Here is a 72,089-nt window from a genome sequence, read left to right on the forward strand (position 1 = left end):
AGCAACGTCTGCCTGTCCCATGAGCACATGCGGAGGAAAAATGGAATGTTTGCATCACGTCCACGAAACCCTTTAAAAATCTTCAAAGGTCAGTGCTATTTAAACAGATACAAAAGGTAAAAGGTTATTATAGTTTCTCTTCTTATCTAAATCTATTGACAAAACCAAAAATTCCATCTTTACTATCTCTTGATTGGCTTTGCTTGTTGACAAGTAAAATTGGGGTGGTGAAATGCGACTTGCATTTTTATTGTGCATATTTCCATAAAATGTAATATCTTTTTTTTACAATGAACATGTGTAACTTTTGTGCCAAAAGAAATAAAAATAGAAAATGAACATTGGAAGGAGAGTATAGAAACTTGGGCCAAATTAAGAGAAAATTAAAAGAACATGAGGTAGCTATGATAGGGCAAGATCTTTTTTTTCTTCCAGTTTTATTGAGATGTAATTGACATACAGCACTGTGTGAGTTTAAGGTGTACAGCATAATGATGTGACTTACGTACATCATGAAATGATGACCACAGTAAGTTTAGTGAACCTTCATCATCTCGTGTAGATACAACATGAAAGAAATAGAAAAAAATTTTTTTCCTCGTGATGAGAACTGTTATGATTTACTCTCTAAAAAACTTTCGTATATAATGGACAGAAGTGTTAATTATATTTATCGTGTCATACATTATGAAAGTTTTTCATACAAATTAAAGTTTGTACCTTTTAAACGCTTTCATCCAATTCACTCTCCTCCCACTCCCACCTCTGGTAATCACAAATCTGACCTCTTTTCCTATGAGTTTGCTTGTTTGTTTTTGAAGCATAATTGACCTACAACACTATGTTAGTTTCTGGTATATAATATAGTAATTTGATATTTATGTACATTTCAAAATGATCACCATGATAAGTCTAGTTGTCATCTGTCACCATACAAAAATATTACATAATTATTGACTAAATTCCCCACATTTCAAACCTGTGATTCATTTATTGTGTAACTGAAAATTTGTACCTCTTAATCTCCCTCACCTGTTTCTCTCCCCACCAATTCTCTCCCTTCCAGCAAACACCTGTTTTTTCTCTGTATCTATGACTGTTTCTGTTTAGCTGTGTTTATTCATTTGTTTTGTTTTTTTAGATTCCACATATAAGTCAAATCATACAGTATTTGTCTTTCTCTGTCTGACATTTCATGTTGTTACAATGTCAAGATTTCATTTCTTTAATGGCTGAAGAATATTCCATTGTATATATGTACCACATCTTCTTTATCCATTCATCTACTGATGGCCACTTAGGTTGCTTCCACATCTTGGCTATTGTAAATAATGCTGCAATGAACATAGCGGTGCATATATCTTTTCAAATTAGTGTTTTCATTTTGTTCAGATAAATACCCAGGAATGGAATGCTGGATCGTGTTGTAGTTCTATTTTTAGTTTTTTGAGCAATCTCCATAATGCTTTCCCATAGTGGCTGTACCAATTTACATTCTCAGGAAGAGGGCATGAGGGTTCCCTTTTCTCCGTATCCTTGCCAACACTTTTTATTTGTTGTCATTTTGATGATAGCCATTCTGACAGGTGTAAGGTGATATCTCTTTGTGGTTTTGATTTGCATTTCCCTGGTGATCAGTGATGTTGAGCATCACTAATGGTGATGGGAGAGGCTGGGTCAGATTGCTGGCTATGGGGAGCCCAGGGGTCCCAGGGCTAGTGCTGGCCTACTAGTGGGTGGGGCTGGGTCCTGGGCCCTCAGGTGGGCAAAGTCAGGTTCCCGTGTGGCCAGGGAGGCTCGGGGAATCCAAGGTGGCTGGCCTGCTGGTGGGTGGGGCTGTGTCCTCATCCAGCTAGATGCTTGGCCTGGGACTAAAATATTCCCTCCCCTCCAGTATAGGGGTTATTATTCCCATTTTACATATGAGGAAATTAAAGAGTGATTACGTGGCTTGCCAAGGTCCTCATGGGAAATAAGTGGCGAAGAACCAGGACCAGGGCAGAGGTTGCCTTACGGAGGGGAAAAGATGAAGTTGAGACACTGAAGAGAAAGAAGGGGATTTGGAGACGCTACAACACAGTTAAAAATGAAAGAGAAATCGAGGCTGATTCCAAACCCTCAAGCTAGGTTGATAAGGAGAGTGATGTGGACAAAGTTGGGGAAACCAGGAGATGAATTTGTAAGAGAGAATGAAGTCATTTTATTTTTTGTTATCAATAAAACTGTAAGTATTTTCAAAAAACTGGCAAAACAATATGGTGTATATTGAAAAGTACAATCCTCAGGACTTCCCTGGTGGTGCAGTGGTTAAGAATCCGCCTTCCAATGCAGGGGACACTCGTTCGAGCCCTGGTCTGGGAAGATCCCACATGCTGCGGAGCAACTAAGCCCGTGCGCCACAACTACTGAGCCTGCATGCCACAACTACTGAAGCCTCCGCACCTAGAGCCTGTGCTCTGCAAGAAGAGAAGCCACCACAATGAGAAGCCCGCGCACCACAACGAAGAGTAAGCCCGCACCCAGCAACAAAAACCCAACGCTACCAAAAAATAAAGAAATTTATAAAAAAGAGAAAAAAAAGTACAATCCTCTTCCTCCTCTTCCCCATCTCATAGCCTCAGAACATAGTGACTATTAGCTGCTTCTTGTGTGTTCTTTCTTGAAAGTTTTTTTTTTCCCACAAATATGACCATACTCTACAAATTCTTATTTACATTGTGTTGAATAGTATATTTTTAAGACAGAGCTTTCCAGAGCTGCCTTATCCTTTGTAAAAGCTACATAGTATTATATAGTATTTCACTGTATGGACATACTATGTTTAACAAGTCTTTCCTGATAAGTATTTTGGCTGTATTTATTGGGATTGTTTTGGTAGGGTGTTGTTGCTCCTATTTTTTAAAAATTTATTTTATTGAAGTATAGTTGATTTACAATGTGTTAATTTCTGCTGTACAGCAAAGTAATTCAGTTATACATATATATATATTCTTTTTCATATTCCTTTCCACTGTGGTTTATCACAGGATATTGAATATAGTTCCCTGTGTTATGCAGCAGGACCTTGTTGTTTATCCATTCTCTATATGACGGTTTGCATCTGCTAATCCCAAACCCCCAATCCATCCCTCCCCCACCCTCCCCATTGCTGCTATTATTGTTTACAACTACAAAACATTCCTGCAATGCAAATTCTTGTATGCAATTATTTTTACATATTTATGGACACGTATCTCTAAGCTAAATTCTTAGACTAGAAAAGTTAGGTCCAATAATATGTTTTTAAAATTTTAATAAATATCTTTTAAATGTTGATAAATATTGCCAAATAAATCACATGCACTAATAAACATCTTGTACTCACGGAGCACAGACGGCCCTGATTCTCCACACTCTGATTAGAATGAATATTTTCAAACTTTTTGTCTTGGCAGACTGACACATGAATAATGTGACTGTATTATAGTTTTAAGTTGCTGCATGAAATTTTAGACATTCTGAGTTTGGGGAGCTGCAGGGTCGCTTAAAGGGAGCATTCATGTAGGCAGCTACAAGTATAGGATCTGCATTTGAATGAGTGGGGAGCATAAATGCTGATTTTGGAATCACAAGCATGGAAAGAATAAAGTTCTCTCCAGACTTGTGGTTGCCAAGGGGGAGAGGGAGTGGGGGAGAGATGGATTGGGATTTTGGGATTAACAGATGCAAACTGTCATATAGAGAATGGATAAACAACAAGGTCCTGCTGTATAGCACAGGGAATTATTTTCAATATTCTGTGATAAACCATAAAGGAAAAGAATATGAAAAAGAATGTATATATTTGTATAACTGAATGACTTTGCTGTACATCAGAAATTAGCACAACACTGTAAATCAACTATTCTTCAATTTTTAAAAACAGCAAACAACAACAAAACAAAAAAAGAATAAACGTCTCTCAAAGAGTGACTGTATTGAAGTATAGTTGATGTACAAGATTATATGTTTCAGATGTACAACATACTGATCCACAATTTTTAAAGTTATACTCTATTTATAGTTATTATAAAATATCAGCTATATTCCCTGTGCTGTACAATGTATCCTGGTAGCTTATTTATTTTATACATAGTACCTCTTAATACTCTACCCTTATCTTTTCCCTCCCCCTTCCCTCTTCCTCACTGGTAACCACTAGTTTTTTCTCTATGTCTGCGAGTCTGTTTCTTTATTATTATAACAAAATTAAATTTAAAAAATAATAAAGTATACAGGAAAATGTGCACAGGTTATATGCAAATTCTACACCATTTTATATAAGAGACTTGAGCATCCACAGATTTTAGTATCTGTGGGGGAGGTTGGGGTACTAATCCTCCGTGGATACTGAGGGACAACTGTATATGTGGTTTAACAAAATATAATGGATATTTAGGGTTTATTTAAATAAATAAACAAATAAATAAATGACTATTTGGAAGACCACACACACACACACACACACACACACACACACACAGAGTGAAGGCAGAGTTAGAAAAGAAGAAGAACAAAACTAAACCCCGGGGAACCAGAAAGAAGATGACAGAAAGAAGAATTGGCTATAAGGAGACTAATAAGAGACAAGAGAATCAAAAGAATTTAAGATGATAGACAGCAAAGGAGGAGAGTTCCAGGAAGGAAGTGAAAAGTATAACATGTTACATGAAGAACAAGGGAGATGACCAAGTAGGAGCCCTCTGATTTGGCAGAGAAATGAAAATGGATTAATTCAGTCTTATTATTATTCCGATGTTGGGACTCTTGTGGACAACATCCATGTTAGAAACATTGACTGTTTACTAGAAAACCATCACCATGATGAAGCTGGTACAAAACCCAGCCAGCTCTTTAAACTCCCCCAAAGATGAAGTTGGCTCACTTCCAGAATGTTATATAATCTGACAATAAAGTAGAATGTATGACCAGTATGGTCATCCCATCCCCGTATACTCTGCACACTCATTCTTTTCCTGGAGTCCCACCTCTGAAATGAAGACCAGCACTGGGAGGGAGGCAGAGAATGATGAGGACAGAAGGTTGTAATGTTATATTTAAACACATAAAATGCAATCCTCCATTCCAATATTGCTATAAGAAATCTTATACTACTATACATAATAAAACGAGTTGAAATAACAAACAATAAAGGAAATGCGACTTATGGTTGGAATGAGAGTCATGAACTCTAGGTGACTGTTTTCAAGTTTGTACAAAGTGTACTTCCTGCAAATGTCTCAGAATCACCTCCCACTCCCTTTCTCAACCACCCCCCACCCCCCATTTATATCTGAGGATGACTTTGCCTCCTCTAGGTCACTCTAATCCATACTCTTCCGAAGGAGTATATTCTACAGGATGGCTTCTTCTTTCCCTTTGTACTCTTTTCTAAATCTGATTAGTAATTACTAGTTTGTTTACTCTTTTCTCTCTGTTCTAAAATTTGAATTTCCCTCTGGGGTCTGGTCTCATCTTGACTCTAAGAGGGATTAATAGAGGGATTCATATTAAATTAGAAATTATTTTCTATGATGGATTGGAATCCTTTGGGGGTCAGTCTCTATGAAATACAAAAGAATAACTGTCTCATTTCTTAACTCCTCAAGGAAACAGAAAAAGATGATCTAGATGGGCCAATTGGACCTTTGGAAAGGCAGCCTGGGTTCTATTAGAAAAATCAGTATGATTTGACATCTAGACATAACGGTAAATCTCAGGGAGGTGAAATTTTGTTGTTCTCTCCATGACCAAGAGATTTGCCTCCTGGTATAATTTCTTCCCACTTTGTCAGTGATGACTGGGGATGCACCTGCATTATGCCAGGGAATTTGTTTTGATTTATTCACGCAAACACTTGATTGGTCAACTTAGAAGAAGAAAAATCAAGTTAATTATTTAATTTAATGAATCAACTTACTGTTATGCACAAATTGATATAACTGACAAATCAATGTAGCCACATTATTAAATCTGTGAACTCTGCTCTATAATTTTTCATATTTCTTGGCTTTTGAAAATCTGATGAAAACTGGACCATCTTCCCTGAAAAATTCACACTTGTACACTCACACACACATACACATTTTTGCAGAACTTTAACAGAGTCCCTGAATCCCAACCACAGATCTGGAGGTACCAGACAGGCACTGCTGGTTTCATTTAGCTTGAGTTTGACTCATGAAAATTTTATCCAGAGGCTTTTACCTCTAGTAGAGTTCAGTACAGCTGGAAGGCCATGCCTTCTGGTGTTGTAGAATAGGGTGATACGGGGCTACTAAATTTAAAAACAGCCATCTCCAAAGGGTTATAAGTCAGGAGGTATCACACCTGAAACAACCTTGTGCCTAGAAAATTGGTGGTTTCAGAGAACACAAACATCAAATCACTGATTTTTTTTTTTTTTTTTACAAATGCTTATTTTCTTCTTAAGCAAATTTCTTTCACTTTAAATTAGAACTAGAATAAAAAAAGATTTTATCTCAACCCAAATATGTAACTGAGGTCAAATTATGATTTAAGCACAAATCTGAAATTGGTTTTCTATTAAAAGAGAGATAAGTAATTCTAGTCTTTCATATTTATGCTTTATATCAGTATGCTTATTTGTTTAAGCACTCAGCAGCCTTAACTGAGCACTGGCTATGTTCCCAGCACTGTGCTAGGTACTAGGGATAGAAAGGCAAATAAATAAAAAACAGCCCATCTTCAGAAAGTGGGAGAATGTTGAAAAACCAAGAGAAGTATTTAATTCAAGGCATCAGGTCAGTTACGAGGATAAAACTTGATGGGAGGGAAAAAGATTGGTTTCCTAAGGTATATGTAAAAATCAATACATTTGTTATATTCAGGCTCAACTGTTACTAATTTTTTAAGAGTACCTCTAAGTTATAATCATATGATGGTCATAAAAATAATTTGCTAACATATACCACCAGAGCTTCACTCTGTAAACTTGGGCAAACCTTTTGAGGAATATTCCTTATTTTGTTGTTTGAGAGAAAAAAAAATTTGCTTCTTTTTTTTTTTTTTTAAGAAATAAAACAAATACCCACCTAAAACTGAAAAGATCAATAATACCAAATGTTGGCAAAGATGAGGAGTAACTGGAATTCTCATACATTTATGATGGGAATTTAAATTGGTCAAATCACTTTTGGAAAACAATTTGGCAGTTTCATATAAAGTTAAATATATTTCTATCCCCTGACTCGGCAATTCGCCTAGATTTTTACCTGATAGAAATTAAAAACATGGGGCTTCCCTGGTGGCGCAGTGGTTGAGAATCTGCCTGCCAATGCAGGGGACACGGGTTCGAGCCCTGGTCTGGGAAGATCCCACATGCCGCGGAGCAACTAGGCCCGTGAGCCACAACTACTGAGCCTGCGCGACTGGAGCCTGTGCTCCGCAACAAGAGAGTCCGCGATAGTGAGAGGCCCGTGCACCGTGATGAAGAGTGGCCCCCGCTTGCCACAACTAGAGAAAGCCCTCGCACAGAAACAAAGACCCAACACAGCCAAAAATAAATAAATAAATAAATAAATTTTTAAAAAAACAAAAAAAATACTGCTTGTTGGTTTAAAAAAAAAAAAAAAGAAAGAAATTAAAAACATGTGTCCAAAAAAGACTTGTATGAGAAAGTTTATAATTGTCCCAGACGGGAAAAACCTAAATGTTTATCAAAAAGAGAATGTACAAACAAATGCTGGTATATTCATACAATGGAATACTATTGAACAAGAAGAAAGAATGGGTGACCGATACATGTACAACATAGATGAACCTTAAAAATATTACACAATGAGACAGAAGCTACACACAAAAGAGAAGATACTGTATGTCCCACTTATATGAGGTTCTAGAACAGGCCAAACTAATTGAAGATGATAGAAATCAGAACAGAGGTTGCCTCTAGGTGTTGTCTGGGATTGACAACAGAAGAAAAGGCAGAGAGATGTAACATTGCTGGCTTTGAAGAAGAAGGAAAGAGTTATGAGCCAAGGAATGTGGGTGGTCTCTAGAAGCTAGAATAAGTAAGGAAATAGATTCTCCTCTAGAGCCCCAGAAAGGACCACAGACCAATCAACACCTTGATTTTAGTTCAGTGAGATCTATCTCACACTTCTGACCTATAGAAGTATAAGATAATAAGTTTGTGCTGTTTAAGCCACTAAGTTTGTGGTAACTTTTTACAGGATCAATCGAAAACTAATACTAATGGGTATATGCATTTGTCAAAACTCATCAAAATATACATTTTAGATCTGTATGTTTCACTGCATGGAAATGATGTCTTGTGATGGACTAAATCACGTCTCCTGAAAAGATATGTTCAAGTCCTAGCTCCCAGTACTTTAGAATGACCAGTATTTGAAAATAGGATTATTGCAGATGTAATTAGTTATGATGAGGTCATAGAAAATAGGATGAGCCCTTAATCCAAAATGACAAGCATCCTTAGAAAAAGAGGAGAAGACCGAGACACACAGTGAGAACACCATGTGATGACAGAGGCAGAGACTGGAGTGAAGCAGCTGCAAGACAAGGAATGCCAAGGATTGCCATCCACCAGAAGTTGGAAGAGGCAAGGGGGGATTCTACCAAGCGTTTCACACAGAACACAGCCCTGCAACACCTTAATTTTGGACTTTTGGCCTCCAAAACTGTGGGAGAATAAATTTCTGTTGTTTTAATTCACCTAGTTTGTGGTACTTTGTTAAGGTGGTGCTGGAAAACTAATACATATTTTAAAAGAAAAAAAGAAAGAAATCTGCAGTAAGAAAGAAAATATTACAGATACAGTTGAAGCCCTCTTCATAGTCCCCGCCCCCCCAGTTAATTTGCTCCCTCTCACCACAGAGGTAACCACTATCCTTAATTTCTTGTTTATCATTATATTGCTTGTTTTTATACATTTGCTGTGTATCTATGAATCATAAACATTTCACATGTTTTTAAACCTTATATAAACAGAATCATGTTGTAATTTTTCTTTCATAATTTTTTTCACTTGATTTGTGCTTGTCAGATGAGTTCGTGTTGTCACATGCAGCTCTGATACATTAATTTTCATCATTGTACGGAATTCCATTGTATGAACAAAGCATAATTTCTTTATTCACTGTTTTGTAAATGGGCTTTTAGGATATTCTCCCCCACCACCCTTCCCTTTTTTTTTATCACTATTACAAACATTGCTGCTATGAACATCTTGGAACACATGTCAACGTTTCTTAAGGATGTATACCTAAGAGTATTATTGCCAAGTCTTAGAAAACGTGTATCTCCAACTTGACAAGACAGTGCCAAGCATCTCTCTGAAGTGATGTCCCAATTTACACTCACACCAATAGTATGAGTTCCCATTGCTCCATATGCTCCTCTGTGACTTTTGGCATTTTCAGGCAAAAGAGATTTACCATGAAGCAAATGAAGCTTAAGGACATTTCATTAGCTTGGGCCCCTTCAAAAGGCCCATAGCTAACTTTGTAATTTTGTATTCTTTTTCTTAAAATGAGCCCCACAAATTGCATAAGCTTCAGGGTCCACCAAATCTAGTTATAGTTTCATACCTGCTGAGAGGTGTGAAATGCATCTCATTGTGGTTTTAATTTACTTTTCCCTGATTACTAGTGAAATTACTTGGGTAAAAGTGCAGACATGCTTACTTCTATAGAAAACAGTACATTCTATTGGACTCACATAAGTAAATGCTTTTTCTGTATTCAAAAGCAAAATTTTCCTAAAAGCCTGTGGTTTTTTTAAAGTAACTCTTTGTCTTGTTTCTCAGCAATTACTTTGTATTTTAGAATCTAGCCATATAGCCAAATTTGGCAAGATAAGCCCCGTATGAAGAGCATATACACCAGGTTAAACCCTGCTCTCACACCGATCTTTTGGGGAGCCCATGCTGTGGGTCACCTCAAGTAAAGCTCACATTATGAAGTCTTCCTGACAGGCCACCTGGTAAACCTCCTTGGATAGGATAAACATGGATGCACTCCATTACATACTCTGGTTTACCATAAGGAATTTTCCAGCAGGCTATGCTTTATACCAGTGAGATATAGATATTGGTTGTGGGAATTACAAAAATGAGTGAGTTTGCCATAACTTTAATTTTCTGGGTTAGAAACATAAAAACATGAAATGCTATTATTTTAAGAGATATACCTATCCCTACAATAAGGAATATAACATGTCTGCCAGATCCGGTTTATAAAAATTGAAAAATATTAAATATACTAGAAACTCAAACCCTTGGAAAGCACAAAATAACCAACTAATTCTGGATTTACTTGATATACCTAGTTCAGTAGTATTTTGTTGAAAAAAGTTAACATTGAATGTTCATTAAAATGTACTCAAATATACATTACAGGGTTTTCATAGTTTTTTCTTAAAGCAGTGGCATTTTCCCAAATAATTTAAAAGTGATCCTCTTCCTAATGTAATGTAGTTTTCACAAGTAGTGTGTTTATTTGCTATCCTTACTATATTTCCAAATAGAATTAAAATGTTTGAGCATGTCCTTTTCAGAAAGTTATGAAACTAAACAAAAATAATTTTAAATGCTCATTAGAATGTGTCTGAATACTTGTTATGCCTCTTTTTCTAGGATTCAAAACTTGAGTCATTATTCAGCAATGCTTTTTAATTTTAATTATCTTTAAATCTAGAATCAAGTGAAACATATTAAATACTGGGTCCAGTTTTCTTCCATCTTTCAGAGCTTCACGGAATAAGAAACTTACCTAGTGCAAACGGAAGATTAAATATTTCCGGGCAATGCAGAGATAGTGAATAGATTATGTATCCGTGGACTTCAGTCCAGCAGAGTCGGAGTTCTGCACATTAGAAATGGAATGGGATCAGCCTAACATTGTTTGGGGTCGGTTTTCTTTTGCTGTATTTTTTTGAATGGGGATGGTGGCCCAAGTGTCCTTATGAAGCTGTGGTCGACAAGAGCTTGTGGGAGAAGCTCCAGCGTTCTGCTGCATTCCTGCATCTGGCAACACAACAGCAAGCACCAGTTTTTAATAGAGTAGCTCTCACATTAAATAAAACCATCATAGACTATATTGTACAGTTATGTTGCTAATTTTCCTTTGATATATAAAATATTTTAAGCTTTTTTTTTCTTGGTCAAAAGTGGTAGCATCTTAATACAAATAAAAACCTTTTTGTGGTTGTAAGACTTAGCTTATAAATCATTCAGATTGAAGTGAAAGTTCACCAGGTCATTGTTAATGACTTAGTCTATTAAGAATATACGTATTTTTGTAAAGTAAAAGCACTTGTAGATATTTAATCAGTACTATATGTCGGTTTTGCAGAAGTAAAATGCTGCTTAGAGATTCTCTTTGAATATTTTTTTATTTTTGTGCTCAAATGTGTTTTCTGTTGATTTATGGAATGTTCTGTACAAAGCTGTATGGTTGTACTGTTGGGCTAGATACTTTTGTTTTTTAAGATCTGGACTTAGCCAAGTATATGTGACCATGTTAAAAACAGTATCTTTGTTATTAAAAATGTGATTGCATAAAAAAATAGTCTGATTACTAGTGAAATTACTAATGAAATTACTAGTGAACATCTTTTCAGATGTTAGTTGGCACTTCAAGTTTTCTGTAAGTTGACAGTTTGTATTGAGTTTTTGCCTTTTGTCTTATTGACTTGTAGGAGTTCTTTATATACTCTGGACATTAATCCTTTAAGACTTAATTGGGGCAAATATCTAGTTTGGAGCTTGTCTTCACTATTGTTATAAGTGTATTTCACGTTTTAATTTTAATGGAGTAGGATTTATCAATCTTTTTCTTTATGATGAGCACATTTTTTGTGACTTGTTTAAGAAATACTGTTAGCCTAAGGTTATAATGGTATTACTTTGTCTTCTAAAAGTTTAAAAATTTTGCTTTTTACATTGAGATCTTTAGTCAACTTGAAAATTTTTGTGTGTGTATGGTGTGAAATTGGATCTGTTTGATTTGTTCCGTGTGGATCACCAGTTCTCTCAGTACCAGTTATTGAATAGTCCATCCTTTCACAGCTGTAATGCAACATCAATCATATCTCAAATTTCAATATGTTTCTCGGCCTTCTGTTCTGTTCCATTGGTATATTTGTCTCCCATAGCACAAATAGAGCACTGTCATAAGTACTAAAATTTTGTAATAAGGCTTTACATCTGGCAGAGTATGTCTCCCGACTTTTCCTTCTTCCAAATTGTCTTGACTTTCTTGGTTCTTTGTGCTTCCACACAACTATTTCCATACATGTATTATTTATGACAAGTATTTCCAGTCCTATAAAAAACAAAACTTTAAGATTTTTGTTGCAGTAGCATTTAATGTAATACATTAATTTGGGGAAAACATCTGCATGACACTGAGTCCTCACATCCATGAAGATATATGGCTTCATATTTTTCTCAGGTTTCCTTTCCATCCCCTAATGATGTTTTGCCGTTTTCTCCATAAAGTTCTTATATGTCTTTAGATTAAAATTTATTCCTAGTGACCTTGTCCCCACGGTGAGCCACAGCCACCCCCTGCCTCTGCAGGACACCCTCCAACACTAGCAGAGGGCAGACAGCAGAAGCAAGAAGAACTACAATTTTGCAGCCTGTGGAAGCAAAAACCACATTCACAGAAAGACAGACAAAATGAAAAGGCAGAGGACTTTGTACCAGATGAATGAAAAAGATAAAACCCCAGAAAAACAACTAAATGAAGTGGAGATAGGCAACCTTCCAGAAAAAGAATTCAGAATAATCATGGTGAAGATGATCAGGGACCTCGGAAAAAGAATGGAGGCAAAGATCAAGAAGATGCAAGAAACGTTTAACAAAGACCTAGAAGAATTAAAGAACAAACAAACACAGATGAACAATACAATAACTGAAATGAAAACTACACTAGAAGGAATCAATAGCAGAATAACTGAGGCAGAAGAACGGATAAGTGACCTGGAAGACAGAATGGTGGAATTCACTGCCACAGAACAGAATAAAGAAAAAAGAATTAAAAGAAATGAAGACAGCCTAAGAGACCTCTGGGACAACATTAAACAAAACAACATTCACATTATATGGGTTCCAGAAGGAGAAGAGAGAGAGAAAGGACCCAAGAAAATATTTGAAGAGATTATAGTCGAAAACTTCTCTAACATGGGAAAGGAAATAGCCACCCAAGTGCAGGAAGCGCAGAGAGTACCAGCAGGATAAACCCAAGGAGAAACATGCCGAGACACATAGTAATCAAATTGACAAAAATTAAAGACAAAGAAAATTATTGAAAGCAACAAGGGGAAAACAACAAATAATATAAAAGGGAACTCCCATAAGGTTAACAGCTGATTTCTCAGCAGAAACTCTACAAGCCAGAAGGGAGTGGCACAATATATTTAAAGTGATGAAAGGGAAGAACCCATAGCCAAGATTACTCTACCCAGCAAGGATCTCATTCAGATTCGACAGAGAAATCAAGAGCTTTACAGACAAGCAAAAGCTAAGAGAATTCAGCATCACTAAACCAGCTCTACAACAAATGCTAAAGGAACTTCTCTAAGTGGGAAACACAAGACAAGAAAAGGACCTACAAAAACAAACCCAAAACAATTAAGAAAATGGTCATAGGAACATACATATCGATAATTACCTTAAATGTGAATGTATTAAATGCTCCAACCAAAAGACACAAGCTTGCTGAATGGATACAAAAACAAGACCCATCTATATGCTGTCTACAAGAGACCCACTTCAGACCTAGGGACACATACAGACTGAAAGTGAGGGGATGGAAATAGATATTCCATGCAAATGGAGACCAAAAGAAAGCTGGAGTAGCAATACTCATATCAGATAAAATAGACTTTAAAATAGAGAATGTTACAAGAGACAAGGAAGGACACTACATAATGATCAAGGGATCAATCCAAGAAGATATAACAATTATAAATATATATGCACCCAACATAGGAGCACCTCAATACATAAGGCAACTGCTAACACCTATAAAAGAGGAAATGGACAGTAACACAATAATAGTGGGGGACTTTAACACCTCACTTACACCAATGGACAGATCATCCAGAGAGAAAATTCACAAGGAAACGCAAGCTTTCAATGACCCAATAGACCAGATAAATTCAATTGATATTTATAGGACATTCCATCCAAAAACAGCAGATTACACTTTCTTCTCAAGTGCACATGGAACATTTTCCAGGATAGATCACATCTTGGGTCACAAATCAAGCCTCAGTAAATTTAAGAAAATTGAAATCATACAAGAATCTTTTCTGACCACAGCACTATGAGATTAGAAATCAATTACAGGGGGAAAAAACATAAAAAACACAAACATATGGAGGCTAAACAATATACTACTAAATAACCAAGAGATTACTGAAGAAATCAAAGAGGAAATCAAAAAATACCTAGAGACAAATTACAACGAAAACATGATGATCCAAACCTATGGGATGCAGCAAAAGCAGTTCTAAGAGGGAAGTTTATAACAATACAAGCCTACGTCAAGAAACAAGAAAAATCTCAAATAAACCATCTAACCTTACACTTAAAGGAACTAAAGCAAGAAGAACAAAGAAAACCCAAAGTTAGGAGAAGGAAAGAAATCATAAAGATCAGAGCAGAAATAAATGAAATACAAACAAAGAAAACAATAGCAAAGATCAATAAAAATAAAAGCTGGTTCTTTCAGAAGATAAACAAAAATGATAAACATTTAGCCAGACTCAAGAAAAAGAGGGAGAGGACTCAAATCAATAAAATTAGAAATGAAAAAGGAGAAGTTACAACAGACACCGCAGAAATACAAAGCATCATAAGAGACTACTACAAGCAACTCTATGCCAATAAAATGGACAACCTGGAAGAAATGGACAAATTCTTAGAAAGGTATAACCTTCCAAGACTGAACCAGGAAGAAATAGAAAATATGAACAGACCAATCACAAGTAATGAAATTGAAAATGTGATTTAAAATCTTCCAACAAACAAAAGTCCAGGACCAGATGGCTTCACAGGTGAATTCTGTCAAACATTTAGAGAAGAGCTAACACCCATCCTTCTCAAACTCTTCGAAAAAATTGCAGGGGAAGGAACACTCCCAAACTCATTCTATGAGGCCACCATCACCCTGATACCAAAACCAGACAAAGATACTACAAAAAAAGGAAATTACAGACCAATATCACTGATGAATATAGATGCAAAAATCCTCAACAAAATACTAGCAAACAAAATCCAACAACACATTAAAAGAATCATACACCATGATCAAGTGGGATTTATCCCAGGGATGCAAGGATTCTTCAATATATGCAAATCAATCAATGTGATACACCATATTAAGAAATTGAAGAATAAAAACCATATGATCATCTCAGTAGATGCAGAAAAAGCTTTTGACAAAATTCAACACCCATTTATTTATTTAATTAATTAATTTATTTTTTAACATCTTTATTGGAGTATAATTGCTTTACAATGGTGTGTTAGTTTCTGCTTTATAACAAAGTGAATCAGTTATACATATACATATGTTCCCATATCTCTTCCTTCTTGCATCTCCCTCCCTCCCACCCTCCCTATCCCACCCCTCTAGGTCAACACCCATTTATGATAAAAATTCTCCAGAAAGTGGGCATACAGGGAACCTACCTCAACATAATAAAGGCCATATAGGACAAACCCACAGCAAACATCATTCTCAATGGTGAAAAACTGAAAGCATTTCCTCTAAGATCAGGAACAAGACGAGGGTGCCCACCCTCACCACTATTAGTCAACATAGTTTTGGAAGTCCTATCCATGGCAATCAGATAAGAAAAAGAAATAAAAGGAATCCAAATCAGAAAAGAAGAAGTAAAACTGTCACTGTTTGCAGATGACATGATACTATACATAGAGAATCCTAAAGATGCCACCAGAAAACTACTAGAGCTAGTCAATGAATTTGGTAAAGTTGCAGGACACAAAATTAATGTACAGAAATCGCTTGCATTCCTATACACTAACAATGAAGGATCAGAAAGAAAAATTAAGGAAACAATCCCATTCACCATTGCAACAAACAGAATAAAATACCTAGGAATAAACCTACCTAAGGAGGTAAAAGACCTGTATGCAGAAAACTATAAGACACTGATGAAGAAATCAAAGATGACACAAGCAGATAGAGAGATATACCATGTTCTTGGATTGGAAGAATCAATATTGTGAAAATGACTATACCACCCAAAGCAATCTACAGATTCAATGTAATCCCTATCAAATTACCAATGGCATTTTTTTACAGAACGAGAACAAAATATTTTTTAATTTGTATGGAGACACAAAAGACCCCGAATAGCCAAAGCAGTCTTGAGGGTAAAAAATGGAGCTGGAGGAATCAGACACCCTGACTTCCGACTATACTACAAAGCTACAGTAATCAAGACAATATGATACTGGCACAAAAACAGAAACATAGATCAATGGAACAAGACAGAAAGCCCAGAGATAAACCCACGCACCTATGGTCAACTAATCTATGACAAAGGAGGCAAGGATATACAATGGGGAAAAGACAGTCTCTTCAATAAGTGGTGCTCGGAAAACTGGACAGCTACATGTGAAAGAATGAAATTAGAACACTTCCAAACACCATACACAAAAATAAACTCAAAATGGATTAAAGACCTAAATGTAAGACCAGACACTATAAAACTCTTAGAGGAAAACATAGGAAGAACATTCTTTGACATAAATCACAGCAAGATCTTTTTTGATCCACCTCCTAGAGTAATGGAAATAAAAACAAAAATAAACAATGGGACCCAATGAAACTTAAAAGCTTTTGCAAAGCAAAGGAAACTACAAAGAAGACAAAAAGACAACACTCAGAATGGGAGAAAATATTTGCAAACAAATCAACAGACAAAGGATTAATCTTCAAAATATACAAACAGCTCATGCAGCTCAATATTAAAAATACAAACAACCCTATCCAAAAATGGCCAGAAGACCTAAATAGACATTTCCCCAAAGAAGACATACAGATGGCCAAGAAGCACATGAAAAGCTGTTCAACATCACTAATTATTAGAGAAATGCAAATCAAAACTACAATGAGGTATCACCTCACACCAGTTAGAATGGGCATCATCAGAAAATCTACAAACAACAAATGCTGGAGAGGGTGTGGAGAAAAGGGAAGCCTCTTGCACTGTTGGTGGGAATGTAAATGGATACAGCCACTATGGAGAACAGTATGGAGGTTCCTTAAAAAACTAAAAATAGAATTACCATATGACCCAGCAATCCCACTACTGGACATATACCCAGAGAAAACCATAATTCAAAAAGATACATGCATCCCAATGTTCATTGCAGCACTATTTACAATAGCCAGGTCATAGAAGCAGCCTAAATGCCCATCGACAGACAAATGGATAAAGAAGATGTGGTACATATATACAATGGAATATTACTCAGCCATAAAAAGGAACGAAATTGGGTCATCTGTAGAGACGTGGATGGATCTAGAGACTGTCATACAGAGTGAAGTAAGTCAGAAAGAGAAAAACAAATATCGTACATTAACGCATGTATGTGGAACCTAGAAAAATGGTACAGATGAACTGGATTGCAGGGCAGAAATTGAGACACAGATGTAGAGAACAAATGTATGGACACCAAGGGGGGAAAGTGGCAGGGTGGTGGTGGTGGGATGAATTGGGAGATTGGGATTGACATATATACACTAATATGTATAAAACGGATAACTAATAAGAACCTGCTGTATAAAAAATAAATAAAATAAAATTCAAAAAAACGATTTATTCCTACTTATCTCTGTATCTTTTGTTGCTATTACCAATGGTATCTTTCTATTACATTTTTAAATTTGGTTATTGTTAGTATATAGGAATGCTTTTGATTTGTCTTTGTTAAGCTTGTATCCATAAACCTTTCAAAACTCTCTTATTTGTTCTAAAATAAATAATTTTTCATCTGATCAATGGTTCTGAAATTCTATCTTTATATGCAACGTTTTCCAGTTCTCTCAACAACAAACCTAAAAACACAATTTGATCAATGCACAGTAGGTCTGAATAAATGCTGTACTTTTCTTTATTGAGGTATAATTGATGTACAATATTATATGTTTCAGGTGTACAACTTAGTAATTCACAATTTTTAAAGGCTGTGTTCCACATATAGCTATAAAATATTGGCTATATTCCCTGTATTGAACAATATATGTATTGTACAATATATTGTAGCTTATTTATTTCATATATAGTAGTTTGTACACTGTACATTTTCCTTTAAAAAAGCAGTATTATGTACTTTAAATGATGACACAACTAATTCAGTTACACAGTTAGTACATGTTTGAGCCAAATTTAAAAATACAGGTTAGATTAATTTAGAATAAACTCTAGTGACTTGTCCTAATTCTTTTGGAATTTGTTGTACCAAATATAATTCACTCATTTAACCGTCATTCAACCAGTTCTGTGGTAGATTCATTCTAGGTACTGGGGACAGAGTAGTGAATAAGACAGTCAAGGTCACTGCCTGTATGGAGCTTTTATTCGAACGAGGGAGCCAAACATTAAACAAGTACTTGCAAAAATAACTGTTTATTTTTTAATTATGATGATACTTTAGGAAAGTACAGGAGGCTATGAGAGAAATACCACAAGAGGAATTCACTTACATTTGGGAGTCAAAGTGCTTCTCTCTGAGGAAGTGATATTGAACAGCCAGACAGAAAGGGAGGGAAGAGAGCATTAAAGCAGAGGAAACTAGGCCTGGAAGGGGCGGGCAAATTCAGGGCTCTAAAGACGCCACTATGGTTGGAAGGAAGAAAACAATAGGCAAAGCAGAGCCAGATGAGGTTGGAGAGTTGGGCAAGAGGTTATCGTGCAAGACTTTGGAGGTCTTTTATCCTAAGTACCATCATTAGTTCCCTGAAGAGTCCCAGCATGAAAAGATCATTCTAACTATTGGGTGGTAAAGAGACTGGGAGGGCTAAGAGAGGAAGCGAGAAGTGCAGCAAGAGGCTCTTGCGGGAGATGGTGGTGACTTAGGCTAGGGAGGCAAAAGTGCGATGAAAATTTGCGATATATTTTGGAGGTAGATTCAGCAGGACTTGGTGATGGCGCATTGGCTGGGGGTGGGGCAATTGTTTGTAAGAGACAGTGGCAAAATGACTCTCAGATTTCTGACATGACTTGGGTGGTGGGGTTCTTTACTAGAATGGGGAAAATTAGAGATGAAGCAGATTTGGGAGGAAAGATCAAGAGTTCAGATCCGGACGTGTCAAGTTTGAGAGGCCTGTGGGGCCTCTAAGCAGAGATATTGGGTACACAGTTAAATATGTGGATCTGGAGGGCTGGACTTAGAAATCTGAAAGTCCCTGGGAGCCACGGGACTCTTAGAGTAAGAAGATAAAGAGAGAGAATAAGATAGGCTGGGACCTGGGACCCGTATCTACCAGAGTGCTTGCATTTGCACCCAGACAAACGTCTCCTCCAGCAACAGAATACAAACTATAAGGGACTAAAAATAATTGCATGCACACGCAGATGGGGCAAATTATGAACAATAAGATACAAAAAGGCCACAAGCCAACTGCCACTTCTGAGGTGCCGGGAATAAAAGCAGGGTACTGTGCATGATCCCTGCACACAACACCCCCAAGGGGATGGGCAGACCACCCAAGCCACCCCTCCGGTCCGACCCAGACTCACCAACTCACCCCTATCCTCGTCCCATTTAAGGAGTCAGCCCGCCCTCCTCAGGGAGAGAGCAAAGGAACCTGTTACTTGTTTTTGGTCCCACATGCTGCTGCAGCAGGGGCCCCAGTAAAGCCTTGCCTGAATTTCTCCTCTGGCCTCATCAGTTTCTATTGAATAAAGAGTCCAAGGACTGAAGCTGGTAGCAAGAAGAGAAGGGAGTCCAGGACAGAGGGGAATGCCTAAAAAAAAGAAAGAGTTGGATAGAGGAGGAGTTGGCAAAGAAGCATGAGGTGAAAATGGGGAGAGGTGTGATTAAAAAAAATTAACATTTTAAAAAGAGAGGTTTTCCAGGACGAGTAGTCAGCACAGTCAAATGCTGAGAGGTTAAGTAAGATGAGGATTCAAAATACTCATTGGAGTTCGCAACGCAGGGTTTGCTGCCCTTAGCAGGAGCGGTGGTCAGGGCAGAAATTAGAGGGAAAACAGAGGCCTGTGGCCTGGAGTTAGGAGAGCTTCCTAAGAAGGGCCTTTATCACACCATGAGTTAGCCTGTGCACCGCTCTTTTGCATCTCATGAGCGTTCTTTGGAGTGATCCAGCCAAGAAGTAACACCTCTCAACTCCCATCTAAACTAGTAGGTAAAATGTCAGGAAGATAACCCTTGCTGAGATTTTTTTTTTTTTTTACTTCTATATACACATAGGCTGTGCAAATCTCTGCAGACCAATGAAATCCACACACACACATACAAGTGCAATGAGAGGTATAATCTCACAAGGAACTTGAGGAAGCTGTTGCCATCATCCCATCTGCTGATCAGAGTCTCAAAGGTCAAGACCACACTGGAGTCTTTCCATTGTTGTAAAAGTTAATGAAAGTTAATTATTAAAGCTGACAGAAAGGTGATTTCCCCACTACCTTACATAACCTATATATAGACATCTCTATACATATGGATGCCTGCAGACCTAAGTGGATGGACACTGCCTCTTAGAACTGGGCTATTTTCCACCATCGCTGAAGGACCTCAATGAGTGTGTATCAGGTAGGAAACAAATATATGATCGTTTTACTCAAACTGGTTTTCTCTTGCAAATGTTATGTTTTTTGATCAAAGCCTATTCAAAAGTTAGGGTTGCATTCTTGAGTTTATTCCATGAGCAGGAAATTTTGAATGATACCACTAACAGTAGGCTAAAAATGTTAGTCTGGAGCCCTAGCAATGTGATGTAAATACCTGAGTAGATTTTGACATGACCAAGTAAATGTTTGTATGTACTGTTAGGGCTTAAATAGCCTTTTCGTTGATAGCAGGGTTTTTTGCATTCATTATTCACATATTCCTTTAATTCTGCACTCAAACCTGACTTTATTAGTAGACCATCTGTTCTGAAGTTTGGCAAATAAAGCAAGATTTTAGGAAAGGTTTTTTTCCAGGAGATAGAATGATCCGTTAGAAGGTATTGAGAAAAGACTTTTGGTCCAAAAGTGAGGGATTTAACTGCCAGACACTCCAGAAAGTCCAAGAAGGGAAAGAGGGGCGGGGTGGCCGGGAGAGAAAAGGGAAGAGAAACAAGTAGGACAGACAGTAAAAAAGAAAGAGAAAAAAGTTGCCACTGGAAAGTAGCAGAATGTCACATGCCATGAGTAATATCATACCAGCAGGAGTACTTTTCCTATGGATTACCAGTCCTAACAGGAAAATTTATTTCATTCTTTAAAGTGTCAGAAGAAGATTACAGGGAATTCCCTGGCAGTCCAGTGGTTAGGACTCTGTTCTTCCACTGCAAGGGACACGGGTTTGATCCCTGGTAGGGGAACTAAGATCCCAGATGCCATGCAGTGCAGCCAAAAAAAAAAAAGATTACACAATATTCTTTAAACGTGAGTGTGAAAAACAACTTATTAAATCTTTGGATTAGATAGTTCTCTTTTCCAAAGAAAATGTGTCATTCAGAGAAACAGTGTAGTGAAAGTTGGCCACATAAAGATCATTCGTACTAAGAAATGAGGAAGCAACTATTTGATTTCAGACAAAAGTTATTAAATAGTTTACAGTGGGTTAACACACACCTTGCCTCCTCCACCTGGATAAATGAATGAGTAGGTATATAAATAAATGAACAAATGTCTCAATAGCTACTAAATAGCTTATACTTCACTAAGGAACAAAACAGTTCACAAAATGAGAATGGATGTTTTTTAATTACTAGAATAAATGAGTAATAACTTGGTCTAGCTTCTCTCCATGATGGAGGTCCTTGGTTCTCCAAACAAGGAGAAAAGAGCCTTCCTCTAGCCTCTGTTTCACTCTGTTGAGTAACAAAGGGGAGAATAAACCAGTTCACTTCAGTGAGATTGAACTCCAGGCTATCCAGGCTCACATTTTGTGTATGTGATGTTGAGAGCAGGAGCCTGGCGGGAGGGGCTCTTCTGCACAAGGGCAAGAGCACTGTAGGTACCTCGTCTGGAGCTCTGTTCTCTTGTCTTGTCTCTCTTGGGGATCACGGCTCATGGGCATCCCCACATCAAAAGGCAGAGAAGAGTGTGGATTGGAGAGAATCATTTACAAGACCTGACTTCTTGTCCTGGCCCTGTCACTTGCTAGCTGTGAGACTTGGGAAGTCTTATATCTTTTCTGACCTCAATTTCCTGGTCTGTAAATTGGTGATAATAACGCCTACCTTCTCTGCCTACTTCACAGGATAACACTCAAGAGAGAAAAGTGAAAGTGCTTAGAAAGATGCAAAGCCTTAGAGAAAGTCAAGGGATTCTCTTTATTCTTTTGAGAGCCTTGTGGGTCTGAGATTCCTTCCTATGGCACACCTTAACATTTCTCTAGCAGTTCAGCCTTTTGGCCAACAAAATCTTCTGTTTCAGTATTTGGCTGCTAGCCTTTGAACATGATGTGTTCATCCCCCACTGCTTTCTCATCATCTCTTTCAAACTTACCTGTTCTTTAAGGTCTAACTCAAGACCCACAGTCCCTTGATGAAATCTTCCTCAACGCCAACCCACACTCACATCCCTTCTGCTTACAATTTGTTATCTGTACCAATCGTTTTGGGCACTCCTTCTATGCAAGTAAACTGGAATTTAGGACTACATAGTTTCTATATCTTTTGCTTATAGTTCAGTTTATTTCAACAAACCTTTCTGAGTAATTACTATGGTACAGGTACTATGCAAAAGGGAAAAAATGATTAAGATTTAGACCTTGTCCTTGAGGAACTGAGTCTTATTGGAAAGAGAAACTTATCAACAAATAATGACAATACAATACACTATGGGAGAGAAATACACACCACGTGTGTACAATAAGGAAATGATTAACTCTTTTTAGGGGATGCCATGAAGGCTTTACAGCATTGTCTTATCTTATACAGTTACGTTAGGAACAGGGTTCCTAACAAACAATAGGACGATAAATGCTTGTTGAAGGAACAAAGGAACAAATCAATGGTCAGGGACAGCTGAGTATTTTTAAGGATGAATTGGAATTTACCAGGTGTTGGAGGAGAACACAGATAAAGAAAACAATGCATGTAAAGGAATGGGGGGAGGGGGTGTTAAATATCATGGTTTGTTAAGAAACTGCTGTAATTATGAAGGAGGAGTGAAGAGTCTTGAGGTAGGCCAGAGCCAAGATATGCGGGGCCTTGTATACCATGCTAAGAAGCTTAGATAGGAGATGCTTTAACATCATGTTAAAATAAATGGGTGGGAATGTAAAAGCTCGACTTCTGGAGAAGTCCAGAATAAATACAAAATTATAGAAAAGATGGTGGCACTAGCATTTTCAGACAGGTTCCAGCTGACTGTCATGTAAGGTCTACTCAGTTATTAAACTCCATCCTGAAACTATTATCTGTGCAATTAAAGCTAAGAAGTCTCTCCTTACATACCTCGCTTTCAGTCTGGACAACAGTCCTACCAGGGAGGTAATGACATCCCCTTTCACCATGAGAAAAACTAAGGCTTGGAGCACTTGCCCATAGCAACACAGTGAAGCAATAGCAAAGCAAGGATGTGAAGGCAGGTCTACTTAGCTGCCCAATTCCCAATCTTTTCTGTTGCACTTCCCAACTCAGTTAGGTTTGACTGAGTTTTTCAGCAGATGGTCAAGAATGATAATTGCCAATAAAAAGAATTGTCAATAATAACTATAGTGCCTGAACTAAGATTAAGATAAAACTGAGTTAAGTTCCTAGAAGATAAGACCACTATAAATCTGTGTCACATACACAGATTTCTTGAATAAGCAATACAAAATACCTGTTATGTTCTTGCCCACTATGGACACTGAACTAGAGCTGTGTGAATTATCCATATTATTGTGGCAAAAAAAAAAAAAAAAAAAAAATCTTTGGGACTCTTTGGAGATTCTGCCCCACACCCTCAGGATTCTCATTCCAGTCCCACCACCTTTAATTGCCTTCTATGTCAGCGCATCCCCTCTTCAGGGGAAGACTCTGACTTCAAAAGCAATCTGGAAGGGTTTGTGAGATGCTCATAGCTTTCCAAGGATCATGACTGAAGGGTGGAAGGAAAACAGGAGTGCTTTTTATGTTCTAAATGATACTGGACACATTTATTTCTCCCAAAGAGCTACCAGGTTCAAATTCACATCCATACCGTAGCTTAATTAATTACCTTACTGTGTTTCCAAAGTGGCTGAAGCACACAAGAACCACAACATTTAACTAGAAAGTACAGCCTTTCCCACCTCTGACCCTTCTGACCTTTTTTCATCAGGATCAGCCTCCGCCTCGAGCTCTCTTCACCCGCATCCTTCCCACTCATCCCCAGCCCAGTGACTCCTAACCACCACTCTGTCCCTCTACGATTTTGATGCCGTTATCTCCCCGCTTCCATTCAGCTTGACACCATCCAGAATGTGGATCTACGTGCACTTGATTTCTGGTTTCTTTTTGGCTGCGGAGTGGGGTCCCTCTGAAGGTGCTCACCAGAGCCGTTATTCTGCTTGTTCTCCCATCTCTCCCCCAGATGTAGCTATCAAGACACGGCTGTTTTTCCCATTGTCCAAGGACCAATTCATGAAATAGGCCTGGCTTACCTCTGGTTTTCCACCGACTGGCACACGGGTATTTTGAGATCTGACGGAGGGGTGGAGTCACTGAGAGCCAACCTTGTGCAAGGGTGGTAGAGGTCATCTACCGTGACTGGGGAGGGGCTGGGAAATATTCTGCACACCTGCTTCCCTCCTGGTTTCAAGTTACCACCAATTAAAGAAAAATACTAGCATTGCTTATGAGCATCTTGGTTCAAATTAGTTTCCCACAGAAGGGGCAGACCCCTGAAAGACTAGAACACTGAATGGATAAATGCCGAGACATGCAAAGGTCATGGCCATCGATACTTCTCAGGGGAGTGGGGCAGGCAGAATGGAGGTGCCCAGGTAGCTGGAAACCAGGTGGTGACACTCAGTGCTGCGCTGCAGGTTGCAGATGGGTGGAGCTTAGGGGGTTTGGGGGATGGGTAATGCACATGACTATCCCTAATTCCTAGAAATATCAAAATGTTATTAATAAATCAGAATAGTTAAAATGGAAAAAACTGAACTTCAGAAATTAATCCCAGGACTAAATTTCTGCTCAGAAAAAAAAAAAAAGCAGAGAAAGACAAACGTGTATGACTAAGTCACAGGACCAAGATATGTAGGTATATGTATGTATGTGCAAGTGTCTATGTATGTAATTTATATGTAATAAAGGCCAAAAAATTAAAAAGAACACATCATAGGAAAGGAAGCAAGACTGGAAATGTACACAAACAAGGCTTAAAGTTCAAAAATTATTAGGAGGAAAAGTGCCTGAGAACGAATTTCAATCCCCCAAAAGCCACTGACACCCTAAGAAACCCAGAGAAAAATTTGAGGCATGAAGATAAAACAGAACATGAAAAGGTGTACATTAATAAGGGTGTAATATTTGAAATTGGAATTGATTCTAGGAACCAAGAAAAAGTGTTCCAAGAATTTCTGGGGAAAAGGTAACATGTTCAGGTTTGGTTTTTTTTTTAAGTTAAGAAAAATCACTTTTGAATTCCTAACTAAAGTAGGTCATTCTCAAGAATCCCAGAAATGATGAACTGGAGAATGACATTAATTTATGAGTATCTGGAGCTTTTCTCAGCAGAGGCACCATTGGGGTGGTCGATTTAGTGGCTCAGATGGTTGGTTACATGTGGAATATTTTTTTTATAAGCTTTTTTTTTTGCTGCGCCACATGGCACGTGGGATCTTAAGTTCCCTCTGCTTTGGAAGCATGGAGTCTTAACCACTGGGCCACCAGGGAAGTCCCTGGTTACATGTGGAATATGAGGCAGTAGCTTTTGGGAGCAGTGATGGCAGCTAGGGGAAAACCACAAGATTGGAATTGTGGCCCTCAAGCTCTCTCGCTCTAAATTCTGGGAAGATTTCTTAAGCCACCCTGACGCCGGCCCTCGAGCACTCCCCTTGTAGTCAGCGCTTGGGCATGAGGTGGTGGCATTTCCCAGGCTGTGGCAGGATGGCCAGAGCTCAGGCCTTTGACCCACTATAGAGCCAGGGCATGGTCATCCTCAGGGAAGGAAACTTCAGAGAGATGTAGTTATATCTGCCATCATTGTCACTGGCCAAAAAAATTAGACTGCGACTTAGCAGAGACAAAATGTACAGCAGCAAAAGGAAGAAAAGAAAGCACTTTCAGGATCTTTCTTAAGGAAGAGAACTAATGAGTTTCCGTGAACAACTTGATGAAAATATGAGTAAAGAACAAAATAGCAGCATCTTTTTTTTTTTTCTGTCCACGGCAGCATCTGCCAGAAATAGAATGCACAGTACCCGAGTCATCTTCATCCTAAATTGGCTACGTTGGGGAATTCCCTGTCGGTCCAGTGGTTAGGACTCCATGCTTCCACTGATATGGGGGCCAGGGTTCAATCCCTGACCGGGGAAATAAGATCCCGCAAGCTGCTCAGCATGGCCTAATAATAATAATAATGTTGGCTAGGTTGCATACCTCAAGGATTAAAGCTCTTCTTGAAGACAGCCTTTGCAAGAGACCTAAGGTGTCAAGAGTCACTAACGTGGGATAGATCTTGTGTAAACGTCCCAACCATATGGTTGGTAGTTGGCAAACAAGGACAAAAACCCGCGCTATGCACAGCAATGAGTAAGCCAACCCCCCCCCTTCACGTACAAGTTATTTTGATAATGGAAAGTACTATATAGTTAGTGGGATATAACACCTGGAACTGAGTGTGGAGAGGTGGGAGAGGGAATAGAAATGAGAAGCAAGGAGGACAAGCAGCTTGGGGTTGGAGGAGGCTCAGAAAGAATAGCAAAGGCGGTCTCACAGTCATAACAAAGTTCACGGGGTCTCAAATGCTGGAGGTCAAGCCAGAGGCTGGGGCAGAAACACCACACTGTGGTCAGAGAAGGTCAATAGAAAGGACGTTGTTGGAAACTAGGGAATGGGGTGGGGAAAGAAATGGGTGTCAAAGAGAGATCAGGTGGGGTCAGAAATTGAGGCCAGCATCTGATTCCTGGTTATAACTTGAGCTCTGCAAACATGCTAAAAATCCCTTGAGCTTTGGAAAAGCACCATGTAACAAGATACAGTCTAGTTTGAGATAATTCAATTAATAACTATGATACAGAACCAAGATTAGAGGGCAAAATGCTAACCGTTAGTCGGAAGGTTCTTCAATTCTGTTCACACTGGACAAAAGAGAAGCTGCATGTTGTAGAAGAAACAGCAAAGTCTGAAAACAGAAGTCCCATTTTTGACAGTGTACTAGCTGTATGACCTGAGGAAAAGATTCTTAGATTTTTTATGGAGACTTTTATGTGCTATTTATTATCTTCTCATTTGTAAGAAGATGACAAGAATAATAATAGTAATTGCCTCAAAGAATTGTGAGGGCTAAATAGATAATGTGCATAAAAAACTTTTTGCAGAACTGATCTTTTAACTGTAATAAAAAGGATTGAGATAAGAACCAACAAATTAACAACTTTGTGCAGAAAATGCAAATAGTTAGAATAAGAACTACCATTTAGTGAATGCTTGTAGTGTGCTAGATGCTTTGAAGCAATGCTAGATGCTGTGAAAACATTCTCATTTAATTTTCACCATCCCCTTGAAACGAGTATTATTATTCCAAGTACACAAGTGAAGCTCAAAAAGGTTAAGTAAATTGAGTAGTTTCCTTAACTACAAATGATAAAACTCTATTTAATTCCCAGAAATTATAAGAAAATACCTTAAATGGGCAATATCCTTGAATTTCACAAATTAAAAACATTTTATAATGTATTACAAAAATTCTGATGGGTCAAGTGGAACAGCCTTGACTAGAGTTAGGGGTAATGAATAGACTTTAAATCTAACCTGTCCCAGTACCCCCAGTGCCATAACTTTGGAAACATTGCTGAAAAAAAATTTTTTTAAATAAATTCCTTTCTTGAGATCTCGCTTTACAAGTCAAAAATGCACTCACTGGTTAGTAAACTGAGTCAATTTCTATTGCTTTTTGGCAATCTTTTAAAAAGAAATCAATCAAAGCCCTTGCTTACTTACCCAACGGAGCTGTGTCCAGCTCCTTGCAGTAAAAAGCGATTATCACAGTCGCAAAACACAATCTAGGTCCCTTAATCCAGCCTCTTTTGATCTCAAAAGGTGGTAACATTCAGTTCAGAGCTCACTCATCTGTAAATTGCATCACATTATCTCCGAGTTATTTAAGAAGCAAGCTCTGTTTGGTTTCAGGCATTTTTAACCTGCTAAAGGCAAGAAGGGTTTGCCACATAGTTCCAAAGGTCTTCCACTTACCACAACGGTCAGAGAAAGCAGAATGATCGAACCCATCGGGAATCAGTACGTCGTGGCCAGGCCAGTGTATTCCGCAAATGCTTTTGGGGAAGAACATAAGAAGAAACACAGACATCATAAGACACTTCTGGATCATCTCAAAAAGTGGTTCCGGTAAGATATTTTTTTAAGGTACTGGCATTAGGAGTAAATGAAGCACTTTCTCTGAAATTTTTAAGCTTCCAAGCTCTTCTTTCTAGCCCACAGTCTCCAAAGTCTTTTTATCTTTGGTTTCCAAACCTCCTACTTCCTGCCAGGGCTAGAAAAGTAGTCTCTGAAATGAACACCAATCTCAGCTCTCAACACAATGTCTCCATATCAGAGGACTGATAGATGAGGACAGAGGAAAATTCTCCATCAGAGTGTTGTAAAGTCAAGCTGAGGATGACAAATAATTTCTATTGTGGCTAAAGAAAAGCAACATTTTTCTTAAAAAAAAAAAAATCCTTTGGTGGTGGTCAATCCTTTGGGGGCAGTTGATATGGGTAGGGAGGTGAATGTTAGTGGGAAAGTTAGTGAAATGATAATGTATTATTATCTTTACCAATTTTCCATTTACAATAGGTACTAAACTTAAAATTGGATATTAATAACTGAACGGTGGCTTTCAATGTTTTCAGCTGTTCTGCACAAAAGGCCAAGAGAATTGCCCTGTCTTTGTTCCCCATAGCATCTTGGTTGCCAGCGTATCGCATAAAGGAATGGCTCCTCAGTGACATTGTTTCTGGAATCAGCACAGGGCTGGTGGCTGTACTGCAAGGTAACTTTTTTTTTTTTTGAGATATAATTCATGTATCATAAAATTCACCCTTTTAATGTGCACAATTCAGTGCTTTTTGTGTATTCATGAGGTTGTGCAACTATCACCACTAACTAATTGCAAGACATTTTCACTACAACCATCCCCCAAAATCTCTTGCAATCACTTCCCATCCCCACTCCGTCCATCCCTCGGCAACAACTTTCTGTCTCAATGGATTTACCTATTCTGAGCATTTCATGCAGAGTCACAGAATATGTCGTCTTTTGTGTCTGGTTTCTTTCACTTAGCATAATGTTTGCAAGTTTCATCCATGATGTACGGGTACTTCATTCCTTTTTATGGATGAATAATATTCTACTGTATAGATATACCACATTTTGTTTGTCCATTCATGAGTTGATGGACATTTGGGTTGTTTCCATGCTGTGGCTTTTATGAATAATACTATTATGAACACTTGTACACAAGTTTTTGTGTGGACATGTTTCATTTCTCTTGGGTATATACCTAGGAGTATAATTGCTGTGTCATATAATAACCCACTAGCAATGGTGAGGGTTCAAATTTCTCCACATCCTTGTGAACCCTTGTTCTTGTCTGCCTTTGTTATTTTAGCTATCCTAGTGAGCATGAAATGGCCTCTCTTTGTGGTTTTGATTTGCATTCTCCCAACGACTAATGATGTTGAGCATCTTTTCATGTCCTTACTGACCATTTGTACCTCTTTGGAGAAATGTCTGTGTAAATCTTTTGCACATTTTAAAATTAGGTTATGTGTCTTTTTATTGTTGAATTGCAAAAGTTAATTATATAATTCTGGATAATAGACCCTTATCCAAGATACAATGTGCAAATAATTTCTCCCTTTCTGTAGGTTGTCATTTCACTTTTTTGATAGTATCCTTTGAAGCACACATTTTTACATTTTGATGGGGCCCTGTTTATCTGTTTTAAATTTGGTTGCTTATGCTATAGGTGTCACGTCTAAGAAACCCATGCCTGATCCAAGGTCACAAAGGTTTACACCTAAAGTTTTCTTCTGAGAGTTTTATAGCTTTAGCTCTTACATTTACATTGTTGATACACTTGAGTTAATAAAATAATTTTTAAGTTACAATCTTAAATACTTGAAGAACCTAATGAAAACTTCTATGATCCCTTTGCATGAAATAAGGACACTGATGCTTGTGTATTCACAGGTTTAGCATTTGCCCTGCTGGTCACCATCCCCCCAAGCTATGGGTTGTATGCAGCCTTTTTCCCAGTCATAATCTACTTTTTCTTGGGCACTTCTAGACACATATCAGTGGGTAAGTGAACTACTGGGCTAATTAATGCTCACATTGCTTTTCTTTATGAATGCCATTAGCCACGCATTGTATCAATTCCAAATTGTGCAGAATCCAGGAGAGGAGTCATAGTTTCTTGTAAGAATTAGGACTGGGGCTTGGGGAAGTAGACCAGAACTCCAGACAGCAGTCTTTTTATATGCTACATTATGGCTGAAAGACAACTGTGCTATAGGGAGACATAATGACTACAACTCGCCCTCTCTTTATTAGGTCCATTTCCAGTTCTTAGTATGATGGTGGGAGCAGTAGTTGTGAGATTAACCCCAATAGCCGATACACCTGGTCCGACAGTCACTGATAGCTCAGTGGCTAATGATTCATCACTAGATGAGCATAAGGTGATGGTGGCTGCAACGGTCACAATTCTTTCTGGAATCATCCAGGTGAGTACTCTGTCACAGAACCTACCCTCCCCAATTTATGTGTCCTGACTGGTATACATCTTTGTGGTTTTTCTCCTTCCTGCCACCCCTCTCGACTCTTCCCATTAGTTTACATGCCTCCTTCAGTGGCCCATTGGAAATAATTTAAGAAGAGTCACTCACCACAACCAGAAGTGAAAGGGCAGATCTACTTTGCAAAGATGATTGAACGTGGGTCTAGAGAGAAGGAAAAACGAGAGTGGGGAGGCACGTGTGGTGACAAGTGAAATGCTGAATTCAATAATATACCTGGGAATTTATATACTCACTAAACAGAACTCTATGCAATAGAGAAACTGGAAGCTTGGGAACTTTTTTCTTTCTAATTCCTCACTGACTATAGTCTATTTGGAAGGGATGGGTGCTTAGCGCTTTGAATTGTCCGTGTCAAAGATTTGGAGAAAGCTGAAAAGGATTATGGAGGGGTTTAAAGCCTCACTCCCAAGCCACACCCCTGTCACCATGCCTGGATTATGAAAATGTCCCTATCCTCAAGATGTTAGATAGTGAAAATGTCAGACTCCTCAAGACGTTGCCTAAGTTTACGGCTAATGATATTAGTAGTTAAGACCATTCCTTAAAGGAAAAGAAAAAAAGAGTCAATTCAAACCAAGACATAAGTGGTGGGTCTTCTTGACCAACAATGGGGTCAATTCAACAATGGGGTCTGAGTGCATCTCTGATCCTAGTGCCTTTGCAAACTCACAGCTCAGTTTGCATTCCGGGGACAGGAGTGGAGAGGTAGGCCAAGCATCTATCCATTTACTTTCTTGCAAAATCCTGATGCTTTGGGGGAATGAACCACTTTTGCCCTCATTTAAAATCAAGCACTTTTGATGTCATGAGCAGTTACGTATTTCCTAACGAAAGTCAAGCAACTTCTTTGAGGGAACCTGAATGGATGCTCGCCCATGCATGCGACAGCAGTTGTAAAGGGTAACTGAAAATTCCCTGGGAAAATTTATGAGGGCTGATGCTAGATAAGATTCTGCTATGAAAGGTTTATGGGTGAGTCTCCTAAAGATACCACGCCTTCAAAAGAGGGAAGAGAAGAAACCTGTTAGTTCTTGAGGGTATACTGGACTGATGTGATATGTGAACACCATGTAACATTCCACCTTGGGGTGGGGGGTGGGGGGCTGGTGTTGGGATGGGGGAGGGAAGCAGAGGGTGGTACCTTGCATGGGAGGTTTTCCAGGAGGCAACAACACTTGCTTCTTCAAGACACAGGAGTGGAGGCTGAACCTCCACATGCTGAATCATTACAGTAGCTGATCCTTCAGTCTGCCGAGGTGTTCTCTGAATCTACACTAACAAAGGCTCTGGCTCTCTCTTTACAGTTGCTCATGGGGGTTCTGCAGCTGGGCTTCGTGGTGATATATCTGTCCGAATCCTTAATCAGTGGCTTCACCACAGCTGCCGCTGTCCACGTTTTGGTTTCCCAGCTCAAATTTATTCTTCAGCTGACAGTCCCAGCACACGCTGATCCCTTTTCAATTTTCAAAGTAAGTATTCCTCATGCTTAAAAAATATGGAAATACACGAAATTCACTATCATGTTTCCAGGAGAACTTTCCTTTCGTGCCTTTGCTGCAGGACTTACCTATAACTTCCAAGAAATCAATGGGCTGTGAAATGTAGTCACATTAAGAAAAAATTGGCAAGGAGAACAACGCTGAAAATCTACCACAGCTACCATATACCACATGAGCTGATGTGAATAACAGAAATTAACTACCACTTCTCTTAGATTTGAACCTTCAGTATTTTTAAAAAGAAAAAACATCGATGCCCATTATTAAAAGTTTGTCCCAAGTTTTAAAATCTTTCTCAAAATCTTATTTTGAAAGAAATATGCCGATTGAGTGGAAGTGCTTCCCTGTTTCTAAAAAGCAGGTCTTGTTCTCTTAGAATTGAAGTTCTTCTGACTCTTATGCATCCCTGTTTATAAAACAAAAGGAAATTGGCCAATATGTAAATAGAACAGTGGTTCTTTCTTCTCTCCTCTAAAGGATGTTCTGTAGAATGGAGAGTGTTCTTAGTGCCTCTGAATTTATGTATTTTTGTCCTCATTCTTTTTTTCTTTCTGAGGCTAGCTACAGGTTTGTCTCTTTTATCTTTTCAAAAATCCAGCTTTTAGTTCCATCGATCTTTTCTACTGTCTTTTTAGTCTGTGTTTCATTTCTTTCCACTCTGATCTTTGTTATTTCCTTCCTTTTACTGACTTTGGGCTTGTTAGTGCTTCTGTCAAGACAGTCTTTGGGAATCAGAGACAAACTCCCTCCAAATTGGAACCAGCCCTCTCTCACTCCCATCCAGAGCTATTCCAGAAGTGGAGTCTTTTGGGAACCATTTGGGATCCAGTTTGGACCTGCTTGAGCTGTCTGGATCCCACAGATATGGCACCCAACTGGCTTCGAGAATTGCACGGCTAGCCAGGAAACTAGTTTCCAAAAGTGACAGAGAGAGTCAACGAAGAAATATGAGGGGTCTGAACATTAAAAAAAAAAAAAAAGCCAGGAATTAAGGGGATACATGCTAAGAAAAACTACCAGAGGTCAAAGGTTATTCCCTGGACAGAGCAGTAGTGTTGATTGTGAAAAACGATGGCAACGAGACCTAAGAGCAGAAGAGACCAGTTATAAAAATGTGAAAAACATCCAAGAAAATTCAACACTAGACGAAGAGCATCCCTAAACCAGTGTGGTGACAATGCTGTGCTGACTTACCCTTCTCATATCTCCATGCTAGTCTCTACAATTACTCATGGCTAACATGAGCAGAACAGGGAATTGCTATCAATCTGTCAGTCGTTTCACGTCTATGTTTATTTTTATCTATTTGGAATTAATTAAGTGTTATATCCAAATTACACATTAATGTAGCACTTGGGTGTTTTTTACTTTTATACTTTAGGTACTAATTTCCATATTCTCACAAATAGAGAAGACTAATATTGCAGACCTTGTGACATCCTTGATTATCCTGTTGGTGGTATTTGTGGTTAAAGAAATAAATCAGCGCTACAAAGCCAAACTTCCAGTGCCTATTCCAATTGAACTCATCATGGTAACTGATCGTCTCAAGAGTTTCTTTCATAATTCGTTAGTCTTGTGTTTTTACGTCTAAAGCCCTTCACCGTCTGTAGATCAGGAGGTTTTAGTGGGACCGGCGACCTCTCTGCAGTTTCTGGGTATCATATTTAGTATGGTTTTCTCTTTATTCAGAATTTAATAACTTGCTTTGATGATTTGGGGTTTATTCTTTCCATGTAAGACAAGGATGGGGCAGAGAGCAGACCTCTGAGAATCCTAGTGAGAGACCCATTGCAATGGAGCTGTGGTTCTCAGCTTTGGTGGTACATTAGAATTGCCTCGGGACTTTTTAAAAAGTAGCCAAACCTAAGCTTGAGATTCTTATCTAATAAGTCAAGGGGTGGCTTTTGGCAATGGTATTTTTTTTTCAAAGTAAGACTCTTAGTTACATCTCCCATTTCTAACTTGCAACTTTTCTAATTTGCAACTTTGCAGACTGTGATCGCAACAGGTGTGTCCTATGGCTTTGACTTCAAAAACAGGTTTAACGTGGCCGTGGTTGGGGAGATGAAAAGTGGGTAAGTGTCTCTCTTATTATGGCATCTCCAAGCACTAATTAGAGAGTAAGCAGTAGTGACGAACGACTCCAAGCTGAAATGCATGAACCCAGCTCAGAACCCTCCCTGTATCTGGCATCCATCATGCATCCAGGAGGAGGGCTCACTACTCTCCTTCTAGGAGGGAGTCACAAAGGACATAGGGTCTGCAGTTCTTAACATCAGAAAGTTTCTCTGTGTGGAAGAACTCACAAACCAGAAGAGAAGGGGCTCACACGCAAGAAAAGTGAGATAATGAAAGTAGAAAAATAGGCAAAGTAAACTTGCTCCTCCCCTTAAAAGGAACCGAGGGAAACCAGATTTCCTTGGCCATAAATTACTATAAACAATGTGTAGTGTTTTGTCTGAGGTTACTGGAGCCAAGTTCCGACAGTTCAAAGGAGACACTGAAGGAATACCTGCCACACGCTGCTTGAGCAATCCAGATGGGCACACTCTGTCCTTTCTGAAGATCAAGTTCAAGACAAGCCCAGAGCAACTCTTAGCGCTGCAGAAGGATGGGAGGCACAGCTTGTACAAGGAATTTGAAAACGTATTCCATTGCATTTATTGGATTGAGGAGAGAGATCCAGTTTTGTGCTCTTTCCTCTCTCTGCCCTCTGGCCATAGCATCAATTTCTTCCAACTTGCTTACCAAGGAAAGGTGGTATTCCTGTAAAAAAAAAAAAAAACCCTCCCTCCCTCCCCATGCTTAGGAGTATTTGAGAATTATTCCAGGAATCAGCATTTATATGCATTGCATTGTTGACTTAAAACTAACTAAATTCTATTAAAAGCAAAAATATAGGGCTTCCCTGGTGGCACAGTGGTTGAGAGTCTGCCTGCTAATGCAGGGGATGCGGGTTCGAGCCCTGGTCTGGGAGGATCCCACATGCTGCAGAGCAGCTAGGCCCGTGAGCCACAAGTACTGAGCCTGCGCGTCTGGAGCCTGTGCTCCACAACAAGAGAGGCTGCAATAGTGAGAGGCCCGCGCACCGCGATGAAGAGTGGCCCCCGTTTGCCACAACTAGAGAAAGCCCTCGCACAGAAACAAAGACCCAACACAGCCATAAAAATAAATAAATAAATAAATAAATAAATAAATAAATAAAAATTTTAAAAAAAAGGCAAATATATATTTTTAAACAAAAAATATTTTTATCATCAGATAAAATTGTTACACTTGTAATATTTGGATCACAAATATCACTTTTAATTTAAATGGTAGAAATTAGGCTGAAGCTGAAAGACTATTTCTAGGGTTTCCCTCCACTCTGCAACTTTCAAGTGATTATGCTTTATTTAAACATCTTGGGAGACACAAACTAGATAGATAAGTAGATACAAAATTAAAGAGGATCTTGCCAGAAAGGTTTTGAAATAAAAGGTAAGAACACTGAGTTACAATCTTAGAGACATTACTTAGTAAATATATTTTAAATGTCAGTGGACCTCCCTCCATATTGTGTGTGGGTGGGGAAAGGGGTAACTCACATTTATAGGTCATTACACTCTACAGAGAGGCAGTGTAGCCCAGTAAGCAAACTCATGCTTTCTAGAGGCAGAGTGCCTAGGATTTACTTCAGACTCACTTCCTGATCTTGGGCAAATAAACTCTGTGCCTTAATGTCTTTGGCTGTAAAAATGGAGCTAAAAATAGCGTAGGTTATTACATAGGGTTCTTGTAAGGATTAAGTGAGTTAATATGTGTGATGTCCTGAAGTGCCTGGCCTACTGTAAGTGTTCAAACTGCATTACTGCTGTTCCTAATTTAGCACCTAAATTAGGTACTAGGCACTTTACACGCTTTTTTAAAAAAATTAATTAATTAATTAATTTTATTTTTGGCTGTGTTGGGTCTTTGTTGCTGCGCCTGGGCTTTCTCTAGTTGCAGCAAACGGGTGCTACTCTGCGGTACGCAGGCTTGTCATCGCAGTGGCTTCTCTTGTTGCGGAGCACGGGCTCTAGGCACGCAGGCTCAGTAGTTGTGGTTGGTGGGCTCTAGAGCGTGGGCTTCAGGAGTTGTGGGGCACGGGCTTAGTTGCTCCGCGGCATGTGGGATCTTCCCAGACCAGGGCGTGAACCCGTATCCCCTGCACTGGCAGGCATATTCTTAACCACTGTGCCACCAGGGAAGCCCCTACATGCTTTTTACAGGCCCATTTTTTCTGAGTGATAATCGAGTGAGCATTTTAAATTTCTGATGATTGCAAATAGAAGATAACTGGAAGGTAACAATTGCTAATTATTGCTAATCTGTTATTAATGAATATGCCACCTTGAAGTGACTTTGTGAAGCCACATACACTGAATGCAAATAACTTGGCTGAAGGAAAGAGATCATTGAAATAGTAAAGGAAACACAAAAGATATATTCAGATTCCAGAGGGACCCTGTAATAGTAGCTTACAGGTACTTTGTACTTCACAGTGTGTCAACAGTAGTCACATTCATTATTTTATTTGACCCTCCCACAAAAATTATGAAGAAAAGAGAACAAGTGTTATTATCATCACTTTACAAATGAGGAACCAGGGTAAGTAGCAGAGCCAGGAAATGAATCAAGTTTTCAGACTGTAAATCTCCATCACACCACTCTGCCTATGGTGATTAGTGGCTAGAACAAAAGAATAATAGCAGGCTTCTGGTTATTTTGGTATAAAATGCAAATTATAATTGTACCACTGGTTTTAGATTATATATAATGTTCCAAGCTAACTTTCTGATTTATGAAAGCTGCAGAATATGAAATAATAGTACTTCTTCAAAATTAGAGCTAAAAATTTATTAACATTCACAAAACATAAATAGCAATTTAAAAAGAGTTGAATGGACCCAATTAACTTACCTCCAATAAGTTTTAGGTCAGAAACAGATGTTTATAGGAGCTGAGCATTTTAGTAAATTGATGTTGAGTTTGGGATATTTGGACTTTATAATACAATTAGTAAATATTATTTAACTGCTCTAAGTTCATGAGGCACAGGCACAGGAGTATCCTCTGTGACTTGAATGTTTCCCTGACACTATCTCACTTTAAATGGAAACCCGCCCTCCATCAGGGCCACAGCTGGCTCTAGAAGTTCTGTGGAGTGCGGGGCAGAGTCTAATGCCCATCTGTTTGCTAAGGGTTTTCCATGAAAAGTTATCATTATCAATGAAGGGAAGAATTTCTTGCTTTCCTTCTCTCAGAATTGTGTTTGCTCAAAGAGCCTTCATCCATGGATAGCTATTGGAGGCATAATGGGTGATACTTTGCAACCCAATGTAACAATACAAGTGGGATCTGAGACATTTTGCACAAAGCTTATATTGATCTAAGTGTACACTATAGTGTGGCTATGCTAGCAAAATCATATCAGATTTATCACTATCACTGGACTAGATTTACACTCATATCAAATACAGGCAGCATTGCTTTTCAACAGTAAGGTAACAGATTCCAAGGTTTTCAGTGGTGCTAAATTCTTGCTAGTCGTACTCCAAAGGCACAACTCAGCCTAGATTGAATTCATTCATTCGTTGACTTGCCCAACAATTACTGACCACCTGATATATGCTGTGAAGGACCATTGTTGGTCCTGGTCATAGAATAATGAACCAGTTACAGCCCCTGCTCTGGGTCTGGATGGAGAGTTGGGGGAGAGAGGGGCAGGGATGGAAACAGGAGGCATCAAGAACTGGGGAAGCATAGAGAATCTTGCCTAACCCTGACCTTGGGGGTGAGAAAAGAATTTCTGGAGGGAAGGATAGGGACAAGGGGAATGGTTCAGGGAGAGGCAACAGCAAATTAGAAGCTTTCAAGGTGAGAGATGATGGGTGATGAGAAACAAAGAAAGCTTGGTATAGCTGGAGTATAAATTCTGGGAAAATGGTAGTAATTAATCAAGATGTGGAGGAGGGGTAATTGGGACCTCGCTAAGGAATTTGGACTTTTCCTGAGAACAAATGGATACTGTTGAAGGTTTATAAGCAGGTTGGTGACATTCTGACTTGCTTAATTTCAATTTCAGGTTTCAGGCCCCTATCACACCTAATGTGCAGACTTTCCAAGATACCATCGGAGACTGCTTTGGCATTGCCATTGTTGGCTTTGCAGTGGCCTTCTCTGTGGCCAGCGTCTATTCTCTCAAATACGATTATCCCATTGATGGCAATCAGGTAAATATAAACCGACGCCGGGTCTAATTAGGCAACTTTATATACTATTCTGCATGCATAATATCAATGGTGCTGCGTCTAAAGAAGATTCTTCCTTGTTCTCCCATCAGGAGTTAATCGCCTTGGGAGTGGGTAACATATTCGGTGGATCGTTCAGAGGATTTGCAGCAAGTACAGCCCTCTCCAGATCAGGGGTCCAGGAGAGTACAGGAGGCAAAACCCAGGTATTGGAGGATGTTTGCTGTGAGGGTCATCCTTGCATGAGTCACTGGGGATGCGGAGCCCGGGGGGAAGTTGAGTCTGTGATGAGAATGCTCTCATCTTCACAGATCGCTGGCCTTCTCTCTGCTGTCATCGTGCTGATTGTCATCCTAGCCATTGGATTTCTTCTGGAGCCTCTGCAAAAGGTAGCACTCCTCTCTCGGACTGCCATCTCTCTCCTTTGGGTGATGAATCAAGGACCCTGGTTCTTAAACTGAGGAAGCACAAACTAAACTAGGGAAAATGAGTATCTGCAAACTCTCAGGTACTCTTCTTAGCCAATACTCTGTGGGCCAAAGCTATTTCTTTTTCTCCTGGCACTATCTTATGAATGTTAGGAATGCAAATATCCAACAACTCTACCCTTGCAACTCATACTCTGCCTTATCAACTCCCCTCTTCAACCGCTATGTTTGTAGCCCCAGATATAATTAATGTTTACATAGGAAGGCATCCTGGCACTGCAGCTTCGATATGGATTGACTAAAGTGAAGATTTTCTTAAAGGTTGAGGTCATCAGGCCCTCTATTGAATTCAGAGAATGGTGCTATCAGCCACACAACCTGTTCTTAGGAATACGCCCTGCAGCTCCCAGAGTTTGGTTCGACTCCAAGACCAAAGCTGTCAGATTGCTGGATGGGAGCAAACAGCTAGACTTTGACCTTGTACCTTCACCTCATGCTCCTCTGTCCATCTCTCCTGAACTGTAATTTTTGAGGGTGTACTTTAATGCTTTGTCCACCGTGGCAGCATCCAGGTTACAAAATTAACAGCGGGCCCTAGAAAATACAGGATCTGGAGGAAACCAGATGATGGTCAATACCTTGTTCTTTGTGGTGTTAATTTCACTTTGAGGGAGTACAGGGGGCACTGGCTCTAGTCCTGCACATGTAATTCTAAGCGGCTCGGCCGCTGTGTGTTTTGAGCAGATTACTTAACCTCTCTGAACCTCAAGTTGCCCATTTGTAAAATAAGGAGGGAAATAGTCCCCACCTCACAGAGTTGTTGCAAAAATTGAATGAAATAATGCACGTGAAATATTTAGCCCAGGGTGTGGCACATGATAAACACTTAATAAATGATAGCCTTTTTTTTGTTAACTTTATTTATTTTTGGCTGTGTTGGGTCTTCGTTGCTGTGCAGGGGCTTTCTCTAGTTGTGGTAAGCAGGGGCTATTCTTCGTTGTGGTGTGTGGGCTTCTCCTTGCATGGGCTTCTTCTTGTGGTGGCTTCTCTTGTTGTGGAGCACGGGATCTAGGCACGTGGGCTTCAGTAGTTGCAGCATACGGGCTCAGTAGTTGTGGCTCGCAGGCTCTAGAGCACAGGCTCTGTAGTTGTGGTGCACAGGCCTAGTTGCTCTGCGGCATGTGGGATCTTCCCGGACCAGCGATCGTACCCGTGTTCCCCTCATTGGCAGGCGGATTCCTATCCACTGCGCTGCCGGGGAAGTCCCAATGCTAGCCTTTATTGTAAAGATTATTATTGTTGTTGTTATTCTTATTCTACAAACATTCTATTATACCTCTGACTACAAAGGACATAGAGATAGGACACAGCCCACCAAAGTCTGTTGGTTGTTATCTAGGCCTTTTTCCTTGTTGGTTGGTAGCTGGAACATGAGTTTTGTCCAGGGTTTCTGGAGTCCCAGTGCAGTTATCCCGAATGTGGCCAAGCAGAGCACAGTACTCTTTGCTAAAATTATGCGTTCTTCCTATGCTAACCTACTGATTTCCAGAGGAATGGCATAAAATGGGTCAAAAAGTCACCACCAAAGAAATAATGTGTATAAGAATGTATATCTCAATAAAAATAAATGCACACACAGCTCCCCAACATAGAGAATTCTGCCCTGTGTGCTTCCTCCCATGTGTATCCCTGGGCTCTACCTCACCCACTTCAATTGGGAGAAACTAAAAAAACAATTGCCATTTAAAATCCTATCTCTTTCGTGAATAATCCACACCAACGACACTGTCCAGGATGCTAATCAAAGGCCCTACTTTGTAAAGGAACCATGTGACAATTCCTTCTTAGACCATTGTGTCTGTAATGTTTTTGTTTCATCTGAATAACTGGTCTGCTTCTTTTTATCATATAAGGACAAAATAACCCTTCATGATAGCTAAGAATGAACATTCCTTTATATCAATTACAGTATGGATACCTGGTTCCTGGTAAAATGATTCCCCTTTTCCTGTCTATGGCTTCTCAGGGCTCTGTAATCTTTATTTTTCTTTAAAGGGCTCTATTGTGTATGTATTTCACTGTAAGTTGTTTCAATGTTTTTTTAATTTTTAAAAAAATTTAAATTGAAGTATAGTTAACTTATAACGTTGTATTAGTTTCAAGTGTACAGCAAAGTGATTCGGTTATACATATATATATTGTTTACCCATTTTCAAGTTGTTTTTCCATGGAATACTGACCAGGTGGTAAATAATGCCTAATGAAAAGAAAAAATATGTCTCTTCTGCAGGTGGTACTTGACATGTTTTATAGTAAAGTCCCCCAAAGCAGCAGGCTTATTGCACAGAGTACTGTGAACCTTTCACACAGCTACCATGGTGGGGGGTGGGGCAGGGCATCTGCATAGCTACACTACAATATCAAAACCAATACATTCACATCAGTACAGTACTGTTAACCGGATTACAGACTTTATCCAGTTTCCCCCATTTTTTAACTGGTGTGCATTTGTGTGTAATTTCCTTTTTAAAGTCACTTAAGACAATATTTAGTCTTCTAAACAACAACCTCTATTCTCACAGTGAGTAAATGAGCTAGTCAGGCATTAAATTATAAACATAACTTGTGAAAATAAAAAATGTCTAGATCAGTTAAACTATATTTGAGATAGGAAAACACAAACTGAGTTTGGTTTTTCTTTGTACATTTCTTTTATGGTGTGAAAGTAGTCAGTATACAAATTCCATAGTCCATTCAGAATCGAACAGCTGAATTGGGGGCAGGGGTTGGGGGCCTGTTCCTACCATTGTGTTAAAACCCAAATAAGGAAGAGAGCATGCCATTCAGCATTTTTCACCTTAATTATCATAATTCCTGCAAGACAAATTATCTCATTTTGGCATGCCACGAAACAAAAACTTGAGCTTAGCTGACCACCCAGACCCTTCTTCGTGACTCTACCGTTCAGCGGTATCACCATCAGGCCTCTTAAAGGAGGCCGTGTTACTGCCTCTTCCACTCATTAGTTCACCCACTCATTCGCTGAATAATTATGAAGCCCCTCCCACGTGCATTTACCACAGTAGGTTCTGGGGATCTAGCAGGGAACAAGACAGATAAGGTTCACGCTGTCCCAGAGAGTTGGCCTCAAATCTTTGCGAACCTCTCTGTGATCTTCGGATTCCTCTTACTAAATGACATGATTACTGATCATCATCCAAGGTTTGAATTCTGATTCCAAGACCCCAAGCTCCCCAAGTTTCTTTTTTTTTTTTTTTTTAAAGATTTTTTTGATGTGAACCATTTTTAAAGTCTTTATTGAATTCGTTACAATATTGCTTATGTTTTACGTTTCGGATTTTTGGCCGCGAGGCATGATCTTATCTCCCCGACCAGGGATGGAAGCCGCACCCCCTGCATTGGAAGGCAGTCTTAACCACTGGACCACCAGGGAAGTCCCCCCAAGTTTTTTTTTGAAACAAAGAGCAACCCCCTCTCCCTACCTACAGTAAATAGACATACACTAGACCACCTCTGCTTGGGAAGAATTTCTTTTGGTCATAGGTCTTCAGATCTGCCTTTCTCTGACCCAAGGTACAGGCGAGTAAATGCTATCAGATCCTCTATGGCATGTCCCTGTCACTGTGGTGGGGACAAAATCATGGCTGGGGACAGCTCACAGTCCCGGGGCTGGTGTATCGTGCATGGCATTGCACACCAGAAAAGGGTGTATCCTTTGATAGGCCTTGAGGCCCTTGAAAGGACTCACTTATTTACAACCTTCACCTTTGCTTCTATATGGTTATTGGATTATCTCAAAGTACATCTGCTCTTTATGTTTTTCACAGTCTGTCCTGGCAGCTTTAGCGCTTGGAAACTTGAAAGGAATGCTGATGCAGTTCACAGAAATACGAAGATTGTGGCGAAAGGATAAGTATGACTGTGTAAGTAGAGGCGATGGTATTTGAAAGAGAGGAATCAGAATGACATTTTAATGCTGATGTAAAATGCATATTTATATTGTAAACAAAGTGAAATTTTGTTTCTATCTATCTGTTCAAATAACCTGAGTTTGTTTTATTTGCTATCTTGAAACTACATACTCTAATGATTATTCTCTGGGATTTTAATGTAAAAGGATGAGCTACTTACAAGCAGGAAATGGTCCATGAAACACAAGGAGAGAACTTCTTAGATCTGTTCTAAAAATTCTTGCAGTCACCTCTAACACCACAGAAACTCTCTGAATCGTAGGGTATACATTGCTTCTGTTCTTCATTACATCATATGTTAGTTTCCAGAGAATCTGTGAAGAAAAATTCTGAACATTCCTTTTGGAAACACTCTATAAAGGCTCCCCTTGCTCTCAACATGCCTTGCTATGAGAAGCCCATGTCCCTAATTATATCAGGGTCAAAGTCTGTGCTGTAAAAAGGCTTGTTAACATAGCCTATGGTACTTAACAAGCATAAAGTAATAAACCACACTTGGTTTAGTTTCACTGCTGATAGATCAGTGTTAGGGATTTTAACACTTTTTTGGCATGCTAGGAGTCTGGTAGAGACAGTAGCCTTTACTTAAATCAGCAGGCCAAAAGTAAGAGATTAGTCCAGGCTCTACCAATTAATTTGCTGATTTTGACAAAGAGCAGCTGGTTCTGGAATTTTCGCTGTGACAGATTCGATCATTTCCTTAACTGGCTCAGGGATGGGATTAGAAATGGATACACTCTCTTGGGATTTTTGAAAAGATTTGCTTGTGTTCCTGCAGCTCAGAACCCGAGCCAGCAGAAATGACCTCAAGGCAGGTCCCTTCTGCTGTGCACTCCCAACTTCTGCTTTGGGCCCTAGAAGTTCATGCTTTCTTATAGCTCTGGACCTAGGACACTGTACTTAAATGAGAGTAAACTGTAGCGTATGTGTTGCCTTCTTTCGACAGCTAATTTGGGTCATGACCTTCATCTTTGCCGTTGTCCTGGGCCTCGGTTTAGGCCTGGCTGCTAGTGTGGCGTTTCAGCTCCTGACTATCGTCTTCAGGACCCAGTTGTAAGTGCTCATTGTGGTCTGCATCCTTGCAGGCTTTGACCTGCCCAGGTCAGAGGAGAAAAGAACCTGTCACTTGTTAAGGGAAAAGCAGTTTAGCTGATAGGTATGCAAATCTATCAAGATTGGCTAAGTCTGGGATTTCGCTGGTGGTCCAGTGGTTAAGACTCCACGTTTCCACTGCAGGGGGCGAGGGTTTATCCCTGGTGGGGACTAAGATCCCACATGCTGTGCGGTGTAGCCAAAAAAAGAAAAAAAAAAAAAAAAGAAGAGAAGATGGGCCAATCTGTTCTGCCTCACCCCAAGGCCTGAAGGTGCAAGAATGGCCCAGCCTTAGAGCATCAGCCAGATCCTGCCAGTTTCTGGTCTGCTCCCTGCTTTGACACCAATTCAAAGAAGTCATAAATCTCTGAGTCTGTTTGCCCAGCTGTAAACTGGTGGTAATTCTATTCTGAGCAGGTTTACTGTCTTTGTCTCAGACTTGTTAAACATGGGCAAGTGTTTCTGAGAAGATTCTGAGATTCTCCATGTCTGGGGGAGTGTTGTTGTTCCTCTGGATGGGTTGTTAGATTGGACTCCCACCTGAAAATCAAGGAGCTGGATTAGAGAACTTCTCAAAGGCCCCTCTCATCCCAAAATGCCACAAAAGCTACTTAGAATTCTTGATTTTTAACAGAATTCCAAACAGAATTCCAGTCCAAACATCTTTGGATTCTTAAATCTCTGCCATGTAATGTCACCACCGTGTGGTCACTCAGCCTATGTTGGATTACATGGCATGACAGAGAAATAAGGCTTGTTGGGATCTAAGGTGTTCTAGAACAGAAGGTGTTATCATAGTTAAGGTTGATCCTGGACTGATGGAACACATTTACATTGAAATGTTCCTGCACTTTTTTATTCACTTATATTTTCATTCATTTCTTGGGGACCCATCAAACACAGAGACAAACTGAGTGGTCATAGGCAAATCATAATACTTCTCCATGTCCTTATCTATACAACAAGGTGACTGTATCTGCCTTATTTCACCCACTAACTGATACTCAGAATCAAAGTGGCAAAGCATATGGAAGTGCTTTGTAAACTGGATGTGGTAAATGGGAGGAGAGGCACAGTTCCAGGAGCTGTGGGAGGGTCAGTCAAAGAAGGTGTTTGCCCTCCAGGGCATGATGGCGTGAGGATTCCCCAACCTTTAAAATTTGGAAAAGTGAGCCTGCTTTGGGATGCTGGGAAAACATCGACGTTAGCCTCATAGGCCTAACATATATGCATGAATGATTCACTTGGTGTTGATTTTTCCCTACAGTCCCAAATGCAGCACGCTGGCTAATGTTGGAAGAAGCAACATCTATAAGAATAGAAAAGATTACTCTGAAGTAAGGAAAATTCATTGTTTCCTTTGATTTGCTAAACGATATTAATATAAATCTAATGGGCACCATCTAATATGACTTCTCTGCCTTACAGATGTATGAACCAGACGGCGTGAAGATTTTCAGATGTCCATCTCCTATTTACTTTGCAAACATTAGTTTCTTTAAGCAGAAACTTATCGATGCTGTAAGGTTTGGGGTTATTAATTTTTTTTTAATTCCACTGAATATCTAGGAAAGAAATGCTTGTTCTGTAACAGGAGTGTCATTCATTTCACATATGTTGAGGCTGGGTTGTGTTTGTGTTTTTGTATCCTATGTCCCAGGGCAGGTGGAACTACATTATAAGGGGTCCATTAATATGTTGGGAAATGAGACTCTTTGTATAAGGTCCAATATAGAGACCCTTTTTATTAAATTCTGCTATAAAGTAAAAAGATTTACCACAAGATTTTGGGCCACTGGTTTTTAATAGATGGCCTCCTACAGATTTTCTTTGGGAATCAACTTCAGAAACAACACGAGTCCTTAATATTTGACTGCATCATTGAAGAGATTCAGGATAGCAAATGAATACTTATAAGTGAAATGAATAAATATAATATAAATGAATATTTAACACTAAATAACAACTAGTGTCCCTGGTGGACTGGAGAGAAGCTGACAAAGAAGCAGACTTTAAGGTTAAGAAACAAAAGCTCAGCACTCACTCTTTCACATGGCTTCTGGTCCACTCTGTACCTTGCATAGAGCTTCTGCCTTAAACCCTAACGATTTTTACTCATTTGTTATGCATCAAATATCTTTCTACCCAACAATTTTTTTTTTTTTACAAAAATGGGATCATACTGTCTATCTGGCTTTAGATACTATCCTTTTCACTCATCTTTCCATCTCACTACATTTTTTTGTCAATGATTTTTTTATTACATAATTTGATACTCCTTACTTATTACTCTGGAGCTAAATATTACCACAATAAGAACACATTTGTTTTGAAAAGGGGAAAAAATGAACGTTACCCTCAGATCTAATACTAAAAGTATAAAATAAGATATATAATAGTAGATATTATAAAATATAATCATATAAATTTTAATAGAATAAAAAGTATCTAGAAGCAGGATACTAATTAGATGCCACTCATATTCAACAAATAGAAAAAATAAAATAAAATAAAATTCCCTAAGGGTTGTGTGGGCCAAAAACAAAAACAAAAACTTGAAATAGAATTTAGACCCATTAATGGATACTTTAGGGATAAAACCTGGATGGTACAGAGGTTTTTGAATGTTAACTGCATACAGGCTGAGCACACCATAGGTCTGATGCAATGCTCTCAATGATGATGTTTGGACCACTTTTAAATTTTACTTCGAATATCTGCTGTATGTGCCCCAATCCCTCAACCCATCCCACTTAATTATGCTATATAAGTAGAATTATGCTATTAACTAGAATTACGCTATATAAGTAGCAGAATATTCAGCATTCTTGTAACACAGCAATGGGCTTTTCAGGTTGGCTTTAGTCCACTTCGAATTCTTCACAAGCGCAACAAAGCTTTGAAGAAAATCCGAAAACTGCAGAAGAAAGGCCTGTTGCAAGTGACACAGGTAAGCTCCTTGCCCACATTTCTGTGTATTATAGCTAAAAGCTTAGTAAAATGTAGTTCAAGAGGTTGATTCCATTCCTTTAAATGGAATGCCGGGTAAACAAGGTACTTTGTGTGTCAATTAGTGTCATGTTTTTAAGGGTCTCCTTAAAATTGTATTCTCCTAAGAAATTTTTTATTCTCCAAATAAAACAGTTTACAATCCCATCACTTGACCCAACTTTGAATCTACGCTTCAGAAATTCACTACTTATCCTTGACATACAGTGTTTTGTTTTGTTTTGTTTAACATCTTTATTGGAGTATATTTGCTTTACAATGGTGTGTAAGTTGTTGCTTTATAACAAAGTGAATCAGCTATACGTATACATAAATCCCCATATCCTCTTCCCTCTTGCGTCTCCCTCCCACCCTCCCTATCCCTCCCCACCCAGCCTAGGTGGACACAAAGCAGCAAGCTGATCTCCCTGTGCTATAGGGCTGCTTCCCGCTAGCTATCTATTTTACACTTGGTAGTGTATATATGTCCATGCCACTCTCTCACTTATTCCCAGCTTACCCTTCCCCCTCCCCGTGTCCTCAAGTCCATTCTCTATGTCTGCATCTTTATTCCTGTCCTGCCCCTAGGTTCTTTAGAACTTTTTTTTTTTTTTAGATTCCATATATATGTGTTAGCATATGGTATTTGTTTTTCTCTTTCTGACTTACTTCACTTTGTATGACAGTCTCTAGGTCCATCCACCTCACTACATATAACTCAATTTTGTTTCTTTTTATGGCTGAATAATATTCCATTGTATATATGTGTCACATCTTCTTTATCCATTCATCTGTCGATGGACACTTAGGTTGCTTCCATGTCCTGGCTATTGTAAATAGAGCTGCAGTGAACATTGCGGTACATGACTCTTTTTGAATTATGGTTTTCTCAGGGTATATGCCCAGTAGTGGGATTGCTGGGTCGTATGGTAGGTCAATTTTTAGTTTTTTAAGGAACCTCCATACTGTTCTCCATAGTGGCTGTATCAATTTACATTCTCACCAACAGTGCAAGAGGGTTCCCTTTTCTCCACACCCTCTCCACCATTTATTGTTTGTAGATTTTTTGATGATGGCCATTCTGACCAGTGTGAGGTGATACCTCATTGTAGTTTTGATTTGCATTTCTCTAATGATTAGTGATGTTGAGCATCCTTTCATGTGTTTGTTGGCAATCTGTATATCTTTTTTGGAGAAATGTCTATTTAGGTCTTCTGCCCATTTTTGGATTGGGTTGTTTGTTTTTCTGATATTGAGCTGCATGAGCTGCTTGTATATTTTGGAGATTAATCCTTTGTCAGTTGCTTCATTTGCAAATATTTTCTCCCATTCTGAGGGTTGTCTTTTCGTCTTGTTTATGGTTTCCTTTGCTGTGTAAAAGCTTTTAAGTTTCATTAGGTCCCATTTGTTTATTTTTGTTTTTATTTCCATTTCTTTAGGAGGTGGGTCAAAAAGGATCTTGCTGTGATTTATGTCACAGGGTGTTCTGCCTATGTTTTCCTCTAAGAGTTTTATAGTGTCTGGCCTTACATTTAAGTCTTTAATCCATTTTGAGTTTGTTTTTGTGTATGGTGTTAGGGAGTGTTCTAATTTCATTCCTTTACACGTAGCTGTCCAGTTTTCCCAGCACCATTTATTGAAGAGGCTGTCTTTTCTCCATTGTATGTTCTTGCCTCCTTTATCAAAGATAAGGTGACTATATGTGCATGGGTTTATCTCTGGGCTTTCTATCTTGTTCCATTGATCTATATTTCTGTTTTTGTGCCAGTACGATACTGTCTTTTTTTTTTTTTTTTTTTTTTAATTTTTGGCTGCGTTGGGTCTTCGTTGCTGCGCGCGGGCTTTTCTCCGGTTGTGGCGAGCAGGGGCTACTCTTCATTGCAGTGTGCGGGCTTCTCATTGTGGTGGCTTCTCTTGTTGCAGAGCACAGGCTCTAGGCACGCAGGCTTCAGTAGTTGCAGCACGTGGGCTTAGTTGCTCTGTGGCATGTGGGATCTTCCCGGACCAGGGCTCGAACCATGTACCCTGCATTGGTAGGCAGATTCTTAACCACTGCGCTACCAGGGAAGCCCAGTACTATACTGCCTTGATTACTGTAGCTTTGTAGTATAGTCTGAAGTCAGGGAGCCTGATTCCTCCAGCTCCAGCTCTTTCTCATGATTGCTTTGGCTATTTGGGGTCTTTTGTGTTTCCATACAAATTGTGAAATTTTTTGTTCTAGTTCTGTGAAAAATGCCATTGGTAGTTTGATAGGGATTGCATTGAATCTGTAGATTGCTTTGGGTAGTATAGTTATTTTCACAATGTTGATTCTTCCAATCCAAGAACATGGTATATCTCTCCATCTGTTTGTGTCATCTTTAATTTCTTTCATCAGTATCTTATAGTTTTCTGCATACAGGTCTTTTGTCTCCTTAGGTAGGTTTATTCCTAGGTATTTTATTCTTTTTGTTGCAGTGGTAAATGGGAGTGTTTCCTTAATTTCTCTTTCAGATTTTTCATCATTAGTGTATAGGAATGCAAGAGATTTCTGGGCATTAATTTTGTATCCTGCTACTTCATCAAATTCATTGATTAGCTCTGGTAGTTTTCTGGTAGCATCTTTAGGATTCTCTATGTATAGTATCATGTAACCTGCAAACAATGACAGTTTTACTTCTTTTCCAATTTGGATTCCTTTTATTTCTTGTTCTTCTCTGATTGCTGTGGCTAACACTTCCAAAACTATGTTGAATAAGCATGGTGAGAGTGGGCAACCTTGTCTTGTTCCTGATCTTAGTGGAAATGGTTTCAGTTTTTCACCATTGAGAACGATGTTGGCTGTGGGTTTGTCATATATGGCCTTTATTATGTTGAGGTAAGTTCCCTCTATGCCTACTTTCTGGAGGGTTTTTATTATAAATCGGTGTTGAATTTTGTCGAAAGCTTTTTCTGCATCTATTGAGATGATCATATGGTTTTTCTCCTTCAATTTGTTAATATGGTGTATCACATTGATTGATTTGCATATATTGAAGAATCCTTGCATTCCTGGGATAAACCCCACTTGATCACGGTGTATGATCTTTTTAATGTGCTGTCGGATTCTGTTTGCTAGTATTTTGTTGAGTATTTTTGCATCTATGTTCATCAGCGATATTGGCCTGTAGTTTTCTTTTTTTGTGACATCTTTGCCTACAGTGTTTTTCTTGGTCACAGTTCTTATGCATATTAGTATCCTCTCTTGCAGAAAGGATATATATGTACTGTTGATGGCTTTAAAGATTCTGACGAAGAGCTGGACAATGATAATATAGAAGAACTGGATCAGCCCATCAATACCACAGACCTGCCCTTCCAGATAGACTGGAACGCTGATCTTCCTGTCAACATCGTGGTCCCTAAAATCAACCTCCACAGCCTCATTCTTGACTTTTCAGCAGTGTCATTTCTTGACATTTCTTCAATGAGGGGTCTCAAAACGGTAATTTCTTTTTTCTGAATGGAAACAGCTAGTCAGTCACTAAAGGTAAAAAAGGTGTATTTGTGGAAGGATGCTCCTTTAGATAACACATGCTTAAGTAGAAGTAAATTTTAATCTTAGAATATTTCATGGAGGGAGTGTTCAGAGAACTCTTTAAAAGTGCATTTCCCATGAGACTGCATATAATTTCTAATGCATGCTTATAGGCAACACTGCTCATAATCCTATTAAATTCCAATTCTGCAGTGCCTTCAAATCCTTGCGGGTGTTGTATCTAAATTGTCCTGAAATAGAGAAGGTCTTGGGAAAAAGTGGAATAGTGGGCCTTTTGTTTTTATCCTCATCTGTCATAAGCCAGTGAGATTTCACTTGACTATATAACAATGTGTGGGTTTTTTTAAGTAGGTATGCAAAAGAATAAATGTCACATGTGATTTTAAAACAGAACTTGTAACAATCAGGTTGAAGGCTGTTTGCACAGTTTCGTCAGCATTTCTAAAATAATGAGTTTCTAACAGAAATGCAGAAACAGATATCAAGAGAATTTAAGAATTCCAAGTCCCCCTCTTTTGCTTGTTTTTTTTTTTTTAAATAGATATCTGCCTACATAAAAACTGACCTAAGATCTATTAAGTATAGGTGAACTGGATATAAAATTCAAAAATAGGATCAATTTTATTTCCTTCAAACTTATCTTTAAAAGAAAATCTAAACATCGCATAACTTTTGAGACTGCTTGCCTTTTCTTTTTCTTTGCTTCTGTCTGTTTATTTTAGCTTTGGAGAAAATACACATAAAGTTTATGTTTTGATCTTGGCAGTATAGCACAAAGGACGGGGACTCTGCCTTAGGTTTCCTTGGTTTCCTTAAGGTCCTAATTCTTACTTCAGCCCAGTAGAGGCTCTAAAAGTGTTTACTGATGATAATAGTGATATTAATGATCGCTAAATTGATCAACAGTACAAGCTACTTTTCTTAACCTTATATGACCCTTCTCATATCACTACTGGCCTTTGTTCTTAGCCTAGAGACCAGGAAAACGGATAAAGATTCATTGGTGCTAGATACCTCCAGGCACTGTGGACAGGAATAATGAACAATGTGTATGGGTCATGGGGTTTTTTAACTTTTATATAGATAGAAAGCTCTAAGTCAAGATCATCCCATAGAAGAAACTTTTAAAATTAAATCAGAGTTCATCTTGTGAGTCAAGGCAGAACATTTTCCCATCATCCTTCCTTAGAGTTCTTTCCTTCGGATTTCTTTCTTTCTGTCTTAGAGCCTTGTTATTAACTTTAGTATCTCTATACTATTGTCTCTTTTCAAAATATAAAAGGCTCTGAAAGCAACATATCACCCTAAGACACAATTATGATAGTTTTCTTTATGATTCTGACAAGTGAAACTGTTCCCTAAGGAAGATCTACTTTCTTTTTAACAGATCTTGCAAGAATTTATCAGGATTCAGGTAGATGTGTATATTGTTGGAACTGATGGTAAGTTGTTTTGTTTTTATATTCTGACAACTTCTTCACTGCTAACTCTCAATCTAGACAGCTTCTCCAAAGAACAGGCACTTTTTATGATCACCAAGAAGGAAATCTAATTTGTAGATTTCCAATAGAAATCTCTAGGGAAACAGCATCTTTATATTTGAGTTGTGTCAATATGTAATTAACTTTACAGTTTGAATCCTAGTTTAACAGGCAGCAAAGGAGTGAATATGTAACCACTGTTTACCCTAAACTTCCTAGAAAAGTAGGCTTGTTTTCTCTTTTCCTCACCTCCCTTGATTCATCGGCCCATAATTACCTGGTTTCTGCTTCACCTCACTGATGAGGTTGCCCTTGCCAAGGTCATCAATGATGTCCAGGTTGTCAAGATCAACCACCCCCATCCCAGCCTCATTCTCTTGGAGCTTACTTTAGCATTGACCCTTTCTTTAGCCTCTGTCTCCCTGACTTCTGCAAGACCATTCTTCTGAGTCCTCTCCCACCACTCTCAGAGCTCCACAGTGTCTGACATTGGTTCCTCTCCACGCCGCAGTCTTGCCCAAGGTTCAAACCTAAACCCTATAGTTCTAATTCTATCAACTCTTTCTAAGTCAATCTCTTAGCATGCTTATGACTGCAAGTATGTCTACAGGTTAATGAATCTGCTAACTACACCTTCAGCCCAGACCTTTCTTCTGAGCTGCAGACCCACGTATTCAACCATCTGGATGTCCTCCAAGTACCTAAGATACATGTATTCAAAACTAAATATATTACCTTCCCTCCCAAAACTACTCCTTCTCCTTTTCTATCTTGATCACTGCATCACCACATACCCACCCAGTTGCCCAAAGTAGAAATCTTGGAGCCGTCTTTAGTTTCTCCTCCCCATCCCTCTATATTCAGTGAGTGACCATAAATATTCCCTACTGAATCAGTCTCTTCCTCTCCATTTCTACAGCCTTAATCCAGATCCTTATCATTTCTCATCTAAGTCCTCTGCAAGAACTAATCAGTGTCTTTGTCCATGCCTAGAATATTCTCCCATCCCATTTTCTGACTCATCCCATTAATCTTTCTCATGAAACTTATAGTCTAGTGGGAAAGCCTGATAATAAACAAAAAGATATTTCAGGTAATGATAAGCACTGTGAAGAAAAGAGCAGGGTTAAGAGACATAGAGCCACAGGGGTAGTGCTATATTAGACAGGTGATCAAGGATGTCCAGTAATGCGACATTTGAGCAGCGACTGGAATGAAGTGAGGGAGTCAAACTTGACAGTATCTTGGGGGAAAGCATTTTAGGGAGGGGGAGGACAAGTGAAATTGAGGGAGGCGTGAAATTGGCATCTTTAATTTTTTGCTCTCTACTGGCTCCTATCCATAAAATCTACAGATATACTCTACTTTCAAGGCTTCCTTATAACTAAAAATATTCTCTTAATCTCAGTAACCCTTTAACCTCTTAAAACAATTTTATTCTTTCTCCATCATCCCAGGTTTTTTAAGATTGTCCTTTCCTCCTGCCTCTGCTGCCTGGCATCGCTCTTTGTCCTTAACTAAGATCATCACCTTCCTTCTCACTGCACACCACCACCCACCTGCATCCTGGGTTCTGGCAACCACAATGCCCTCCTCTCTCCCTCTCCCTCAGACACTGCTAGGTCTTGTCGATGTTGAAAGTTTGCTTCTGAACAGACTTTCCCACCTCCACCCTTTCATACCTTCTCTTCATCCTTCTTTCTCCAGATCCTAGGCATTCTTTTAAACAGTATCTGCTTCATCAAGTTTTCCCAGAATCCTGCCAAGAGGAAACAACCTTTACCCTTCTTTCTCTGAATTTCCATAGCACATGATCTGTGCCTCTCTTATTCATTCTTCAAAAATGTGAGGACCTACCTTGTGCTAGGCATTATTTAAGACCCCAAAAAAACATTAAAGAAAAAAATCAGATTGCTTCCTGCCTTTATGATTCTACAACAATCTCCCTTTCATTAAGATAGTATATAAGTTCTCTACCTTCACTCCAGGACAAGATTCATGTCTAACTTAGCTTTTGATCCTTCATATTACCCAGCCAGAGCTTTGCATATAGTAGACATGATGTAATATTTGGTTATCTGTGCAAACAATGCTGGTTAGTGCCTACAAGAACAGAATTCCTCAAAGATGACTGGAGAGGTGATGTACGGTGCCAAGCAAGATGTTTTCTGATAGCACCCAGCAGCTTTGGGAAAAGGGACTAAAGTAAGTAACTAGTAAATCCAGAACCATGGCACTGGTCCATGAGTATATGTTCTATTTTGGCAGAATCTCAGCTTTTAGTAATAAGCTACATTTGATGCTCCAGTCATTAACGAGGGAGATTAACTCACAAGGCTCCTGCCTAAAAGTTTTTCTCATTTGAACCTTTTCCTTCTTTCTTTTTACATGAACACATTATATGTGTAATTTTCTTAGAAAGGTGTCCTTTAGTTCCAGAAGACATTGTACTAATGGTACACTGGTATCGTACCATTGCAACCCCTAAACACTTAACCAAACATCAGTGAAATGCACATTTGCAAATGGAAGTTCAAATCCCCGACCTCAAGGAGAAACCCATAGCCAAACAATTACTTCTTCCTGTTATTCTTTCTTTCCTCTCTTCAGATGACTTCATTGAGAAGCTTGCACGGTGTGAATTTTTTGATGATGAAGTCAAGGACTCAATATTCTTCTTAACAATCCATGATGCTGTTTTGCATATTTTGATGAAGAAAGATTACAGTACTTCGAAGTTTAATCCCAGTCAGGTACCAGCTTTTTGGCGACTTTCACATTTGTATAACCAACCATCTGTGCTTCTTAAATTTCCCTTTATTTTTCAACATTAAAAAAATATATTCCTAATCCATAATTCCATCCTGGTTTTTCAGGAAAAAGAAGCAAAACTTGATTTCACCATAAACACAAATGGAGGATTACGTAATCGGGAATGCCAGGTAAGATTCCTCAGCAGGTTTACCTGTATCTAGACATTAGGACAAAAAACTTTTTAAAATAGTGAGGCCTCTTCCAGCACACTGCAGGAAGTCCAGCACCTGTTTGAGCCTCTGTGCCTCATCCCTACAAAACTGAAGCGATAACAAAAAAAAAAGAAAGAAAGAAAACTGAAGCAACGTCAATCTCATAGGGACTTTGGGGGGAAATAAGCTCAGACCAGTACAAAAAAAGGATGGAAAATAGTGATACTCGATCTCTTAGCACAATACTGAGCATAGAGAGAGAGAACGTTTTATGTTTTCAAAGTACTTACAACAAAGATCTTATTCTGGTCTTGTCAATCCACGAGGCAGGGAAGGAATCACTGTTTCCATCTACAGATGAATTCACGACGGAGCTGAGAAGCTAATGTACACCTCCTGACCCCCAGATGCATGGGAAGCCCCTAGACAGTGCCTAGCCCAGCACTGAAAGTTAGGTTCCTTTACTTGCTTACTTGAAAGAGTTGCCAAATCATCATTTAACTGGATAGTGCCATTTCATTCTAGAATATTCATTTCTAGAATATTCACTACTATAAGGGACTGTCTCTAGTTTGGGAAAAGCAGAACTACAAATCAAAATGGGTGTCTGCTGTAAGGCAAGTATATGGTAGGTGCATTACATTCATGATCTCAATCTTTACAACAATATGCAAAGAAGATATCTTCATTTCACAAATGAGGAAATTAGAAGGGCTCAGAGAGCTTAACTAATTTGCTTAAGGTCACACACCAAAGTGACAACAACAGGATTTGAAGCAAGATCTGTCTGATGTCAAGATCTATGTTCTGCACATTATGTTATACTGGCTGTATCCTTTGGTGAAAAACTAATGGATGTGAGGGTCCTGGGAAAGAATCTAATGATTGTCTTCAAGTACGGGAAGTGGCTGGTGGTATTTCTCTTATTTGAAGAAAGGTCTAAGAAGAATAGCAAAAAGGGATTTAAATTAGAAATGAAGCAATGTATAGCATAAGATAAGCCTGGATGATTATTAAGAGTTTTATCAAACAGAAAAAGGTTAGATGAAAAAGCCATTCCAGAAAATTAGACCTGGTGGGGGAGAGGAGAGCCATGATTCTGTTTCCCAGGGCTGTTTTCCAGAAAACCCCACATCTAGCACCTTGCCTGAGGCCCCCATAAACAGAGCCTTACCAGAAACCCTCTGCCCAGTTGTTGGATTCAGAATTGTCACCAAGTTTTAAAGGATCAAGTATAGGAACAGAATTTAAATCTGATGTCCAATCAAAGCTTTAGAACGAACTGTCAAACAGAATGTAGTCAATACCATCCTGTACCTGTTTCCCTATATTTAAAAAAAAGAAACATTTAACACGAGCTCTTTGCATTACTTAGAGGAAGATAAATCAGCAGTCGTGGTTAGGCCACCAGTGGTGATTCATGTAAAAGCTGAGTGTCCCTGACCAGCACACATAGCCCCTTGGAGTTTGTATGGTCCCTGTAACAAATGTGAAGAAATATATTACTACAACAAATTATATCGTTATTTCGGTTAAGTTAAATTAGGCCTTTGAAAGTACACCTCTGTTACAACATGGCATCACATGGTTCTACGTTAACCAAGTAGTCGTGAAAGGTATTTGATCATTAAAACTGAAGACAAAAAACTTGTTGGTGACTCTGGTAAGTTCTAGCTCCCAATTTTAATCAGATTGACCACATTTACTCTTTTTAAATACAAGATATGATTATTAAGAGGGATAGAACTTAACAAGTCTTTTAAAGCAAGAACTTTCTGTCTTCTTCCAGGTACCCATTGAAACAAAATTCTAATCAAAATATAATTCAGAGGGATCCTCATCTGACTGTCACATAAAGAACAACTTTATACCCAGAAAGTTATTGATAAGTTCATACATTGTATGAAGAATATTTTTGTTTGAAAGAAATTATGTTTCAAACTTTGGAACGAGATTGTTCTAGCATGGTATATTTTTCACATATCTAGTAGGCAATTATGTAAATACTCTTAATTTTATACCTTGTAGATTTATCAAAGGAAAATTATTTTGTTTGTACGTATTTTTATAGCACTGACAGATTTCCATCCAAGTCACTACCTTTGCGCATATTTTGCAGTGCATTTGCGCCACTGCTTTGAATCTTGTAATTTGTATAGTTCATACTAATATATATCCATTAAAAAAAAATCAATTGTATAGTGGGTGTGTCTTGCTTTGTTAAATTTCTTGTTAGCTTTCTGAAACATGCTTGCTGTGGGTCCTCTTTATAGTGATCTGACTGGAAACCTGCTACATGAGAATCTTCTAAACCCCCTGCAATGAGACTTCTTTGCCCAGATTTTATGATTACTGTAGCTTTTTAAAGCACTCAACCTCCTATCCAGATTTAGATACAATCCTTCTAATGCCCTATCTGTAACTATAACTAGTTTTTGACTCTTTCTTCACTGCTGGTCATTATTTGTAACTCACAGGGTAACAGCTCTAGAGCTCAATTCAGCTGGAGAATGAGATTCAGCATGTTTCTCTTTTTTGCTGGAACTGTTCTTGGTGCAAATTTGTATTTATTTTATGTAATAGAAATTAAACATCATCACCAACAGAAAAAGATTCAGTGGCCTCTGTTCAACATCAAACCACTTTGTCAATGGGAAAAGTTGCCTCAATTGTTTTAGATCTCACCTCTGAATGTTTATTGTCAAAGTACCCTTCTATCCTTTGTTAATGTCTTTACTGAGAGGGCTTGTCTACTGGACTTAAAACCAATTACGGAAAAATAAAACAAAAGGCTTATTTGCATAGCTACTCTTAATTAAAAACTAGAATGTCAGCACTCTTTATAGCAACGTATCTTAAACTTTTTGAGTCATGGACACCTTAGAGAGCCTCATGTACCCTATGGACTTTGGGAAAAAAATACACATACACATATACCTTGGTATATGATGTCCTATGAATCTCAGGTTAAGAGCTCTTCCTTTACAGAGGGCAGGGAGTAGAAATTGAAAGCATGAGCCTATTTAGTTGGTCATTTGGCTTGGGGGTGGGGCAAAAGCCTTACATAGAATTGTCACTTATGTCTGCATCTTCCCAAGCAAAGGTGCCCTCTACCCTCTTCTTGCCAACCAAAATGTCATAGAGCAGGAAGAAGCACTCCAATTACCGTGCCCCCATCACAATCCATTCAACCTTAACATCTTGAGTGAGGTTCACTTATCCTCATCCTTAAATGTTTTTTTTCTGAGGCCTCTAAGGTGGATATGCTTTGGGTAAGGGGTATGCATGGGGCTGGGCCTCTATTTGCCTGCCTCAGAGCAAATTATCAGAAATTGACCAGGGCAAAGACTCTGATCCCTGATTTAGGAAGAGGCCAAGAGATTGCGTTGGAAGATAAAAATAAAACTTATGGGACTTCCTGGTGGCGCAGTGGTTAAGAACCTGTGTCTGCAGGGGACACAGGTTCGAGCCCTGGTCTGGGAAGATCCCACATGCCGCGGAGCAACTGGGCCCGTGAGCCACAATTACTGAGCCTGAGCGTCTGGAGCCTGTGCTCCGCAACAAGAAAGGCCGCGACAGTGAGAGGCCCGCGCACCGCGATGAAGAGTGGCCCCCGCTTGCCACAACTAGAGAAAGCCCTCGCACAGAAACGAAGACCCAACACAGCCATAAATAAATAAATAAATAAATAAATAAATAAAAATAAGAGAGTTCTCTGTTCTGCACTCCCCAAAAGTGGAAAGAAAAAAAAAAAAAAACAAAGAATCCGCCTGCCAATGCAGGGGACATGGGTTCAAGCCCTGCTCCGGGAAGATCCCACATGCCACGGATCAACTAAGCCTGTGCGCCACAACTACTGAAGCTGCGCTCTAGAGCCCGCGAGCCACAACTACTGAGCCCGTGTGCCACAACTACTGAAGCCAGCGCGCCCAGAGTCCATGCTCCACAACAAGAGAAGCCACCGCAATGAGAAGCCCGCGCACCGCAAAGAAGAGTGGCCCCCGCTCACTGTAACTGGAGAAAGCCCGCGCACAGCAACGAAGACCCAACGCAGCCAAAAATAAATAAATAAATTTATAAAAAAAAAAAAAACTTACAAAAAATAAAACTTACACAAATCAGAGCGAGACTGAAGGGGAGAAGATATCCAGTGATGAACTGGGAGACAGAACCACTTGTGAAGAAACATACATTATTGAAATTAAGACAGGTTGGAGCTCATACATACATGTTGAGTAGTTTATCTTCAAAATCATTTTCTAATGCTAATTTATGCATTTGATACATATTCTTGTTTAAACACAGTAACTTACCAGTTAGAAATGTAAATGAAATGTCTTAAATGCAAGCTGGACCATACACTGCATAAACAAGAGCAGAGAGAGGAATATTTCATATTTGTCTGCCATCTTCATCTGGACAACTACATGTTAAAACTGATCTACTGATCTTCTCCCCCTAATCTGTTCTACTAGCACCTTTCCACCTCAGTTAATGCCAACTCCAGCCTTCCAGCTGCTCAGGCTGAAAATTTTGTTAGGAAATTCTATTGACTCTACCTTTTAAATATGTCTAGTATCAACTCATTTAACTCTCAAAATAGCCCCCCTAAGATAGGTACTATGTTTATCCTCATTTTTTAGAAAAGCAAAATAAATCAAGGCTCAAAGAGGGTAAGTAATTAGTCTAAGTTATATATACTTGCTAGTTCTATAGGTAGTAGAACCAGAATTCAGTCTAGATGGTCTGACTCCAGAGCCCAGGCTCTTAATCATTAGGAAATACTACCTCTTCAAAGAAATAAAAACCTATCTAAAAACTGATCTAGCACAAGGCAGGACTAAACTCAGCAACAATATAGGTGCATTCTGCAGATTTGTTCCAAAGTCACTTATTTAGCATTGCACAATTAAATATACCCAGAAAAGCTATTAGGAAATATATTATTAATTTCAGAATCAAATAAATTATTTCTCTCATTATGGTTGTATATCTGTATACTTCTGTAATACATTTTTTAGTGTTTTTCCCCACCCTGGCCACTATACTTTGAAAAAGAACATAATAAAATCTTTTGAGGAAAATTCAGGGGTTACTATCAAGAACAATTCCTGGGTAAGTTAGAAATGTAAGCTCCTAATTAGCAGGGATCATATCTAGTTGGTTCATCATTATATACCCATGTCCATCATACATAAGTGCTTAATTTACATACATAAATTTTTATTATATGTATATATATATATCTCCATCCTTCCACAAGTCACCCACTTCTTTTTTTAAATATTTATTATTTATTTATTTATTTATGCAGGCATGCATGCATGCCACACTGGGTTTTAGTTGTGGCACCCAGGATCTTCGTTGCAGCATGCAGGCTACTTAGTCACAGCGTGTGGGCTTTAGTTGCGGCATGCGGACTCTTAGTTGTGGCACGCGAACTCTTAGTTGCGGCATGCATGTGGGTTCTAGTTCTCCGACCGGGGATCGAACCTGGGCCCCCTGCATTGGGAGCGTGGAGTCTTACCCACTGGACCACCAGAAAAGTCCCTCACCCACTTCTTGATACTTATGTCACCACCATCATCTCTTGTGAAAATGATTAAAACAGCCTTCTGACTGGCCTTCCAATTTCTGCTTCCCTCATCTGTTCTCAACACACAGCCAGAATAATCCTTTTAAAAGAACCAGATCATTCCACTCCTTTGCTCAGAACCCCACAATGGTTTTCCATGTCGGAGTAAGGTCAAAATCTTTACAATGGCCTAGGAAGCCTGTGATCTCCCCATTCCCGCTGTCATTACCTCTCTGACCTCCTCTTACTACTCACTCATTCCATTCCAATCTCCTTGCTATTTCTCAAATACGCCAGGTGCAACCCCCTCTTTAAGGCCTTTACAGACTGTGTCCTCTGCTTGGAAAGTTCTTCCCCACATAATATACGTGGCTAACTGTCACCTACTTCAAATCTTTGCTCAAATGTCATCTTTTCAATGAATTCTACCCAGACTGCTCTATTTAAAACTGCAAACCTACCAACACCCCATTATCCTACTTTCCCTTTATTCTCTAGGATTTTATCACACTTCTAACATGTTACATAATTTAACGAAATTTATGGTCATGTCTCTAAAGACTTGTGCATCCAAAGTGATTAGAATGGTGTCTAGCCAGATATCATATTGCTTATATGCAGAATCTAAAAAAAATTAATACAAATGAACTTATTTACATAACAGAAACAGACTCACAGAGAACGAACTTTTGGTTACCAGGGAGGAAGGGTGGGGGGAAGGACAGATTGGGAGTTTGGGACTGACACGTACACACTGCTATATTTAAAACAGATAACCAACAAGGACCTACTGTATAGCACAGGGAACTCCGCTCAACATTCTGTAATAACCTAAATGGGAAAAGAATTTGAAAATGAATAGATATATGTATAACTGAATCACTTTGCTGTACATCCGAAACTAACACAACATTGTTAATCAACGATACTCCAATATAAAATAAAAATTTTTTTAAAATGGCATCTAGCATATAAATGTTTATATTTCACATGGTAGGTGCTCAGTACCTATTTGAGTATAGGCCATGAAATACTACATTTACCATGGATTAGGGTGCTTAACCAGAGGATGGAGCCTATTACTTAGTTGTCAGCTCTGCAACTAAAACAATTCACACACCGAAGTTATAACATGAGTTATCTCTGGAAGGGAAATGTTAATTGTGGTAGTGGTCAAGGGGATCTTTATTTGTAATATGACATATTTCTCCCAAAAGACTTACTGCTTGTATAATTGAAATGAGTGCAAATTTTAAAACAAAAAAATTAAAGATTTTGAAAGTAACACATAGGAAGAAAAGTAAAGGGAGCAAGATTTTTCAATCTGAAGGAAGACAAAGGGAGAACAATTTTAAACGTAGATTAATAGGAAATGGGCTTAAATACAATATGAAAGTTGGTGCTAACAACTACTTGGAATAGCAATGAGACATTCTCAGGACATAGATTAACATTTCAAAATGGTAGATTTTTAAAAAGACATGGTTCCACCCAAGTGTTAGAGCTAAACCCATGACCCACCATTGTTCATTTAAATCCTGTGATTCTGTAATGCCTAAAAATTCAAATTCTAAGGGAGATGAGAAAATTAAAGTTTGATACTAAAATGTTGCTTTAAAAATTCTGCCTTAATACTTTTTCCCTCAAAGATGGAAAACTGAAGGGGCATGAATCAAAACAAAAAATGTTTGAAAATTCAAATGTTTTTATTAGTATCATTACCAAGTATTTTAACTGGCTTACCTTTCTTTCCCCTTTAAACCTAGTATATCCAATATTGCTTTATTAGATTGTGCATATATTGTAATAAGTAAAGTCTGCTTGGTCTAGGCCACAATTGAACAGATTACACTTAGAAAAACCAGTGAAGAAAAATAAATCCACTTCAGTCAGAATATAGTATGATTATGTCAAACCTCAGCTAACATCAATATACGAATTTGATGGCTGAGCTAATAGTCAGAAAAGTTTATTTTTGTTTCAGGTACTTGTGAGATTTTTCCACGTACTTGTAACGCTTTTTCAAGAATGTTACGATATGTCTATACAGTTTTTCCAAAAAGATGTATGAAAGATACTCTTCCAGTATGTTAGTAAGAACAAAGCGTAAAGCAGCTCTGTATACTTCATACAGTAAAGTCACCTATTCTGAGTTTAAAAATATGGTCAAATTATCCTTTGCATTTATATTTCAGTGGTAGTATTTATACGATAAATTGAGCAAGTGGTTTTTATAGGGCAAGATGGATATTAAGTAGTTTCTTAGTCTTTGCAACTGATATTTCCCCAAAATACTACAGAATACTCTGAACAATCATACCACTTTAGAAATATTAACGTTCAACTTGCTGGTTTTAATCTCCAAAAACGTGAATCTATTTTACTGTAAAAGCTGTATCAACATGAAAAACTCTGCATTCTCCCAAATGTGTCATCATTAGGTAAAAATTCATCTAGGCAAAATAGTATTTATGCTTTCATTTTATTGTTTTTAAGAATTAAACTGCCACCTCAGTAGTCTTAAGAGCAATATAATGAAATATACATACATTTAATTTAGACTTATGTCCATCATAGCTTCAAAGGCTTCCCTGAAATAAGGCTGGGATTCACATCTTTTTCCTTAAGGAAAGAAACACTAACAGTAATTTTGTTATCCTTCTACCCACCCACCCTCATTCAAACAATAACTGGATGAATTCAAGTCTAACACCATTTTAAAAAATTGTCTGCTACAACACATTTCATGTGATCTGCCTTCCTGCATAACACATATTTCTTAAACCTAACCAAAAAGAAATCATTTTTTAAAAGCCTACAAGAATTCTCTTAACATGCGGAATTTTATCATGATATTAATTTTTTTGTCCAATACATAGGCTAAGTGGTTTCATGCCACATTCAATTCTAGTGAATTTCATTAAAACAGGTGAGCTCTTCATAAATAGTTGAGAAGCTTTAAAGTGAATTCGGCTATTTCCTATTACATGAAACCAAAAAATGGTCCTGGATTTTCAACAAGAGTATTTTAACAGCTCCTAAATAGGGCCATGAAAAGGAATCAAGTTTGCACAGTCCAAGTACCTACAGTAATATGACAGACGCACTCACCACCATTTCATACTATTTCACTCCCATGCTTCTAATAACAATTTCTCACTAGAAATATTGCATTAACAACTGGACTCTCAAATTGCTAGGTGTGAAAAATCACGTACTTTCACTTAAAAAAAAAGTGTATTAGTTATTTTCAGCTGGTCAAGGTTGAAAGGGCCATTTATATTATTTCTAACTTCAGCTCTAATTTCATAGATGACTTTGCATCTGATTATCCAAGATGAGAAGTTGTTTTGCCTGTTCCTGACAGAATTACATGGTAAATTAGCAATCAGTTCACCCTTTGTCAAAAAGAAATGTTCTAAATTTATACACTACAAACTATTTAATAAATGGCATCTGCATACTACACATTTCATGTTTATATGTTATGCACCATTTTAGGGGGGAGGAAGTACTTCACAGGGGTTTATTCAAAGGATATATAGTAATATCCTAAGAGTGTTGATTTATACATATGAGTTCTGTATAAACTGTAAGTGGTCATCTCAGCTGGACTGTAAGAAGCCCCTATAATGCAAAAGCTGACTCCAAAGACACCTTATAAAGCACTGAAATTCACAATTTAGATTACTTTTCTTTTCTCCAATACAAAATCATCCGGTAGTCTTCACTGTTGACTCCAAGCTAAAACTTTCCAAGTTTTAGAGGCTTAACCAATAAAAGAAACAGGAAATCATTAATAGTTTTTAAATGTCAAGTTAGAGAAAAAACCTTATCACACAGTAATGAAACCTGAGCAACACAAGTATGTGATTACAAGAATGTCCTTCATTAATACAGTATTCAAATTCCTCCATGGCATTCAAATTATAGTTTAACACCCAATAAACAAGAACCCACTTAAGCACGGGATCAAATTCTACCATGAAATGAGGAATTACATAAAGCCTATTCAGCCCTAAATATTTAGTTTAAGACAATGAGTAGAGAGGAATACACTTCATCTAAAGCACACCATTTAAACAGTTCTATAAAATAACATTACTTAAGATTAATCAGTGTGGTGCATCATGTGATTCCAACCATTCAGTAAAAAGCATTAACGGGTACCAGCATCCCCAACAGCTTGGAGCCTACAGAGTTGATTACTTTGGCCGTAACTTTCCAAGTAACGAACACTGCCTTTCAATATTACAAACATAAATATTTCTTAGTACTGGAATTCCAATGTATTTTGGTGTTCCTGAGGCTGCCCACAAATGAAAAGGCATCCAAGTGAAGTGCATTATACACCTAATATACTTCAAAATTTCAGTGCCTAACATGTGAAATCATTTCCTACCATTTAACAGTCTGCCTTACAGTAAATTCTAGTAGATTTTTACTTTTAGGATTTTATTATAACTTTGGGAAATTAGTGGTAAAACATATGGTTTAAAAAACAGTACGTGGCTGCACTTAAATTCACATAAAAATAGCATTTTTACAACCATATTGAAATTTAATCCTTTTTACACAGGTTAACAAAATGTATCACAAGAAAAACTAAACATTGGGTTTAACAAAAGCAATACTTTTGAAAGTGGAACGACGAAAAAATTTTTTCAAATTTTTTACAAATGGTCACCTCTGGGTCAATTTACCACACTAGGGGAAGAAAGTTGTTAAAATATAGTTGTGCTCAACTGAGCCACTTATCTGCACTACAGTATAGTACTTGAAATCACTCCTAAGGTCAAGATTTAAAACCATTTTAAGAGACAAGACCCTAAGTGTTTTACAGCCACCTCAGTAAGAGGCGCTTTCCCTTCCCCAACAGTCAAAGCTTAATTAAAAGATTGACTATACATAAGTTTGTTTCCTCATCATATCTTCAGTTCAAAATACTATTATCATTGGTAATACGGTCTATATCTTGTCTGATCTGGATGATGTGGTCCAGGAAGTGGGGTTTGAGAAGGCGGACCCTGCATTCGTGGAGGAGGAGGCGGCCCTCTCGGTGCAGGCCATATACCAGGACTCATTCCCCCTGGCTGTGTAAATGGAGGGCTCAGAGTTCCTTGATCTTCAGTGAACTGGGGTAAAGAGTTAGGATTATAATGGTGAGGAGGGGGTGCAGTTACAGGTGGACCACCATGTTGAGGGGGGGGAGGTCCTGGAGGAGGATGATTCATATAAGGTGGCATCTGGGCAATAATATGTCCAGGGGGAGGGGTAATTGGTGGTGGAGCAGAGGTCATTGGTGGAGGTGGAGCTTGGCTATACACCAGGTGAGGAGTACCTGCGGCCTGGGGAGGATGTGGCATTGGATGGCTTATTGGTGGTGGAGGAGGTGGGGGTGGTGCGTAATGTTGCTGTGGAGGCATAATATGATGAGGGTGCGAGACCACTGGTTGACCCTGATATTCAGGATGATGGTGAGCAGGTGCTGGGGCAGGAGGTGGTGGTTCTCTAGCACCTGAATTTGAGTCATCCTGAATAGGGACAGTTATTAAATTGCTGTGTTTTCTTGTTGAAATACGAAAGGTTTCCTGACTGACCGAGCGAGGTGGAGGTGGAGCCATGGACAATTCTGCTGGAGGAGCACGAATATCCTCATGTGGCTGATTATAGTGCTCGTGGGGCACATGTTGCAAAGGAGGTGGTGGCATCATGATGTGCTGCTTTGGCGGAATATGGCTCATATGGTGCTTGTCTGGCGGCATTATAAAACGATCGGGGATTTCAGCTGGTGGTGGGGCAATAGGAGGATGAACATTTTCAAGTGAAGCACGGGTAACAGGTTTTCCAGCTCTCATATGGCGGTGGTTGATATGAGCCTGTAAGTCCCTCTGGGACAAGTATGTTCTCTTGCACCCTTGAACAATGCTACACATGAAGAGAGAACCTCGTGTACACTGCTCAATTCGCTGCACAGGATCACTACAGCTAAATTAGAAGGGGAAAAAAGTTTGATTTACTAAAAACAGACTGTAAAAATAACGCACTTAATTTCAAAGATATGACTAGTTTTAAATTTTGTTATGGAAAATACTACAAAAGTTCACAATTACAAGTTATAGTTACTGCAAGTGAACCTTTAATCTTTTCCACTTTGTGGTCTGTTCGCTATTAAGCATCAGCATTTCTTTCAACATCAGAACGCTTAAGAAAAAAATTCAAAGTGTTTATCAAACAGAGTATGTTTTAAGAAAAGACCTTTTCTTCCCAAGACCTAGAATTTATCTGATTTTCTCAAACAATTCTATGCTTTGCATCCATTTGCAAAGAAAAATCCAGGAAGGGCAAACCAAAGCATCTGTCACAATCATGGAATTCAAACTTGTACCGTATTTATTGAGTATTATTTTCTGCGCAAATAATACTAAGTGGAAGACACCAAGTGGAAGAACTGTAAGAACTACAAAAATAAATAGGATCATCCTAATCATCAAGGTTCTTAACATTAAACAACATAAACAAATTAAATTCAAACCCTGAACACCAAGAGTCCCTTCAAGAAGGGGTCTTTCTCAACTGTCAGACAAATTTACTACTACAAAGTATTACACACTCCTGCTTCTCTAAATTATAACCACTAAATTTAACTCAATATTTTCTTAATGAGTCAGGGTCAAATTGTAACTACTCTTCATTCACTATTTTTAATCCACTCTTGCCTTTAGAGTCTTCTTGAAATAGCAGAAACAGGACTGAGCTAGGAATTGGAACTGGGATCTACTACTGGCTCTGAGATCTCAGTGAAGTCATTTAAACTTTGTTTCTTTATCTGTAAAATGGGGTTCAAACATCTAACCTAACTCACAATGTTTTTATATCTACTTCACCCTACTTAAAGGAGTATCTATAACATCAACGACACAGTGAAAATGACAGGACTTAATGACTAGTTAAGCACTATACATGTATAAGCTGTTATCATTAAATACGTGTGTCAGGTCATATGACACTATATTACACGGCTCTATATTCTTGATTTTGAGTGGTGTCTGTTTTTCCTTCCTCACTGAAGGCTGGTACTCCTTCTTGATACTAGGAGGCGTCCCTTTAGTGGCCATTTGGCACACTTCGTACTTTTTGCTTCTAACTTGCTGTAAGCTCTGAAATATCACCACAGTAACGGGATGTGAGGCACTCCTTTTGGGTGATGCTTAAGCATTAGTATATAGTATTTACATTAATTTGGATTGCCATTTCTTCACTTTCTAACCTGGGTCTGTTAATCCAGATAGGCTTATGCTCTGATATACCTAAGGGCCAATCAGTGAGATGCTTACTGGAGTTACACTGAATACCCTGAAAACTAAATTCCCTTTTAAATATTAACATTAGAACACTTACATAAAAGAGAAAACCTTTCGATGTCCTCTACATGGTGTTTTACAACATCCAAAATCCCTTATCCCAATGAGGCAATCAAATTTACTATATAGTGGATGTACACCGTGTTGGAAAATCAGGCATTACAGAAAATACGGCAAACAGTGAATATGCATTTTTAATTTCGTAACTCTTCTGAATTATAATTCTAGGAAGGAAATACTCTTTAAACTCACACTATAAATTTTATAATCTGTGACTTTAAAGGGCTAATAAAAATATGCCAAGAGAATTAGTTGGCACTGGTTTGTCAATGAATCATCCATTCTCTCTCAGTGATGCCAATCTTCCTACACCATAAAAGAAAATTATCCCTTACAATTGTCCATAGCTTTGCTATCAACTAATACTACAACCCCTGGGATAGGTTCTGACATAGGTTATAAGGAATCTAGGAAGCCTACAGTTGTTCCAAAGAAGTTTCTCTCAAAGCTTTCCTCAAACCTTCTATCAGGTGTTCTAAATTGATATAAAAATTCATAGTTTATTCTGGATCCTTCAAGACCATCCCCAAATAGATCACTATCAACCAACACCTCTAGATTGTCATAACTTGTCTGAGTCTATCTTAGAACACGATGGTGTTTTAAGATATACTCAAGACATAATAATCAGATTTGAAGGTAATAAATAAGAGCTTATACTTACATAGTACTTGCTATATGCTACTATATATGTATTAACTCATTTACTTCTAATAATAACCCAGGGAGGTAAGTACTATTATTAGCTCCATTTTACAGATGAAGAAATCACCTATGTCACACAGCTAATAAATAAGAAAATAGAGATTTGAATCCAGGAATTCTAATTCGAGAGTCTTTGCTCTCAATCACTACGTGATACTACCTCTCTAGCGTCCCATTAAAACAAGAAAATAACTATTTTTGGTTTATAACGCCAACTTTGTGATGGCAAATATACTCGTTATTTTGGCCAATTTGAATTGACTGATAATAGCTAATTAGCCCTATCTTAAGGAGAAGGCTAAGGCCAACTCTAGGCTCACAGAGGAACATGAGCCATGTCTACACATTTGATATCCTGTCACCGGTCTATAGCACACCCTGACCTTTAACCTAGATTATAAAATCATTATATCACAAACTTTATTATTTAAAAATTTAATGATGATCTTACCCTGGACACATCTTATCTCCCTTTTTTTCGTGTAAAATAGCACAGTCATAGCAAAAAACATGCTTGCATGGAATCTGTGAACAGAGACATGTTACAGTTAAGCATACGAGAACAAATTAAAATACTTCCAAAAAAAAAAAAAAAAAACAGTAAGCACAGTGACCTAGACATAAAAGGCACTTGAGAACTGTTTTGTCAAAATGAACATTTATTAAGTACCAATTACATAAAAGCAACAGTTAACCTTTTTCAGTCACAAAGCTCTTTGTGAGAATGTGATGAAAACTTTGGCCCTTTCCTCAAAAAACATATACATGCGTATTTGCTTACACGTTCATGGTCCCTACAGGTTAAAAGCTCCTGAAGAATACTGCATAATGTTTAATCTAATCCTGTATCTCCTGAAAGTATTCCAAGGCAGGAAAAGAACAAATATCTTCTAATGTAATATAAGTAGCCTTCTTCCCTGGTAGTCTTAAGTTAATGAACTTACAAATATTTAAAAATAAATCAGAAGGACACAGTAAAATGATGTTACACCAGTTTAAAACTCAGAGGCCATTACCATTATTTAGCTGTGTTATGTAGCAAAGCAACAGTGCATAATCCACACCCTCCACCATCACAGATATATCACTGAATTCAAATTTTTTTCCAACAAAAATGTTAAACTATCTTTTTATATGCCAAAATTACTATTAAATTACAGTTAGGGCTGGTTTTTTTTTTAACGTTTAGAATTCAATTCTCAGAAATCATAAATAATCTTTATTAATTCAGTTTTATATTAAAAATTATAGCCTTCAGAAATGAATAACTGATTTTATTCTGTTAACAAGGGAAAAAAAAAAAACCATTTTTCCCTAATAAACTAGAATTAATGTAAACAGGTATCAAACAGTCCAAGGAAATTATTTAGTTTTCAGCATTAGTTTCCGTAATTAATATTTACAAGCAATTAAAGAATTTGTCAAGATAATTCTATTAAATGCATATTATTCCCAAATTTCCCCTAGCTATTTTATACTTATTTTAAATGTTATAAACTTAATCACTAAACAGCAATAAATCTATCTACTTAAATTTCAGAATCCTACCTCTACACAAATATTTAATTTACAAAATCAGAATTTAATTTATACTTACCATTCGCCCATAGATTTTAATAGGCAATCCACATTTGTCACAGAAATGAACTGGTGTATCATCCTTTTCACCTAAGATGTTTATCTGTTGAAATGATATAATTAAATTTTCCTTAAGCATTTCTAAAACTTATGTCCATAATTTACACAATGAATTGGTTAGTATTTTATAAAAGTTATTAAAACAATTAGAAATAAAGGTTTCTTGGTATAATCCCCACATATGCCACATTAGTTGGGCCACCATCAGTCTTGGGGGTTTATTCCCTTAAACAGTGTTAATGGTTATTGATTTTACTTGACTTTACTAAAAATTACTTCAGATTATCTTTCAAAACAGTGAAATAGGGCATTAATAAACAAATGATTTGTGAGTACTGAAAGATATAACTATAATAAAAGTTCATACCGTTCTTTATGTAGTCTGCATTGTTCTAATAAAGTATTTAAAATATTTTATTGTTCTAATAAAATTTTTTATTTTTAGTTATACCTGAAAGTCCCAAAAAAGGTGTCCAGGAAATCTTCGTTGATTTCCAAACAGTTCGCCCCCTTTACAGTCATACCGTTCTTCTTCATTATAATCAAATCCTTCTGAGAGAAGAAAGTGTTATCTATTAACTTTTCACATCTCAATTTCATTTTGGAAGTACATGTACATGGTCAAACAGACCTATTCACTGACACCTTTCAAAGCTCTTCTAAGAACAAGATAATCAAGTCTAGTTTAAAGCACCATCTAGAAATGATCTTGGCAATCATGTACTCTAACTCTCATGACTGAGAATATTGCAGTACTGGAGATCATAATAACTCAACCCAGAGAAGATCAGTGGCAGAGCTAGGAAAAGATCTCAGATCTCTTCACTCCCATTCAAGTGCTCTTATTAATTCACCAAACTATTTCTAGTATAAAACTACTAATTATCATCATCATGATTATTACACAAATAAAAGATACTTATCACCACTTATTCTGATCTATCTATAAAAGTGGTATTATGCTGTAAGAAACTGATATTATTGCCAAAGGATTAATGAAAACATAAAGAATTCTGCAGACTTCCTTCTTACGACTTAGTAAATTAGGTATCCTCTTCTTCAGCTTTAAACTGAGCCTGATTTTAGAAACATCCAACATATTCATACTTCATCCTTTCCATTGAAACCTCTCCCTGGTTAATCACGCAAACAGTAGAATTTATATCATATCTACTTACAAGTATCCTCCCCTACACTGCATATATCAATATCAATAAACTTAAAACAATATGAAGATCAAATGGGCTCAATTTCAATTTCTCTGGCCTAATTAAAAAGTTGATG

The 72,089-nt window shown here is 38.3% G+C and overlaps 2 protein-coding genes across 3 annotated transcripts in view; one reads left to right on the forward strand and one right to left on the reverse strand.

Moving 5' to 3' along the window:
- Window positions 1–28,635: 28,635 nt before the first annotated feature.
- On the forward strand, window positions 28,636–57,276 carry SLC26A3 (solute carrier family 26 member 3). Its single transcript, XM_068549915.1, has 20 exons — window positions 28,636–28,760; window positions 29,273–29,412; window positions 30,615–30,725; window positions 30,978–31,150; window positions 32,530–32,694; window positions 34,106–34,258; window positions 34,720–34,802; window positions 38,834–38,981; window positions 39,092–39,205; window positions 39,311–39,388; window positions 43,276–43,371; window positions 44,366–44,472; window positions 45,779–45,848; window positions 45,940–46,032; window positions 47,366–47,461; window positions 50,729–50,962; window positions 52,404–52,458; window positions 55,108–55,250; window positions 55,374–55,439; window positions 57,253–57,276. The coding sequence occupies exons 1-20, from the start codon at window positions 28,636–28,638 to the stop codon at window positions 57,274–57,276; spliced, it is 2,274 nt and encodes a 757-aa protein (XP_068406016.1).
- A 6,225-nt stretch (window positions 57,277–63,501) lies between these two features.
- CBLL1 (Cbl proto-oncogene like 1) overlaps window positions 63,502–72,089 on the reverse strand; it is a 15,982-nt gene continuing 7,394 nt past the window's right edge. Inside the window, exons 3-6 of one of the 2 annotated variants that reach the window (XM_068550371.1) lie at window positions 71,257–71,354; window positions 70,765–70,848; window positions 69,619–69,692; window positions 63,502–67,026 (exon numbers count right to left, since the gene is read on the reverse strand). In XM_068550371.1, the coding sequence (XP_068406472.1) occupies window positions 65,991–67,026; window positions 69,619–69,692; window positions 70,765–70,848; window positions 71,257–71,354 (1,292 nt within the window). In that variant the 3' untranslated portion in view covers window positions 63,502–65,990. Of the gene's footprint in view, window positions 67,027–69,618; window positions 69,693–70,764; window positions 70,849–71,256; window positions 71,358–72,089 lie in introns of both variants that reach the window. The other variant, XM_068550370.1, reaches the window with a different exon arrangement.

The sequence above is a fragment of the Eschrichtius robustus genome, chromosome 8 (genome assembly GCF_028021215.1).
Source record: "Eschrichtius robustus isolate mEscRob2 chromosome 8, mEscRob2.pri, whole genome shotgun sequence".
NCBI classification, from domain to species: domain Eukaryota; kingdom Metazoa; phylum Chordata; class Mammalia; order Artiodactyla; family Eschrichtiidae; genus Eschrichtius; species Eschrichtius robustus.

Coding starts and splice junctions, on each gene's coding strand:
- SLC26A3 (XM_068549915.1), top strand. CDS start 28,636: ATGATCGAACCCATCGGGAATCAGTACGTCGTGGCCAGGCCAGTGTAT. Junction 32,695..34,105: donor ATCCCTTTTCAATTTTCAAA/GTAAGTATTCCT, acceptor TTTATACTTTAG/GTACTAATTTCCATATTCTC. Junction 39,206..39,310: donor GTACAGGAGGCAAAACCCAG/GTATTGGAGGAT, acceptor TCATCTTCACAG/ATCGCTGGCCTTCTCTCTGC.